This window comes from Dermochelys coriacea, chromosome 5 (genome assembly GCF_009764565.3).
Source record: "Dermochelys coriacea isolate rDerCor1 chromosome 5, rDerCor1.pri.v4, whole genome shotgun sequence".
Classification (NCBI taxonomy): Eukaryota; Metazoa; Chordata; order Testudines; family Dermochelyidae; genus Dermochelys; species Dermochelys coriacea.
This window is the reverse complement of record NC_050072.1, coordinates 91,729,821-91,796,697: the sequence shown is the minus strand read 5'-3', so window position 1 is coordinate 91,796,697 and position 66,877 is coordinate 91,729,821. Positions and strand designations below refer to the sequence as shown.

Here is a 66,877-nt window from a genome sequence, read left to right as displayed (position 1 = left end):
ATATGTTACTGAATGTTACTTTTTCAAGGGGACAAGATGCAATTGTCCAATTTCCCTTCTTAGTCCTCCGCCTGCCTTAAAGGGCACCCCGTCACCTAGAAAGATGAGACATGATTTCCACTAAAGCCAGAAAACAGGCTGTATGGCCCAGATCCTCAAGGGTATTTAGGCTCCTAAATTAGATTGAAATCAATGGAAGGTAGGTGCTTATCTACCTTTGAGGATCTGGGCCTGCATGTGGGGAAGAGTTAGTTTTCCTATTTCCAGAGGTTGTTTCCACTTCCCTCAGAATCCCTGTTAGCTCCATTTTCAAACTTTAGATTCCATTTCAGTGCATTGTACTTCCACGAAGGCTGGCTGGCCGGCCCAGAGCTATTCTCATCTCATTTTAAACTACTGCATTCTGAATAAGCTTAAGTATTTGACAGGTTCCCCCATAAATGGTTTTAAACCATTCCCAATAATCACCAAATGGTTACTACTCCACAGGATATGGAAATGAAGCTTTTCAAAGGAGCCGCCAGGCAGAGGAGATCCATTTCCTGCAGCAGCCTTGTCATATCTTGTGGGGGGAATGCTACTTCGCTCAAATTCAAATTTGCTCACTAATTCAGGGAGGACTTTCAGACTGACATGGAACACCTACGATGAGGCCAGGTCCTCCTTGAAAGAGGAGACAATTGCCAAAGCGTCTTGGTATGCTGGGTTGGTTCCTTCTCCAATTTCCTCATCATTCTGCTGAGATATAGTATCCTAGATTCATAAGGGACCTCGAGAGGTCATATAGTCCAGTCCCCGGCCCTCATGGCAGGACTAAGTATTAACTAGACCATCCCTGACAGGTGTATGTCTAACCTGCTCTTAAAAATCTCCAATGATGGAGATTCCACAATTTCCCTCGGCAATTTAGTCCGGTGCTTAACTGCCCTGAAGGTTAGGAAGTTTTTTCCTAATCTCCAACCTAAACTGCCCTTGTTGCGATTGAAGCCCATTGCTTCTTGTCCTAATCCTCAGAGTTAAGGAGAATACTTTTTCTCCCTCCCCTGTAACTACCTTTTATGTATTTGAAAATTGTTATGTCCGCCCCCCCCCCCCCCCCGCAGTCTCTCTTCTATAGACTAAACAAACCCAATTGTTTCAATCTTCCCTCTTGGGCATATTTTCTAGACCTTTGATCATTTTTTGCTCTTCTCTGAACTTTCTCCAACTTGTCCACATCTTTCCTGAAATACTCAGGAAAAGTACTCCAGTTGAGGCCTAGTCAGTGCGGAGTAGAGTGGAAGAATTATTTTCTGTCTTGCTTACAACATCCCAGATTTGCTTTTTTTGCAACAGTGTTACATCGTTGATTCATATTTAGTTTGTGATCCACTATGATCCCTCAGGTCTTTTTCTGCAGTACTCCTTCGTAGACAGTCATTTCCCATTTTGTATGTATGCAACTGATTGTTCCTTTTGAAGTGGAGTACTTTGCATTTGTCCTTATTGAATTTCATTCTATTTACTTCAGACCATTTCTCCTGTTTGTCCAGATGATTTTTAATTTCTTATCCTCCAAAGAACTTGTAACCCCTTCCAGCTTGGTATTGTCTGCAAACTTTACAAGTGTACTCTAATGCCATTATCTAAATAATTGATGAAGATATTGAATAGAACTGATCCCTGCGGGACCCCACTTGATATGCCCTTCCAGCTTACTGCGAACCACGATAACTACTCTCTGGGAACAGTTTTCCAACCAGTTAGGTACCCACTTTATAGTAGCTCCATCTAGGTTGTGCTTCTATAGTTTTATGAGACGGTCATGCAAGGCAATATCAAAAGCCTTACTAAAGTAAAGATATGCCACATCTGTCGCTTGCCCCACATCCACAAGGCTTGTTACCCTGTCAAATACAGTTATTAGGTTGGTTTGATATGATTTGTTCTTGAAAAATCCATGCTGCCTGTTACTTATCACCTTATATCTTCTAGGTGTTTGTAAATTGATTGCTTAATTATTTGCTCCATTATCTTTCCAGGTACCAAAGTTAAGCTGACTGGTCTATAATTCTCTGGGTTGTCCGTATTTCCCTTTATATGGGCACTATATTGCCCTTTTCCAGTCCTCTGGACTCTCTCCTGTCTTCCATGACTTTTCAAAGATAATTAATGGCTCAGATATCTCCTCAGTCAGTTCCTTGAGTATTTTAGGATGTATTTCCTCAGGTGACTTGAAGTCATCTAACTTGTCTAATAGCAGAGGGGTAGCCATGTTAGTCTGTATCCACAAAAACTAGGAGTCTGGTGGCATATTAAAGACTAACAGATTTATTTGGGAATAAGCTTTTGAAAGCTAATGCCCAAATAAATCTGTTAGTCTTTAAGGTGCCACCAGAGTCTTGTTGCAACTTGTCTAAGTAATTTTTAACTTGTTCTTTCCCTATTTTAGCCTCTGATCGTACGTCATTTTCACTGGCATGCACTACGTTAGATGTTCAGTCACCACCAACCTTCTTTGTGAAAACCTGAAACGAAGTCATATAGCACTTATGCCATTTCCACATTTTCCTCATTGAGTAACAGACCTACCCTGTCCTGGGTCTTCCTCTTGCTTCTAATGTATTTGTAGAATGTTTTTGTTTTTTTTTTTGGTACCGTTTGCATCTCTAGTAGCTTAATCTCATTTTGCGGCTTGGCCTTTCTAATTTTGTCCCTACATTCGTGTGTTTGTTTATATTCATCCTTTATTTGACCTAGTTTCCACTTTTTGTAGGACTCGTTTAAAGTAGAACCCTTTCCTAAGAAAAGGTGAGGTGCCCCCTCAGTTAATCCCTAGCCTCTAAAGGAATAGAGAATTGCAGTATCTCCTGAGGTGGTAAGATGCCCTCCTTGGAACCTTTACATAAGCCCCCAGAGCATTTAAAGCCACTGAAAAAAGTTCCTCTTCTTCCCGGCCATTTAAAGTGGCATTTGTCATATCAATCCTCTCCATGAGGAGAGTCTCAAATCAGGCCTATTCTACACTACAGCATTGCTCCCGCTGATGTAAGTCACCCACTATACCGACCTAACAACTCCAACTGTGTGAGAGGCATAGTGCTTAGGTCTATGTAATTAGGGTGCAGTGTCTGTGTAGATATTCCATTACGTACATCACCTACTGGCTGTCAACTAAAGCTGAAGAAGAAAAGGTATTCGAGGATTCTAGCCAAATAGATCTGAAATGAAGTTTCATATCTGTGCTGCACCCTGTTTCTGACCCTGAGTCACTTGTCTAGTTTTCCACCTCACTGTGCATCAGATATAAACGTCTTGTACTTACCGTCAAGGCTTTGTGTCTCTGAACTGTCTCCTTTCACATTTCCCCTTGCCCCCTCATTCTGCCAATGCTAGCTTCGTTCTGCCAGCGCCACCTTATCTCTCGCGTTTCTCCATGTCTCTTTTTAAATCCTGTGCCCTACCCCTGGAATTCACTTCCCAAACCTAATTGGTCAGATTTCTTCATACTTCATTCACATTCCTCTTAAAAATTCACTTCTTCTGTCCCATCTCTGAAGTGTGATGTCGGGAGAGTGAAGACTAAAATATATTTTACTGCATTCAAGATGTCTATTTATTCATTGCTGTGGGAGCAGCTTCAGCTGTTTTTCAGTCCAGGTGACCTGCTGTATATTGACCTTTGTCGCTTCTAACATATAAGTGTGGTGATGAAGTTGTCGAATGTAATGTAAACTACATTAATCACAGAGGTGGCCGTTGCCTATCATTACATGTGTGTGTTGGAGCGGGTGGTCCTGTTGATAGATCTTTTGTACTCTGGAAATTGTTTTCTGTGTGGCCCCAAAAGTGTTCTCTCTGATCTAGTGGTAAGGGGGCAAAGTTCAATTCCCTGGTCTCCCTTGGTTTTCTGTATGACCTTGGGCAAGACACTTCTCTCTCTGTGCCTAAGTTCTGACAACTGGGCATAATAGTTCTTCCCTACTTCTTAAGGGTGTTGAGGTTGAATACACTAAAGATTGCGAGGTGATGGGGGGGTGAGGCATGCATACAAGTGCCTTTATGTAGATAATGATAAGTTGTTGGAGTTTCTAATTGGAAGGTAATATTTTTACCTTTTCAGTAAATTTTCACTTTATTTTTATTTCTCAGGTGGATCAAAGTCAGAAGGTCTATGTGGATCCCCTTCTTCACCCAGTGCTGTTAAACATGCTGGTAGAGTAAATCAGGTAAACACTACATAATTCTCAACCTTTTTCTTTCTGAGGCCCCTGACAACATGCTATAAAAACTCCACGGCGCAGTTTGGGTGGGAGGGAGTCAGGGCTCTGGGTTGGGGTTGGGGGGGCTTCTGGCATAGGTGTAGTTCGACTTCTATTTTGGGTGGGCAGGGGCCAGTGGGGCTTGGGCCAGCTCTGTATGGCGGGGTCCAGGGAGAGAGTGCTGCCTCCATCCCCTGATGGACCTCAGCAGGCCACCCAGCCTATCTGGGTTGTGGAGGGTGGGAGGGGGCACAACCAAAAATTATAACTCAGGGAGCGGGGTGGTGAGGTCTCAACTCAAAAAGTTTGAAAACAGCTCAGGGTGCAGGGAGGGGCAGGTAGGAGCTATGTTCAGGCAGGGTGTTTAGCTAAGGGCTGCACACTGGAAGGGGGTAGCTCAGGGTGCAGGGAAGGGGTAGCTAGGGACTATGTGTGGGCAGGGAGGGTACCTCAGGGTGCAGGAAGGGGGTAGCTGACATTACAGGGAGGGCTTCCCTAGCCATGGAGCCAGATCTCCCTGCCCAGGCGGTTCTTACCAGCTGCGTGACCAAAGAGACTGGGAGCTGAGGAGCAGCTTCAACCCCTTGCACCAGCAGGAGATGAGGGAACGCAGCTGCCTGCTAAATGATGTCAGCTAGACCAGCAGATGTCCTGCACTTCCTGGCTCTGGCTTCCTGCCTTCGACCTGGCCTGGGGGCAGGGAGAGGAAGGCGGGGGCGCGGGTGTGCGGGTGGAGCTGTCCTGGGACAGTTCTGCTTTTGCACTGTAGTTTTGCAGGGTAGAGTAGCACCCTCTGTGCCCCCCAACTCTGCCCATGGGCTCAGAGTTTCTGCCCTTTGGGGGGGTGCCGAGAATTGGGGCTTCAACCCCACGGCTCCCAGCTTCAGCCCCGTGGGAGATGCTGGAGATCGGGTTCTGGATTTTAGCCACAGGGCCCCGCGGCCGCCCTGAAAAGGTTTGTGGATCCCCAGGGGGCCACGGACTCCCTGTTTAGAACCACTGTTCTGAATCATGTTCTTCTTAAGTATACTTAAAGCCATTTACAGTAGTAAACTCCAGTTTGGCTCAAGTTTTCAACTACAATACACATTTTTATAGGTACAGCACTGTTTATCTGTAATCCAATCAACTGTTCCTTGCCTAATAGTTGAATTTTATGGGTTCGCTTATCTCTATATGGCTCTCTTTTAGGGAATAGTTTTACATGAGGAAAAGAAGAAACAAAAAGGAAAAGTGTTCTTGAGTCCCCAAACAGGTTTGTACATTAGATTCCACTGAACAGCAACCTGGATATTAACAGCTTCTGATTAATAACAGCATTTTTCTGGGACACAATCCTGTCCCATTGACTTTTTAATGTTAGTGGGATTTGGATATTGGCAGTGGCATGGCACTTATCAACCCACTCCCCACTTTTTTTTTTTTTTTTTTTTTTTAAAGAAGAAAGATGCAAGCTGCAGGCAGGTTTTCAGGGTTGCAGCCATAGAAGGAGGCACTGGGACATGCTGAGCACACCCATCACAGGCAGGTTTGCAAGACTTCAGCCACACGGGGAAAAAGTGGGAAGACAACTTCTCTGGCTGCAAGCCTGCCTGCACATGGGGACTGCACAGGAGGTAAGGGGCTGCGAGCTGAGGGGGAGCAGGGCAGTAGCTGGAGGGCGGCTAGATGCCAGAGCTGCATGGTAGCTCTCCCTGTGCTCTTCAGGTTGCAGCCTATGTGGTGCAGTCAGGGAAGGAAGCAGTGAGACGTGCTGAGTCCTGATCCCCGGAGAGCACAGCGAGAAGTACAGGGCAGCCCCACAGGCTCCATCTCCATGCTGCTGCCCTACTTGCAGGCAGGTTGTAGGGCTGCAGTCAGGGAATGTACTTCCCAGCACTTGCTTTCTTAGCTGCAGCCTTGCAAAGCCACCTTCCACTTACTGGCAACTGCTGGATAATGACAACATTTTGCTGTTGACCAAGGGGGCGCTAATAAATGCAATCTACTGTAACTTGAATTACTTAATTGAAATTACAGTACCTAAAAGCATATTTTGGGAATTGAGCCTCTCCCCCAATCCTCACTGATGGGAGCTCTGCTTTCTGTGTTGATACTGAAGGCAGTTCAGGCTTGTTGCTAGCACCCGTTGGGCTAAGCCCAGCCTCTTTGTTCATCAGAGTTTTTTTCCTCTGGCAGCAGAACCGGGAGGCAGTTCAGCGCTCCCCTAGTTTGGTTAGTTTTATTTTTTTATTTACCATCAGTCGGGTGTGGTGTTTGTGTTTCGGATCAATTTCTGAGGGGCCAAAGCATTAAAGGTTCTTTGTACAAACCAACTACCAATCAGAGTAGGAGAATGCAGTCAGATCATGACAAAGGATAGTTAAGCTCAAGAGAGAGCTTTAAAAACAATGCGAACCACTGCCTGGCTGAAAAGTAAAAAGTTTCCCTAGTAAGGGAGCTATATTTGCACCAGATCCCCACTCCGTGAATTCTGTGTTAGAAGCAGAATAGGACTGTTCTCCCTTACACACATCTATTTCACTTGCTTTAAAAAAAAAATTAATCAGCTATTACAGCCAAGTTTTTAAAAATGAGTAGTGATTTTTAGACATTTTAGTTGAATCTAATCTGGCTCAGACCAAGTTAAGAACGTAAAAACAGCCATCCTGGGTCAGACTAAAGGTCCATCTAGCCCAGTATCCTGTCTTCTAACAGAGACCAATTGCCAGGTGCCCAGAGGGAATGAACAGAACAGGTAATCATCAAGTGATCTATCCCGTCACTCATTGCCAGCTTCTGGCAAACAGAGGCTAGGGATACCATCCTGGCTAATAGCCATTAATGGACCTATCCTCCATGAATTTATCTAGTTCTTTTTTGAACTCTGTTATATAGTCTTGGCTTTCACAACATCCTCTGGAAAAGAGTTCCACAGGTTCCAGAAGTTTGTCCAGTTTCTGTTCTTTCCCCTTAGGGTGGAACATGCAATGTGGAGCACACTTAAAAACAAGCCGAGCTTCCAAAATCTTGTGTTCAGATCATTACTTTTCTATTTGGTTACAACTTCAATAATGTGACACTTTCTTTTTTGGTTTCTGTTTAGGCAGCCTTGCCAATAAATACATGGCTCAGGGAAGAGCTTCACAGAAGAGGACCCACCAACAATTATGAGGGGACTGAAGAACTCTGAAATTGCAATACAGGCCGTCCATTCACTTCAAAAATTAGGTTCATTTTGGCTAAAGCTTCTGGGCTCACAAGGCAGCAGCACAAAACAATCTTCAATTTGAGTTTAAAGAAAACATGGTATTTTATTTTAATTAGATTGCTAAAAGTCCAAGACAATGGATTTTAATGCAGTGCTCCTACTCTGGACTCCTGCTCTTAATAGATTATTTGAACATTTTAATAGAAAGCCATGATGTTTGTATTTGTTTACTAGGTAAAACGTGTAGATAAGAGCAGGTGCTCATTTTCAAGATTTTAACATTCAACATGACCCTTTCAAAGTGCACCAAAATTGCGTGCAAGCCAAATATTATGTTTTATTTTTCTTCAAAAATTTCCTTTTTGAAGGAGGAAATGCTATTTATTAATGTTGATTGTTTACTGAATCCTTGTGTAAAGTGTTTAAAATGTTTGTGGACTACTACTGATGTATTTGCAAACATTTTATCTGCGGAGAATTGAAAACAAATATTAGTAAACTCTTCTGTGAAACTGCTGTGGACACACTGCCACTGAGTTGTTTTTTTTTCCCTTTGTGATTTCATGAGTTAATATGCTGCTGTGCTTGTGTACAGAAAGACTGAGAAGCAGGTTAGTCCTGTTTGATGCTGCTAAGAATCTTTCCCAGAGCCTATAAAATGCAACAGATACAATTGCTAAAAGGCAGAAAAAAGTGATAATCAGCAATTTTCTCTTTTCCTAAAAAGTGAAGAAGATCCAATTGCCAATCAAGGATTTAATTAGTGTTGTCATCTTAAGATTTACTTGAAGTCCTTTTGGAGCTGGTACTATACATTCATACCCCATTCTCAGGGGGCAGGAATCAATACATGGTAAAAATGAAACAATTGTTATTTATGACTTTGAAATAAAAAAAGTTAAAACTTGAAATTTCTACCTTTCTCCTTATCTTGTACTTACAATTCCAAGTATTCTTGTTACAAGTGCAAAATTCAATAGGAACATAGGATAATGTCATTTTACTCTAACTATTTATTTAAAGGTGTTATGTTTTAAGACTAATAGTTTCTTTCACCAAATGTCTACATCGTTATTAAAGACCTAGGCTGGGATTTTCAAAGGGGCAAGGGAGTTAGGTCCCCAACTCTCCTTGAGTGTGTGTGTGTGTGTGTGTGTGTGTGTGTCCGTCCTAAAATTCATCACTTCATAAATCTGTTCACTTACACATTGAGAAAAATTTTAGCCAAAGACTAACAGAAAATGACCACATTCAGGTGATGGAATGTTTGTCAAGTTCACTTCAACTTCATAGCTAGTGGTACTTTATCATAAAATTAAAATTCAGTCTTTCCTTTGTGGGGTACTGTTTATTTGCCTGGCAGCATAATATAAAAGTTGCTGTGTTCTGTGTATACAATGGCTCAATTAACCCTGTATTTAAAGTTTTCTTCTTTGTGGATGGGGGTGAAAGATAAAAGCTTCTATGGAGCTAAGTGCCCATAGAGAGATCCCACAGCCCTTCCATAGAAGATATTCATAAAAATCATTTTTGCTCCCTGCCCCATAACCTCCCTCCTGCCCCCTTCACCTTGGTACCTTTTGCCATGAAGTATCCAGGTATGAAATCTTCCTTGCTAAACCCAACTTCAGCTGAAGGCTAGTCCTGTGGATGCCCTCATCTCTCATTCTGAAGAGAGGGTTATTCACCTTATGCAATAACTGAGGTTCTTCGAGATGGTTGTCCCTGTGTGTGCGCCACTTCAGGTGTCCATGCACCCTGCACTTGACATCGGAGATTTGTAGTAGCAGTGCCTAGTTGGGTCATGCATGTACCATTGCCTTCTCGTGCCACCCCAGGCGGTTACATAGTGCTGCATGACCAACCATCCCTCAGATCCTTTTCTACTGCAGAGAATCTAGCGTGAAACTCCGAAATAGAGGGGAGGAGGGAGGGTAGTGGAGTACTTATAGAGACAATCATCTTGAGTAACCTCTGATACTGCACAAGATGAGTAACCCTCTCTTCTTTTTTTTTAAAGACTGTCTCTGTGGGTGTTACACTTTAGGTGCTTTGTGAATGTGTGGGCTGATGCCCAGGTTGAGATATCAATAATGGGGATGTTGTTGAGAAAAGCTATCAATGCTGAAAGTGCTCTGGTAAAGTGTGCTGGTCGTGTTGGGGCTTGTAATTGATGCTTTTGATAACAAAAGTGGATGTGCATCCTGATATCCACTTGAATAGTCTGTGTTTTGAGATGGTTTGCCCTTTTGATCATTCTGTTATAGAGACAAATAATCTCAGTGATTTTTCTAAACATTTTTGTTCTTTCAATGTAGAAAGCTAATGCTCTTTGAACGTCCAGTGCTTGGAGTGATGCCTCTTTTGTCTGCATGAGGTTTTGGAAAAAATCCAGGTAAGTAAATGGGTTGGTTCAAATGAACGGGGGAGGCAACCTTCAGTAGGAATTTGGGACGTGGTCTTAAGGTAACTTTTTCTTTAAAGAAAGTTGTGTATGGAGGGGTTAAGGGATGTGCCATTAGGGCACCTAGTTCTCCCACGTGTCTGGTGGACGTAATGGCGATGAGGAAAGCCACATTCATAGATAGGTGGAGTAATGAACAGGTGGCCAGTGGCTCAAATGGGTTTTCCATAAGTCCGTGTAAGACCAGGTTGAGGTCCCACGTAGGAGATGGGTTCCTTATTTAGGATAAGTGTTCTCAATGCCCTTGAGGAAACATTTTAGTAGTTAGGTGGGTGAATATGGTGACTCCATCCACCTTATTATAGAAAGCTGTGATATAGCTGCCAAGTATACTTTGATGGAGCTTGTGGAGAAGCCCCAGTTTGTTCTAATATGTAATCCAGTACCCTTGGTAAAGGAGAGAATGTTGATGTGATATTTGTCCTGGCACCGTATGTTAAACCATTTCCACTTATGAATATATGTCTATTTTGTATTTCAGGGGTTCTCAAACTCGGGGTCAGGAGCCCTCAGGGGGTCGCGAGGCTATTACGTTGGGGGTTGTGAGCTGTCAGCCTCCACCCCAAACCCTGCTTTGCCTCCAACATATATAATGGTGTTAAATACATTAAAAAGTGTTTTTTAATTGATAAAGGGGGGGGTCACACTCAGAGGCTTGCTATGTGAAAGGGGTCACCAGTACAAAAGTTTGAGAACCCCTGTTGTATTTGGTCTACTATTGTTCAGTAATATGTCTTTTACTTCCTCTGAACAGGTCATTTCATTTCCTCTCAGCCCTGGAGTAGCCAGGCCTTGAGGTGAAGTATTGAGGTTGGGATGGTGGATGTGTCCTGCATCTTGGGAGAGGAGATGAGATATGAGAGGAAGATTTCAAGGTGGGCACACTGCCATCTTTTACAGGTATGGGAACCATATTTGTCTGGACCATCTAGGTGCTATTAGGATGACTCTGGATTTGTCCTCCTTGATCTTGTTTAGGACCCAGGTTAGGAATGGGGTCGGAGGAAATGCATACATTAACAGTGCATCCCATTTGACGAGGAGAGCATTGCCTAGGGAACGGGGTCCCAGTCCAGCTCTGGAGCAATATTGTGGGAACTTGGTGCTCTGTGCTGTTGCAAAGAGGTCTATGGTAGGGAATCCCCATAGTTTGAATATCGTAGGTAGATCTCCAGGGTCCATTTCCCACTCACGATTCTGTGAAAACTCTGTTTAGTGCATCTGCTTTTGTGTTTTGACATCCCAGCAGGTGGAATACTGATATGTCAATGTTGTACCAATTCTAGAGCAGTATTGCCTCTGGTGCATTGGGAGTGTGATTGTGCTCTTCCCCCCAACCCTTTGACGTTTATGTAAAACATGCACACTACATTGTCCGTGAGGATCCTGATGGCTTTTTTTTTTTATTTGTGGTAGAAAGTGCTCCTATGTGTTGTGGACTGCCCTTAGTTCCAGCAAGTTTATGTGCATGTTGGACTCCAGTGGGGACCATCGACCTTGGACTGTGTTGAGTAAATGCGCTTCCTAGCCTATTAGGGAGGCATCCCTCGTGGAATTGTAACTGTTGGAGTCATTTGTAGAAATGGGATTCTTGTACAGACGTTCTTCAATTGTGTCCACCATTTTAGGGAGTCGTTTGCCATTGTGAGATGTCTGCTTAGGGTGTGCCTGTGTGGTATGTGCACTGTTCGAAGCCAAGCCTGGAGGCATCTCGTATAACTTGGTGTGTTTGACGACAAACATCATTACTGACATATGTCCCAAAAGTTGTAGGCATGTTCTGGCAGATGTTTGTGGACTGTCTGTCACTGTTGATATTAAGTTGACGAGTGTGATGAAGTGTTGATAAGGTAGGGTTGTGTAGCTGTTGAACAGTCGAGACGTTCCAATGAAATCCGGTTTCTGGACAGGTATCAGTGTTGACTTTATGTTTATTTGTAATCATAAAAAAGGGTTATCATACTCTGTGTGGCATTTATAGCTTTGTGTTGTGTTGGGGCCTTTATGAGGCAGTTGTCCAGATATGGAAATATCATGACTCCATGTCTGCAGAGGTGTGCTGCAACCACTGCTAAAACTTTGGAGAGAAGCCTTCTGGGGCCAGCAAGCTGAAGGGTAGTACTTTGTATTGGAAGTGTTTTTCCTAGGGTGAACCTTAGGAATCTTCTGTGTGATGGTAACACAGAAATATGTGTCCTGTAGGTTGAGGGCCGAGAGCCAGTCCCCCTTTTCTAATGCTAGGATTATAGTTGTTAGTGTCACCATTTTGAAATGTTGGGTTTTACAAATTTGTTGAGTTTTCTTAGGTCCAGGATGGGCCTCCACTGTTCGAAAATAGTGTGAGTAAAACCCTTTGCCTCTGTGCTGTGTTGGTACTGGTGCCACTGCACCGAGGTATATAATATGGTTTACTTCCTGTTGCAGCAGGTATTCATGAGAGGGGTCCCTGAAGAGGGATGGGGAGTTGGGATGGAGATAAAAAGGGTGAAATAACAAGTTTGGATAATTTCCAGAACTCATTTGTCTGCAGTGATGGTGCGCCAGACTCTGTAAAACAGTGACAAGCGATATCCAAATGGTCGGGAGATAGTTTCAGTGTTAGAATGAGTGATTGTCTCGTGCCCTCGAGCATACCTTCAAGAGTGCTGTCTCAAGGTGGATTGTTGAGACGTCGAAGGTTGATTCTGGTTTTGTCGACGTCTGGTCTGCTTTGCTTGTGGCGTTGGTCAAACTGTCTGTGTGGTTGTGTGTATGGTGGCAATGGGAATCTCTGTGTATAATACCTGTCCTGTTTCTTTTTATTTGCAGGTGTGTAGATGCCCGGGGATTTTAATGTTGCCCTAGAGTCCTTCAGAATATGAAGGGACTCATCAGTTTTGACTGCAAATAGTTTTGGGCCTTTGAAGGGTAGGTCCTCGACCATTGACTGCATCTCTCTTGGGAACCCCAAGAAATGAAGCCTTGATGCATGGTGCATGACCACTGATGTTGCAATGGAGCATGCTGCTGTTTCCGCAGAGTCAAGTGAGATCTGCAATGCTGTCCTGGCAGTGAGATGGCCTTCAGCGATGTTGGCTTTAATTTGTTCTTTTTTAATTTGTTGTGTCTTCTGGTAAGCTGCCAGTAAATTCTGACATTCTCGAAAATATTGTATGTTTATATTTTGACAGTAGGGCTCCATAATTAGCTATTCAAAACTGCAGTGTTGCAGATGAATACACCTTGTGACCAAAGAGGTCTAACCTCTTCCATTCTCTGTCATACGGAGTTATTCTAGTATGGTGTTGCTCTCCCCTCTCATTTATAGCTTCCACCACTAGTGAGTTTGATGTGGTGTGTGTTAACAAGAACTCCACTCCCTTAGATGGCATATAGTATTTCTTATCCGATCTTTTGCATGATGGGGGTGATGTTGCTTGTGTCTGCCAGATGGTTTTGGCAGACTCCATAATAGCATCGTTAATTAGCAACACTATCTTCTTCGAAGTAGAGGTCTGAAGAATATCCAGTAGTTTATGCTGCGATTGAAGTTCTTCTTCTAGGGATATGGTTAGGGACTGCCACCCTTTTGAAGAGTTCCTGGAAAGATTGGTCCCAAAACCGATCCCTGAGGAACTCCACTGATAACCTCCCTCCTGCCTGACAGTTCGCCTTTCAGTAGGACCCGTTGCAGTCTTCCCTTTAACCAACTCCTTATCCACCTTTTGATGTTCATATTGATCCCCATCTTGTGGTGTTGTGCCCTGTATACTGCCTACAGATCCCAGTAGGGCCAATTTAGAGGGAAGGACATGGGAGGTGGCACCCTGGGTGCCCATACCAGCTATGTGCATCTGAAGATGAGTGGTATCCTGTTTGGTGGGATGGACCTGGTCTGTGTGAGGAGTGATTAGGTGCACATATCTCCCCTTCATCCTCATTATCATCATCGCTGGAGATGGGAAGCCGATCTAGGTAGAGTGGTCAGCCAGCTCAGTACCGATTGAATTGGAATGCTATCGGTACTGAGGAGACCAGTAGATCTATATGCCTTAAGAATTGGTGTGGTATCATGAATGCCATTACCAATGTCTGCATTGCTGCCAGTACGGGAGTGTGAGTAGTAGCTGCAACTGTCGAGGATCTTGTGTTGTGCTGTGTAGGTACCCCAGGTGGTTCCATTGCGCCGCTCAGTGCTGAGTGTCGTCTTGGCTCTCTGGGTACTGAGGCGGAGGGTTTTACTTTGCGGTGTGAGCCTCCATCAGAACTTTCTCGCTTATGGTCTTTCGCTCTCTGGGAACTTGTGGTACCGGAAGGTCCCGGTGCTGTCGGTACCGACGTAGTCTTGGCTGTTGGGGAATGCTTTTTCTTAGCCGATTCCCACTGGTGACATCTGAGCCTGCTTTTTTTAACCTTCTTGGACAAAGGCTCTTTTGTAGGGGCTGTTGAGGCAGGACCTCTGTCAGAGGCTGCCACTGGCTGGGCAGGGTCCGAGGCAAGTTGCAGAGATTTCTCCATCATAAGGATTTTACATTGAAGATCTCTTGTTCTGGCCTTTAGATTACCGCAATGTGGACACTTTTGAGGGATATGCATCTCACCCACATTGCAGACGCACCGTGCATGTCTGTTAGAAATAGGGATTGACAGCCTGCAAGTCAGGGAGCATTTAAATCCCAGCAACCTGGGCATGCCAGACAGGTTCTGTCCCTAATTGAAAAGGGAAGCAGTAACATTATAGGTTTCAGAGTAGCAGCCGTGTTAGTCTGTATTCGCAAAAAGAAAAGGAGTACTTGTGGCACCTTAGAGACTAACAAATTTATTAGAGCATAAGCTTTCGTGAGCTACAGCTCACTTCATGTGAGCTGTAGCTCACGAAAGCTTATGCTCTAATAAATTTGTTAGTCTCTAAGGTGCCACAAGTACTCCTTTTCTTTTTTAGTAACATTATAGAAGCCTAAACTTATTTTCCTAATAAGGGAGATAAAGAAAGTCACTCTTACTCTTTATGCTTTTTTTATTATTATTTCTATCTCATTGGACTATTAACACAGCTTTATAGTTATCTAAAAGTAGGTAAGAGGTGCTGCTAATTGCTCTGACTGAATCCAAAGGCAGTAGAGAAGGAATTGAGGTACAGCTGGTCACGCAGCACTATGTAACTGCCTAAGGCAGCACGAGACGGCGACCGCGCATGTGCGACCCCCACTAGGCACTGCTACTAGAAATCTCCAGTTACAAGCAGAGCGCATGGACACCTGAAGTGGAGCACCCACAGGGACACCCCTCAAAGGAGAAGCCAACCTTCCCCCTTCTGCCTCAGCCTGTGTGGTTGTTGGGTTTTTTTTCTTGTTCTTTTGGAGAGCTAGTTGGAGAGGGAGAGTGTTTCTGTAGACAGCTATGAATGCAGGACTCCTCCCGTAGCCTGAAAACCAAAATCCCAAACCTGAAGCTCATGTCACAGCTACTATGCCAATAGGAAGGACTGTATTGAAACTAGTTAATAAGTACACTTATTTGATTGGCTATAGTGAAGCTGTGTGACTGATGTATTGTAGCTTCATCTGTGTTAAGAGTTCAAACAAAAGACTGTCTATGTCTTTGAGTTTTACTTAAAAGTCCCACTACTGAAAGTAGAAGAAATGTGAATGATCACCTCCACAGTCTTTGATAGTGTTACAGAAAAATCCCTTTTGTTCCATCCCAGTGTGATATGGAAGGAGCAGTGAGTTAGCTGACTATGTTAATTTGTGTTAAAGATAGCTTGCTGCACCTGCCTTGGTACACCATAGCTTCTCATGCTCTCTTTAATGTCTCTGTTCCCCATTGTCCTACACTCCAGTTTAATATATTGTTGAGAAATGGAGGAGCAAAGACAGTGTGTATGTATAATGTATATGTATGTATATTACATGTGGGGGCACTGCTGACATGTATTTTTTCCTCTTTGTTTCTGTTCCTATGGTAGTCTTTCCCTAGCATTTGTAGGATGGACTGTGTGTATGGCTTTGAAGGTATCTGTCCTTCACCATGTGCAGGCTACTGGTTCTCATGCCCTCTCCCCTTGGTTTTGTTCCTACTTTATTTATCTGAGACATTACAGAGGGATTGTCGAGGATCATCCGGCCCTCTGACTACTACCCCATGCTACTTATCCATGTGGACACTAATGATACTGTGGGGTATGACCCTCAGCAGATGAGAAGAGACTACAGGGCTCTGGGAGTAAGGGTGAAGGAGATGGGAGCGCAGATGGTGTTCTCTTCGATCATTCTGGTCAAGGGTAGAGGCACAAACAGAGACAGGTGTATCCTGGAGGTGAATGCCTGGCTGCGAAGATGGTGTTGCCAGGAGGGCTTCAGCTTCCTTGACCAGGGGATACTGTTCCAGAGATGGAGTCCACCTATCAAAGAAGGGGACGAGCATATGTCAAGGCTGAATCCCCACTCTGGAACTTAGAGTGCAGAAGGTGGGGGCCTGCAAGAATTTTAAAAATTAATATTTGCCACTCCAGGCTTCTATTACACTCCCAAGGTTACAGCTTTTCTCTGACCTTGGCTTGGTAAACGCTGCCACCACCCAAATGCAAAAAAAAAAAAAAAAACTTGGGCCCCAGGAAAGAGTACTTGGGAATTCCTGTCGGGTACCCTCAAGCCCTTTCACCCCCCTCCGGGGAAGAGCTAAGAAAGAAAACAAAGGAAATTAGCTGTTGACACCAGCTAATTAAACAACATATGCACAAACCTCTTAGGCCACGAAAAATCCAGTTCTGTTCTTAAAAAAGGTAAATTTTATTAAAAACAAAAAGCAAGAAAATACATCTGGAACTTAGGCTTTTGGTAGATTTTAAAGGAGCAATTCCAAAAATTAAGCACCCAAAAGAGCTTTCTTGGGGTTTCAGCCTTAAGGTTACAAGCAAACAAAAGCATCTGGGTTAGCGCAGAGGAGATCCACAAGCTGAAATAAACCTGATCGCATCTATCTAAACTTTCCCTGTCCCAGTGATTCCTTCTAGGTATGGAAGATAATTTTTCTTACCTGGTTCAAACCTTACACAGCATTCCTGCTTATAGCATTGCTGCTCTGTGTCCCTGCAGCCCAGAGAGAACAACAGGCAAGAAAGGGAAGGTTTTTGCCAATTTTTAAAAGTTTTAGCCCTCCCATTGGCTCTTTTGGTCAGGTGTCCATTTTTTTTTCTTTTAAACCTATCCAGGGAGGCTTTTTAACCCTTTACAGATAAAGCAAGCAGAGAACAGCTATCAAGAGGGATTTTTACAGCTAACTGGCTGGCTGAGTGTCCATAAAAGGGAGCTACCCCCACTTGATTTATCACACCATATTTGGATACAGACTGGCTAACCTAGAGAGAAGAGCTTTAAATTAGGTTTGAAGGGGACAGGTGAGCAAAGCCCACAGGTAAGTCAAAACCATGGAGACCTGGGAAAAGGATCAGAATTTGGGGGGAGCGTGGGGTGTTATAGCAGGGATAAAGGAGAGAAGACAGGACCGGGGTGGGGGGGGAAGGAATCTAATCAGTATCTTAGACGTCTGTATGCTAGTGCAAGAAGTATGGAGAATAAGCAGGAAGAACTTCAAATGCTAGTAAATAGGATGAAATTAAATAAGGACAAATGCCAAGTATGCCACCTAGGAAAGACCAGTCAGTTGCACACATACAAAATGGGAAATGACTGCCTAGGAAGGAATACTGTGGAACGGCATCTGGGGGTCATAGTGGACCACAAGCTAAATATGAGTCAACAGTGTAACACTGTTGCATAAAAAGTGAACATCATTCTGGGATATACTTTCAGGAGTTTTGTAAACAAGACACGAGAAGTAATTCTTCCACTCTACTCTGCGCTGATTAGGCCACAACTGGAGTATTGTGTCCAGTTCTGGACACCGCATTTCAGGAAAGATGTGGACAAATTGGAGAGAGTCCAGAGAACAGCAACACAAATGATTAAAGGTCTAGAAAACATGACCTATGAGGGAAAATTGAAAAAACTGGGTTTGTTTAGTCTGGAGAAGAGAAGACTGAGGGGGGGACATAACCGTTTTCAAGTACATAAAAGGTTGTTACAAGGAGGAGGGAGAAAAATTGGTCGTCATAACCTTCTGAGGATAGGACAAGAAGCAATGGGCTTAAATTGCAGCAAGGAAGGTTTAGGTTGGACATCAGGAAAAATTTCCTAACTGTCAGGGTGGTTAAGAACTGGAATAAATTACCTAGGGAGGTTGTGGAGATTTTTAAGAGCAGGTTAGACAAACACCTGTCAGGAATGGCCTAGATGATGATTATTCCTGCCATGAGTGTAGGGGACTGGACTAGATGACCTCTCAAGGTCCCTTGCAGTCCTATGATTCTGGGATAAAGGTTAATGGGAAGAGAAGCAACACCAGCCATAATCTCTATTGCTGCAGTGTGGGAGTGTGAATATTTGGAGCAAAGATTTAACAACTTAAAGATGGAGACCTGTTTTAGTTGCTTCATACTTCAGCAAGATCCTCCTTAGCTGTGTCATCTTTCTTCTTAATATTACCTATTGCTAGCTAATGCATGCCCAAGCAACACCAACTGTCTAGATTTATTTGTATTTACTCTGATGCAGAGGCATTTGTCCTAATGTTTTTAAAGTTTAACTTCTCTGAAGTGATGGTTTCACAATTAAACTTCAAAAACAAATGTAAATGCTTGATGAATTAATGTAATTCTTGTGAATAAAAATTTTTACACAGATGGGGTGCAATATATTTTAGATTGCAGGGCATAAATTAATATTAATCTTCTTTACTTATTTTTCTCAATAAAATAGTCACCTGTAATGAAAGACCTCTAGGACAAGTGTTGCCTCTCTTGTAAGAATAAAATAGTCAACTTTTTTTCTGGTGTTTATGTGCTAGGTTAGGTGCTGGAGATGTTGACAGTGTATTATATTGAAAACTTAATTATTTTTTTTAAAGGAAAGGCCTTCCTTTTGCCTTCCTCATATCCAGTCCTGATATGCTGAGAGAACATGTCAAATATTCAGCAAAGACATGGGGGTGGTGCAGTGAAAGATGATCAGAGAGACATGAAACATCCCAAGGCAATATAAGAAGGCAAAGCTGTTTTCTCTATAGCTAAAGAAAACAATATCAGGTGAGTTTAAACAACTGCCATCTTGATTTATACTTAGGAATATTTAGCCTCAGAGCCATATTTTCCAATAGTAATGGCCTTCCAAGGGAAGCAGTGGGGGCAAAAGATCTATCTGGTTTTAAGATTCTACTTGATAATCATAGAATCATAGAATATCAGGGTTGGAAGGGACCCCAGAAGGTCATCTAGTCCAACCCCCTGCTCAAAGCAGGACCAAGTCCCAGTTAAATCATCCTAGCCAGGGCTTTGTCAAGCCTGACCTTGAAAACCTCTAAGGAAGGAGATTCTACCACCTCCCTAGGTAACGCATTCCAGTGTTTCACCACCCTCTTAGTGAAAAAGTTTTTCCTAATATCCAATCTAAACCTCCCCCATTGCAACTTGAGACCATTACTCCTCGTTCTGTCATCTGCTACCATTGAGAACAGTCTAGAGCCATCCTCTTTGAAACCCCCTTTCAGGTAGTTGAAAGCAGCTATCAAATCCCCCCTCATTCTTCTCTTCTGCAGACTAAACAATCCCAGCTCCCTCAGCCTCTCCTCGTAAGTCATGTGCTCTAGACCCCTAATCATTTTTGTTGCCCTTCGCTGTACTCTTTCCAATTTATCCACATCCTTCTTGTAGTGTGGGGCCCAAAACTGGACACAGTACTCCAGATGAGGCCTCACCAGTGTCGAATAGAGGGGAACGATCACGTCCCTCGATCTGCTCGCTATGCCCCTACTTATACATCCCAAAATGCCATTGGCCTTCTTGGCAACAAGGGCACACTGCTGACTCATATCCAGCTTCTCGTCCACTGTCACCCCTAGGTCCTTTCCACAGAACTGCTGCCGAGCCATTCGGTCCCTAGTCTGTAGCGGTGCATTGGATTCTTCCATCCTAAGTGCAGGACCCTGCACTTATCCTTATTGAACCTCATTAGATTTCTTTTGGCCCAATCCTCCAATTTGTCTAGGTCCTTCTGTATCCTATCCCTCCCCTCCAGCGTATCTACCACTCCTCCCAGTTTAGTATCATCCGCAAATTTGCTGAGAGTGCAATCCACACCATCCTCCAGATCATTTATGAAGATATTGAACAAAACGGGCCCCAGGACTGACCCCTGGGGCACTCCACTTGACACCGGCTGCCAACTAGACATGGAGCCATTGATCACTACCCGTTGAGCCCGACAATCTAGCCAGCTTTCTACCCACCTTATAGTGCATTCATCCAGCCCATACTTCCTTAACTTGCTGACAAGAATGCTGTGGGAGACCGTGTCAAAAGCTTTGCTAAAGTCAAGAAACAATACATCCACTGCTTTCCCTTCATCCACAGAACCAGTAATCTCATCATAAAAGGCGATTAGATTAGTCAGGCATGACCTTCCCTTGGTGAATCCATGCTGACTGTTCCTGATCACTTTCCTCTCCTCTAAGTGCTTCAGGATTGATTCTTTGAGGACCTGCTCCATGATTTTTCCAGGGACTGAGGTGAGCCTGACCGGCCTGTAGTTCCCAGGATCCTCCTTCTTCCCTTTTTTAAAGATGGGCACTACATTAGCCTTTTTCCAGTCATCCGGGACTTCCCCCGTTCGCCACGAGTTTTCAAAGATAATGGCCAAGGGCTCTGCAATCACAGCCGCCAATTCCCTCAGCACTCTCGGATGCAATTCGTCCGGCCCCATGGACTTGTGCACGTCCAGCTTTTCTAAATAGTCCCTAACCACCTCTATCTCTACAGAGGGCTGGCCATCTCTTCCCCATTTTGTGATGCCCAGCACAGCAGTCTGGGAGCTGACCTTGTTAGTGAAAACAGAGGCAAAAAAAGCATTGAGTACATTAGCTTTTTCCACATCCTCTGTCACTAGCTTGCCTCCCTCATTCAGTAAGGGGCCCACACTTTCCTTGGCTTTCTTCTTGTTGCCAACATACCTGAAGAAACCCTTCTTGTTACTCTTGACATCTCTTGCTAGCTGCAGCTCCAGGTGCGATTTGGCCCTCCTGATATCTTTCCTACATGCCCGAGCAATATTTTATACTCTTCCCTGGTCATATGTCCAACCTTCCACTTCTTGTAAGCTTCTTTTTATGTTTAAGATCCGCTAGGATTTCACCATTAAGCCAAGCTGGTCGCCTGCCATATTTACTATTCTTTCGACTCATCGGGATGGTTTGTCCCTGTAACCTCAACAGGGATTCCTTGAAATACAGCCAGCTCTCCTGGACTCCCTTCCCTTTCATGTTAGTCCCCCAGGGGATCCTGGCCATCTGTTCCCTGAGGGAGTCAAAGTCTGCTTTCCTGAAGTCCAGGGTCCGTATCCTGCTGCTTACCTTTCTTCCCTGCGTCAGGATCCTGAACTCAACCAACTCATGGTCACTGCCTCCCAGATTCCCATCCACTTTTGCTTCCCCCACTAATTCTACCCGGTTTGTGAGCAGCAGGTCAAGAAAAGCGCTCCCCCTAGTTGGCTCCCCTAGCACTTGCACCAGGAATTGTCCCCTACGCTTTCCAAAAACTTCCTGGATTGTCTATGACCGCTGTATTGCTCTCCCAGCAGATATCAGGAAAATTAAAGTCACCCATGAGAATCAGGGCATGCGATCTAGTAGCTTCCGTGAGTTGCCGGAAGAAAGCCTCATCCACCTCATCCCCCTGGTCCGGTGGTCTATAGCAGACTCCCACCATGACATCACTCTTGTTGCACACACTTCTAAACTTAATCCAGAGACACTCAGGTTTTTCCACAGTTTCGTACCGGAGCTCTGAGCAGTCATACTGCTCCCTTACATACAGTGCTACTCCCCCACCTTTTCTGCCCTGCCTGTCCTTCCTGAACAGTTTATAACCATCCATGACTGTACTCCAGTCATGTGAGTTATCCCACCAAGTCTCTGTTATTCCAATCACGTCATAATTCCTTGACATCACCAGGACCTCCAGTTCTCCCTGCTTGTTTCCAAGGCTTTGTGCATTTGTATATAAGCACTTGAGATAACCTGTTGATCGCCCCTCATTCCCAGTATGAGGCAGGAGCCCTCCCCTCACAGACATTCCTGCCTGTGCTTCCTCCCGGTATCCCGCTTTCCCACTTACCTCAGGGCTTTGATCTCCTTCCCCCGGTGAACCTAGTTTAAAGCCCTCCTCACTAGGTTAGCCAGCCTGCTGGCAAAGATGTTCTTCCCTCTCTTCGTAAGATGGAGCCCGTCTCTGCCCAGCACTCCTCCTTCATGGAACACCATCCCATGGTCAAAGAATCCAAAGCCTTCTCTCCGACACCACCTGCGTAGCCATTCGTTGACCTCCACGATTCGACGGTCCCTACCCAGGCCTTTTCCTTCCACGGGGAGGATGGACGAGAACACCACTTGCGCCTCCAACTCCTTTATCCTTCTTCCCAGAGCCACGTAGTCCGCAGTGATCCGCTCAAGGTCATTCTTGGCAGTATCATTGGTGCCCACGTGGAGAAGCAGGAAGGGGTAGCGATCCGAGGGCTTGATGAGTCTCGGCAGTCTCTCCGTCACATCACGAATCTTAGCCCCTGGCAAGCAGCAGACTTCTCGGTTTTCCCGGTCAGGGCGGCAGATAGATGACTCAGTCCCCCGGAGGAGAGAGTCCCCGACCACCACCACCCGCCTTCTCCTCTTGGGAGTGGTGGTCGTGGAACCCCCAACCTCAGGACATCGCATCTCATGCCTCCCAACCAGCGGAGTCTCCTTCTGCTTTCTCCCCCCAGACATATCATCTGGTCCACTCTCCGCATTGGTACCTGTGGAGAGAACATGAAAGCGGTTAGTTACCTGTGTCTGTGTTACTGGAACCCGGACATTCCGCTTACCTCTTCTGGAGGTCACATGTTGCCAAGCTTCTTCACTGGCCTCTTGGCTCCTCTGTGCAACCTGCTCTATATCTTTAGAGCTTTGTGCCCCTAGAAGGCTATCCTGAGTTTGGTCCAGAAAATCCTCAGTCTCTCGTATACAACGCAGGGTCGTTACCTGTTGCTCCAGACCTTCAATCTTTTCTTCCAATATGGAGACCAGCTTGCACTTTGTACAGACAAAGTCGCTTCTGTCCTGTGGAAGAAAGACAAACATGGCACATCCAGTGCAGGTCACAACAGCTGAACCCCCCCCTTCCATATCACCTACCTACTATGAGCTTCCTCAGAGACGTTGGCAAGATGTAAGCCTCACTGGGCTCACTCCAGGCGAACTCCCAGGCAAACTCCTGCTGTGAGCTGCTCTGCTGTCCCCGCTGCTCCGCTGCCGCTCAGCTGGTTCGCGAGGCTCTGGCTATTTTTAAACAGCCAGGCTTCCCTGACGCAAACACACAGACACCCTAATGCCCGCCCCCTGCAGGCTAGCAGCCAATCAGACACTCACTCAGGCTCTCTCCCTGCCCTCCCAGCAAACACACGCTCGGATACTTCCTCAGCAAGCAAACACACACACTCGGTGTTTATGGAGGAGATGGTATGATGGGTTAATGGGATTTTGGTAAGTAATTGATCTTTAAATATTCAGGATAAATAGGACTAATCCCCTGAGATGGGATATTAGATGGATGGAATCTGAGTTACCCAGGAAAGAATTTTCTGTAGTATCTGGCTGGTGAATCTTGCCCATATTTGGGGTCGGGAAGGAATTTTCCTCCAGGGCAGATTGGAGAGGCCCTGAAGGTTTTTCGCCTTCCTCTGTAGCATGGGGCATGGTTGACTTGAGGGAGGCTTCTCTGCTCCTTGAAGTCTTTGAACCATGATTTAAGGACTTCAATAGCTCAGACATGGGTGAGGTTTTATATAGGAGTGGGTGGGTGAGATTCTGTGGCCTGCGCTGTGCAGGAGGTCGGACTAGATGATCAGAATGGTCCCTTCTGACCTTAGTATCTATGAATCTGTGAAACTGCCTATACACGTTTGTGTGCGTAGACCATAATTGTGTGTACAAATTGGCTAACAGAGCAAGCACATAGCCTCTCTTCAGTGTCAGCAACACATTATGAATATTACAATTTAAAAGTGCAGTATGCTCTTCGAAATATGTTCAATTGGATGTCTCCATATAGAAAATCAAGGGTGTTACTAATGGAACAAAAAGAAAAGGAGTACTTGTGGCACCTTAGAGACTAACAAATTTATTAGAGCATAAGCTTTCGTGAGCTACAGCTCACTTCATCGGATGCATTACATTCATCGGAATGCATCCGATGAAGTGAGCTGTAGCTCACGAAAGCTTATGCTCTAATAAATTTGTTAGTCTCTAAGGTGCCACAAGTACTCCTTTTCTTTTTGCGAATACAGACTAACACGGCTGCTACTCTGAAACTAATGGAACAGGCATCACATAGATAAGCAAATCGATGGACAAACTCCCATTGACTTCCATGAAAGTTGGCTCACGCCCTCAGTCTTAAAGCAGAGTTTTTATAGATCATTTCAGGGACTTGTAATTCTAATGCTATTTACAAAAAAATAATCTGCTAAAATCCAACTGGAGAAGTGGATAATCACTGAAGGTATCCTCCACTATAATTTACATACAAGTTTCCTTATGAACCACCACCAAAAAAAAAAAATAGAAAATTGAAGCATATAAACAAACACTAAACCAAATATTTTGAAACCTTCCAATCATAAATTTACTAACTAAACCCTAAATATTAGAAAGTCTTGGAATGCACAGGCAATACTTCCAGCCAAACCCCACCTGTGGTATTTAATGGTCAGTTACATTACCCCAAATAATTGTAGCCATCTAAATAGCCATTTTAACGTGAACTCTAAAGCCCAATTTTAAATAAAATTAGACACTCGCACAAGCAAAGAGAGCCTCAAAAATTTCAGCCTCCGGTAATTATTCAGAAAAGCATTAGCATGTGAAAATAGAACCTTGTAACAAAGGATTTTGAAACCTGCATTATAATGGGTGTTATATGAAATGCCTGTTAAAATTGATGCTTGGAGAGAGATGCTAATTTTCCCTGTTACTTTCTTTGAATTTTTAGTTTGCCTTTAAACTTGACATCACTTTTCTCAGTTGCTTTCTAGATAACACATGCTGACTGCTGTGGGTAGATAGCGTACATACCCCAGTGTAAAGGTGATATAACCTCAAAATGTAAGGCTGTATGTTTTGAGGGAGAAAATGTAATATCTGTTTAATGTTTTGCATGGCAATATTTTCTTTTTACTGTGGTTTCTCCCCCAGGAAAATTTAGCTTTACTGACTGTGCTATCTAGTAGAGATTTGGTTATATAATAATCCCAGTTTTGTAAAAGTGAAGCTCCTTTCAGAAAAAAGAGCTACTAGCATGTGATTCCTCAGTAAAATAACTACTCTGGAGAACAAAAATGCCACCAGCTGTGAAGTGCCCTTAGGTTCAAATCAGTTCTTCTGCAGATTCATTCAAACACAGCCTTAGGAGCACAATACTGAATTTTAAAGTTTTGGGACAAGATTCTAAAAGGAGGAGGAGATCCACGCAGTAATTGAGTTGTGCATACAAGTAAGGTAATTGTACATGCAAAAAGGCAGGTGCCCAATTCTCTTCTTTCTAATGTATTCAACACAGCACACCTTATTATTTATCTCTTACCATGTGCTGCCATTAGTGTGACTCGGATCCTTGGGTCACACACTTGCAGCCAAATTAATAATTTGGAGTTTAGTTCTTTGACCCACCTTTAGATAGCTAACAGTGTTAGGAAATTCACCAGTCACTTAAATATGTATAATAGCATTTATGTATTGGTCTACATTCTCCAAAGTATCTGACAAGCAAACTATTCTTCACAGCACAATGCTATGAAACAATTATCCCCCTAGCGAGGCTGAGTCTAAAACTCATTTTATCAAGTGCTCATTTTACCTCAGCCTGTGCTCTAACAATTAGACATGCTGCCTTTATATGTATTGAAAGGAGAATGTGGAATAGGTTATTTTTTAAAAAGTCATCCTAAATTTGTTGCAATTGATGTGTATGTTTTTGTCTGTATTACTCTGAATTTTTCTGTGCCTTCCTCTGTGAGAAAGCTAATTTAGAACCTAACCCTGCATTTTCTGGGCACACAAATCCCTTTGGAGTTTATGGGGACTTTGATTTTTACATTTCTTGCTCATTCTATTCACCTGAACTGGCTATCCTGTCTGATATATTAGGATGGAATAGTTTATCACTTTGTTTTTTTATTGACTGAATATCCTGATTGCAGTTGATTTGGGTATTTTTATTTAATGTCATCTTCTCTGTAGTTGAGTTAAATTGTTGCCTGTATCTTAAGTATCTTGATTACATCAGTGGGAGCTTGACTGAGCCCCTATGGAAGGCTTGCAGGATCAGCACAAAAAAAAAATCCTGACATATCACATACCGGAGTTGTGAAGTGAACATCAATTCTAAAGTACCTGTGGCTTTAGTAGCTCTGACATGAGCCTCAGGTTTGAGACTATGGTTCCCAGGCTACGGGAGGAGGCCTGCATTCATAGCTGCCTAGAGAAACATCCAACAATAACCCAGGCTAGAGTGGAAGGAGGAAAGATGGCTTCAGAATGAAAGGTGAGGGCATCCACAGAACCTTGCTCAATGTGACTTCACCTGAAGACTTTATCCTTGCATGTTTCAGGGCAGGCGGGAGCCTATAGGATAGGGAGCAAATAATGATTTGTACGAATATCTTCTATGGAAGGGCTGTGGGGTCTCTCTATGGCCACTTAGCTCTATAAAAGCATTTATCACAATCAAAGAAGAAAACTTTAAATACAGCGTTGATTGAGCCATTGTATACACAGAACACAGCAACTTTTATATTTTGCTGCTAGGCAAACACTACAACAAAAACTAAGTAGCCCACAAAGGAAAGATTGAATTTTAGTTTTATGATAAAGTACCAGCACCTGAATATGGTCATTTTCTGTTAATCTTTGGCTAAAATGTCTCAGTGTGTAAGTAAACAGAATTATAAAGTGATGAGTTTTAGGAGATGTATACACACACAGAAAGTTAGGGACCTAGCTCCCTTGGCCCCTTTGAAAATCCTGGCCTACATCTTTATTAAAGATGTAGACATTTGGTGAAAGGAGTTTAGTCTTAAAACATAACCCCTTTAAATAAGTTAGGATAATATAATTTTACATTTGTATCAAGAATATGTGGAATTGTAAGTACAAGATAAGGAGAAATGTAGAAATTTCAAGTTTTAACTTTTTATTTCAAAGTCATAAATAACAGTGGTTTCATTTTTACCATGTGTTGATTCCTGTCCCCTGACAATGGGGTATGAATGTATAGTACCAGCTCCAAAAGGACTTCAAGTAAATCTTAAGATGACAACACTAATTAAATCATTGACTGGCAGTTGGATCCTCTTCACTTTTTAGGAAAACAGAAAAGCATTTAACCCCCATCCCCAATTGCTGATTATCACTTTTTTTCCTGCCTTTTAGCAGTTTATAAGCCAGGGAAAAGATTCTTAGCAGCATCAGACAGGACTAACCTGCTTCCTGTACACGAGGACAGCAGCATATTAACTCATGAAATCACAAAGGGAAAAACAACTCAGTGGCAGTGTCCCCACAACAGTTTCCCAATGTTTTTCAATTCTCCGCAGATAAAATGTTTGCAAATACATCAGTAGTAGTCCACAAACACTTTACACAAGGTTTCAGTAAACAATCAACATTAATAAATAGCATTTCCTCCTTTCAAAAAAGGAAATTTTTGAAGAAAAATAAAACATTTGGCTTGCACGCAATTTTGGTGCACTTTGAAAGCATCAGGTTGAATGTTAAAATCTTGAAATGAGCACCTGCTCTTATCTACACATTTTACCTAGTAAACAAATACAAACATCATGGCTTTCTATTAAAATATTCAAATCTATTAAGAACAGGAGTCCATAATAGGAGCACTGCATTAAAATCCATTGCCTCTGATTTAACAATCTAATTTAAAATAAAATACCGTGTTTTCTTTAAACTCAAATTGAAGATTGTTTTGTGCTGCTGTCTTGTAAGCCCAGAAGTTTTAGCCAAAATGAACCTAATTTTTGAAGTGAATGGACGGCCTGTATTGCAATTTCAGAGTTCTTCAGTCCCCTCATGATTCTTGGTAGGTCCTCTTCTGTGAGGCTTTTCCCTGAGCCATGTATTTATTGGCAAGGCTGCCTAAACAGAAACCAAAAAAGAAAGAGTCACATTATTGAGGTTGTAACAAAATAGAAAAACAATGATCTGAACACAAAAACAAGCCACGCTTCCAAAATCTTAAGCATGCTCCACATTGCATGTTCCATAGGGGGAAAAGAACAAACTGGACATACTTGGTCTGAGCCAGATTAGATTCAACCATGGTAAACTAAAGATTGACACTTCAACCTCTGACTTTCAGAGGGTCAGGGAACACCTATTCCTCTGCTGAAAGAGCTTTGAGTCTCCATCCGACAAAAATCAGACTGCTATAAGGTGTCAAGCTTTGGGCATGCAAAAAAACATGGTTAATCACTAGTCATTTCTTAAAACTTGGCCATAATACCAGATTAAAATTGATTTTTTGAAACAGGTGTGTAAGGGGGTTACCGTCCTATTCTGCTTTTAACACTGAATGCAGAGTCAGGATCTGGTGCAACTATAGCTCTTTACTAAGGGATCTTTTTACTTAGGTAGTGGTTTTCATTGTTTTTAACTATCCTTTGTCATGATCTGATAGTTGGTTTGTACAAAGAACCTACTTTAATACCCTGGCCCCAAAGAAATTAATTGATCCTGTGGATTTCTAGAGGGTGATTTAGGGTTCTTTGAAGGAGGTCTCACATATGGTCCTTGACAGGAACACTCCAAGATGCATAAAAAGACTCAAGTAGGCAGAAACAGGAGCACAGAAGGAAAAGAATTGATACAAACAAAAATAGTGTACTCTTCTGTCACCTCTCACCTCCCCCATAAAAAACACATCCCAATAACTATTGATGGTAAATAAAGAAATAAAAGTAACAAAAGTGGGGCAGAACTGAACTGCCAGAGGAAAAAAAAAACTTCTGGTAGACAAGAGGCTGGTCTTAGCCCACAGGGTGCTAGCAACAAGTTTAAACTGCCTTCAATATCAACACAGAAAGCAGAGCTCCCGTCAGTGAGGATTGGGGGAGATGCTCAATTCCCAAAAATAAGCTTTTAGGTACTGTAATTTCAATTAAATTCAAATTCAGTAGATTTCGCTTATTAGCAACCCCTTGGTCAACAGCAAAATGTTGCTATTATCCAGCAGTTGCCAATAAGTGGAAGGTAGCTTTGCAAGGCTGCAGCTAAGGAAGGAAGTGCTGGAAAGTACATTCCCTGCCTGCAGGCTGGACAAGGGGGCTGCGCTGTTCTCTCCAGAGATCAGGACTCAGCATATCCCACTGCTCCCTTCCCTTGCTGCACCCCCTAGTAGGCTGCAGTCTTGAGAGGCTACCATGCAGCTCTGGCATCTAGCTGCCCTCCAGCTACTGCCCTGCTCCCATTCAGCTCACAGCCTCTTACCTCCTGTGCAGTCCCTGTGTAACAGGCAAGTTTGCAGGCTTGCAAACCTGCCTGTGATGGGTGCGCTCAGCATGTCCCAGTGCCTCCTTTTCTGGCGGCAACTGTGAAAAAACGTTCTTGATAAGCAGCATGCTGCTGCAAATATCCGAATCCCACTAACATTAAAAAGTCAATGGGACAGGATTGATCCCCAGCAAAATGTTGCTGTTCAGTGGAATCTAATGTACAAACCTGTTTGGGGACTCAGGAACACTTTTCCTTTTTTGTTTCTTCTTCTCCTCATGTAAAAGTATTCCCTAAAAGAGAGACGTATAGATAGGGTGACCGGATAGCAACTGTGGAAAAAATGGGACGGGGTGGAGGGGTAATAGGCGCCTATATAAGAAAAAGTCCCGAAAAACAGGATTGTCCCTACAAAAATGGGACATCTGGTCATCCTACTTAGAGATAAGCGAACATATAAAATTCAACGATTACGCAGGGAACAGTTCATTGGATTACAGATAAACAGCGTTGTACTACAAAAGTGTTCCGTAGTTGAAAACTGGAGCTTACTACTGTAAATGGTTTTAAGTATACTAAAGAAGAATGTGATTCAGAAAATTATTTGGTGTTTACCTGATTTACTCTACCAGCATGTTTAACAGCACTGGGTGAAGAAGGGGATCCACATAGACCTTCTGACTTTGATCCACCTGAGAAATAAAAATAAAGTGAAAATTTACTGAAAAGGTAAAAATATTACCTTCCAATTAGAAACTCCAACAACTTATCATTATCTACATAAAGGCACTTGTATGCATGCCTCACCCCCCCATCACCTCGCAATCTTTAGTGTATTCAACCTCAACACCCTTAAGAAGTAGGGAAGAACTATTATGCCCAGTTGTCAGAACTTAGGCACAGAGAGAGAAGTGTCTTGCCCAAGGTCATACAGAAAACCAAGGGAGACCAGGGAATTGAACTTTGCCCCCTTACCACTAGATCAGAGAGAACACTTTTGGGGCCACACAGAAAACAATTTCCAGAGTACAAAAGATCTATCAACAGGACCACCCGCTCCAACACACACATGTAATGATAGGCAACGGCCACCTCTGTGATTAATGTAGTTTACATTACATTCGACAACTTCATCACCACACTTATATGTTAGAAGCGACAAAGGTCAATATACAGCAGGTCACCTGGACTGAAAAACAGCTGAAGCTGCTCCCACAGCAATGAATAAATAGACATCTTGAATGCAGTAAAATATATTTTAGTCTTCACTCTCCCGACATCACACTTCAGAGATGGGACAGAAGAAGTGAATTTTTAAGAGGAATGTGAATGAAGTATGAGGAAATCTGACCAATTAGGTTTGGGAAGTGAATTCCAGGGGTAGGGCACAGGATTTAAAAAGAGACATGGAGAAACGCGAGAGATAAGGTGGCGCTGGCAGAACGAAGCTAGCATTGGCAGAATGAGGGGGCAAGGGGAAATGTGAAAGGAGACAGTTCAGAGACACAAAGCCTTGACGGTAAGTACAAGACGTTTATATCTGATGCACAGTGAGGTGGAAAACTAGACAAGTGACTCAGGGTCAGAAACAGGGTGCAGCACAGATATGAAACTTCATTTCAGATCTATTTGGCTAGAATCCTCGAATACCTTTTCTTCTTCAGCTTTAGTTGACAGCCAGTAGGTGATGTACGTAATGGAATATCTACACAGACACTGCACCACCCTAATTACATAGACCTAAGCACTATGCCTCTCACACAGTTGGAGTTGTTAGGTCGGTATAGTGGGTGACTTACATCAGCGGGAGCAATGCTGTAGTGTAGAATAGGCCTGATTTGAGACTCTCCTCATGGAGAGGATTGATATGACAAATGCCACTTTAAATGGCCGGGAAGAAGAGGAACTTTTTTCAGTGGCTTTAAATGCTCTGGGGGCTTATGTAAAGGTTCCAAGGAGGGCATCTTACCACCTCAGGAGATACTGCAATTCTCTATTCCTTTAGAGGCTAGGGATTAACTGAGGGGGCACCTCACCTTTTCTTAGGAAAGGGTTCTACTTTAAACGAGTCCTACAAAAAGTGGAAACTAGGTCAAATAAAGGATGAATATAAACAAACACACGAATGTAGGGACAAAATTAGAAAGGCCAAGCCGCAAAATGAGATTAAGCTACTAGAGATGCAAACGGTACCAAAAAAAAAACAAAAACATTCTACAAATACATTAGAAGCAAGAGGAAGACCCAGGACAGGGTAGGTCTGTTACTCAATGAGGAAAATGTGGAAATGGCATAAGTGCTATATGACTTCGTTTCAGGTTTTCACAAAGAAGGTTGGTGGTGACTGAACATCTAACGTAGTGCATGCCAGTGAAAATGACGTATGATCAGAGGCTAAAATAGGGAAAGAACAAGTTAAAAATTACTTAGACAAGTTGCAACAAAGACTCTGGTGGCACCTTAAAGACTAACAGATTTATTTGGGCATTAGCTTTCAAAAGCTTATTCCCAAATAAATCTGTTAGTCTTTAATATGCCACCAGACTCCTAGTTTTTGTGGATACAGACTAACATGGCTACCCCTCTGCTATTAGACAAGTTAGATGACTTCAAGTCACCTGAGGAAATACATCCTAAAATACTCAAGGAACTGACTGAGGAGATATCTGAGCCATTAATTATCTTTGAAAAGTCATGGAAGACAGGAGAGAGTCCAGAGGACTGGAAAAGGGCAATATAGTGCCCATATAAAGGGAAATACGGACAACCCAGAGAATTATAGACCAGTCAGCTTAACTTTGGTACCTGGAAAGATAATGGAGCAAATAATTAAGCAATCAATTTACAAACACCTAGAAGATAATAAGGTGATAAGTAACAGGCAGCATGGATTTTTCAAGAACAAATCATATCAAACCAACCTAATAACTGTATTTGACAGGGTAACAAGCCTTGTGGATGTGGGGCAAGCGACAGATGTGGCATATCTTTACTTTAGTAAGGCTTTTGATATTGCCTTGCATGACCGTCTCATAAAACTATAGAAGCACAACCTAGATGGAGCTACTATAAAGTGGGTACCTAACTGGTTGGAAAACTGTTCCCAGAGAGTAGTTATCGTGGTTCGCAGTAAGCTGGAAGGGCATATCAAGTGGGGTCCCGCAGGGATCAGTTCTATTCAATATCTTCATCAATTATTTAGATAATGGCATTAGAGTACACTTGTAAAGTTTGCAGACAATATCAAGCTGGAAGGGGTTACAAGTTCTTTGGAGGATAAGATTAAAATTAAAAATCATCTGGACAAACAGGAGAAATGGTCTGAAGTAAATAGAATGAAATTCAATAAGGACAAATGCAAAGTACTCCACTTCAAAAGGAACAATCAGTTGCATACATACAAAATGGGAAATGACTGTCTACGAAGGAGTACTGCAGAAAAAGACCTGAGGGATCATAGTGGATCACAAACTAAATATGAATCAACGATGTAACACTGTTGCAAAAAAAGCAAATCTGGGATGTTGTAAGCAAGACAGAAAATAATTCTTCCACTCTACTCCGCACTGACTAGGCCTCAACTGGAGTACTTTTCCTGAGTATTTCAGGAAAGATGTGGACAAGTTGGAGAAAGTTCAGAGAAGAGCAACAAAAATGATCAAAGGTCTAGAAAATATGCCCAAGAGGGAAGATTGAAACAATTGGGTTTGTTTAGTCTATAGAAGAGAAGACTGCGGGGGGGGGGGGGGGGGGGGGGGGCGGACATAACAATTTTCAAATACATAAAAGGTAGTTACAGGGAGGAGGGAGAAAAAGTATTCTCCTTAACCTCTGAGGATAGGACAAGAAGCAATGGGCTTCAATCGCAACAAGGGCAGTTTAGGTTGGAGATTAGGAAAAAACTTCCTAACCTTCAGGGCAGTTAAGCACCGGACTAAATTGCCGAGGGAAATTGTGGAATCTCCATCATTGGAGATTTTTAAGAGCAGGTTAGACATACACCTGTCAGGGATGGTCTAGTTAATACTTAGTCCTGCCATGAGGGCCGGGGACTGGACTATATGACCTCTCGAGGTCCCTTATGAATCTAGGATACTATATCTCAGCAGAATGATGAGGAAATTGGAGAAGGAACCAACCCAGCATACCAAGACGCTTTGGCAATTGTCTCCTCTTTCAAGGAGGACCTGGCCTCATCGTAGGTGTTCCATGTCAGTCTGAAAGTCCTCCCTGAATTAGTGAGCAAATTTGAATTTGAGCGAAGTAGCATTCCCCCCACAAGATAATGACAAAGGCTGCTGCAGGAAATGGATCTCCTCTGCCTGGCGGCTCCTTTGAAAAGCTTCATTTCCATATCCTGTGGAGTAGTAACCATTTGGTGATTATTGGGAATGGTTTAAAACCATTTATGGGGGAACCTGTCAAATACTTAAGCTTATTCAGAATGCAGTAGTTTAAAATGAGATGAGAATAGCTCTGGGGCCGGCCAGCCAGCCTTCGTGGAAGTACAATGCACTGAAATGGAATCTAAAGTTTGAAAATGGAGCTAACAGGGATTCTGAGGGAAGTGGAAACAACCTCTGGAAATAGGAAAACTAACTCTTCCCCACATGCAGGCCCAGATCCTCAAAGGTAGATAAGCACCTACCTTCCATTGATTTCAATCTAATTTAGGAGCCTAAATACCCTTGAGGATCTGGGCCATACAGCCTGTTTTCTGGCTTTAGTGGAAATCATGTCTCATCTTTCTAGGTGACGGGGTGCCCTTTAAGGCAGGCGGAGGACTAAGAAGGGAAATTGGACAATTGCATCTTGTCCCCTTGAAAAGTAACATTCAGTAACATATGCATGCTCAATATAATTGAAGAGACATTAATCCAGACCCATTTAGTCCATCTTGTTAAATACTCCAAAATGATAGGGTCTGCTTAAGATGTCTTAGAATGTATCTGGGTTTCATACCTGCAGCTCCTTTATACTGTGGGCACTCTTTTTTAATGTGGCCTTCTCTCCCACAGTTAAAACAACGTTTTTCTCTTAAGTCCCTGTCCTCCTGCCGCTTCCACTTCTCTGCTGACTGCTTGGAAACCTTCTCTCTTCCTGTGTCCAGTGTTGCTCTCCCTAGTTTGTTTGTCTGAGGTGTACATAACATCGTTCCTTCCTTCACAGAGGTATCTTTTTCCTCTTTGCTTCTTTTCTCGTTGTTCTCTATGTACCTTTGATTTTTAATATCTTCATGATCATGTCGTCGTCTCAACCTGCAGAAGCAAAACAGTGACATAAAAGCAAATAGGCTCTGTCGGATGGAGAAAAGAAACTTTGTGTTAAATAGTCTATTCTTTAAGAGGATTTATGTGACATTCAACAAAAAAGAATAAACGTATCTCTCTTTTTCCTAGAAGTCTACGTGGTGGGAGAACCAACATAAAATATTAAGTAAATTCAGTAATATTAATTTATGTAGTTAAGGGAAACTTTCTGCTGAACTCTAGTGGAAAATATGAAGTAAAGCACCACCATACAATCAACTATGGCTAAAAAGCAAGACTTCTTTACAACCAAAGTGTCTAACTCTAGGAGTAATTTTCATGGGATTTCTCATCTAGCTGTACAAACTTCTTCCCAGTTACAAAACCCCAAATAGAAAGTACTCAGTCCACAATTAAATTGGTTTAAGCTTTTTCAAATCTGGACTGACAGCACTATTATACAAATAAGAAATGCTACCTTTTAAACATGGAGGTTTCATAATGCATACTGTATATACACAGAGACACATCTAAGGGAAAAAATTTATGACGTAAAGCTCAAAAACCCTCTCCACCATACAATCAACCATGGCTGCTGCAGTCCATCCACTTAAGAGAAAGGCTCTAAGCAAAATGCTAAAAAGAAATGTAATATAATTAAAACTGGAACCAATGGTGGTAGTTTCAAAAATGCTTGTGTTTCAGAGTCACTTAGAGGCTTTTGAAAATATACCCGATATTCTTTATTTGGGACTTCCGCTATGCTACATTTGCTTAGGCCAGAGTGCATGGGTTCTTAACCTAGATGTCTAAGCACTATCCATTTCACAATTCACTAATCAAATATAAAAACGACATCATCATACAGAAAAGGATACTTCAGACAATTTCTGCTTGCATTCCTGATTTGCTAGCTGCCAAGAAAGTGTTTTGTTGCTGCTTTTTTAAAGCTTGTTGAAGGTCTTCAGGCCAACTGGTTCTCCCAAAAATAGGTTTGTTTCATGTCAGCAGCATGGCTAGGAATACGATTGAGTCACATTCTCCCTTCAAGGAAAGCGCTCTTAAGGAGGCAATCCCTTACTGCAAACGCCCATGTTCTTGGAGTCAGTTGGTGAAGAACATTATCTGATCAACACTGGACTCTTTTCTCCTCAGACATTTAAGCGGTTCTGCTTAAATTTGCTAACTAGAAGGATGAACTCTGATTTCTGTTACTTTTACATTTCTATCAGTAATCCAAGCCCCTTAAACACTGGGCCCTCCACTTTGTCCATTTTCAGTATCTCTTGAATCCAACATTTCAGAAATTTATACAAACCCCTTGTACTACCAAAACCACAGAACCCTTAAAAATATACGTACTTTCTCCTCATGGGACAGTCTTTCATGAAGTGTCCAATTTTACCACAAATTCTGCAGCATCTGTCATTTGGGGCCAGTTCTCCTTCTGTCAGGACTTCTGGGTCAAAGAAGTATTCCTAAAAGGAAAGAATGTAGTGTTGTGCACCTATTTCTCCCCCCCCCAAGATTTGGAAACCTAAGCCAGCTATGACTAGTGCTAGGGTAGACATAGCCTTTTTGTTGGTCCAGGGAGTGAAAAAAAACACTGACAAAGCTACCGCTGCTCATTCGGGGTGGATTTATTTTGCTGGCAGAAGAGCTGTCTCCTGCCGGCAAAGAGCAGCTACACGGGAGAACTTTCAGTGGCACAGTTGTAGCGGTACTAGTGTAAGCATAGCCTAAGCGTGAGGCCATATTAATACAAGCAGCTCCCCAAAAGAGAGAAGGTCGGTGTGCTTTGTATCACTCCATTGTGGTGCCTACTGTAGAATCAGAAAGGCCATTAACTGACCACAGCTCTACAAAGAAGTTTAGCCTTCTTGACCTCCTTCGTGGCTATGAACATTATAGTCTGAATGAGAACAAAGTTACAGCCATGTTCCACTCTCTGTAATGGGACTGCAATTCAGAGCTGTATAACCTGGTGACAGGTGAGAGCTTGTCCTAACTCATTCTCTGACACACTGCTGCTTTGCTCTAGGACAGCCTGTTTAACACAACGCATTTTAGACTAAGCTGTGTGGGGTAAACGACGATTTACTCTAGGCTTGTACAATGGAGCCCCAACCTGGTTAATGTTAACAGGCGTTGCCACAATACAAGTGTTAAAAAAACCAAAACAACCTATCAACAACTTATAGCAAAAGCCAGAAGAACCACCACTATGGAAGTTACCACTGAAATTTGAAAGGAAACTCTTCGTTTCCCACGCATAAATTACCAATAAGTTCTTAACAGAGTGCAATTGTTTTCATCTGAGTCATGTGTGAAGCTTCACAGTAGATAAGGGACTTAGATACCAATGTAGAGGGTGAGTGAGTGTGTATTGCTATATTCTACAGACAGACACTTACCATTTTTGAGGGATATTCTTTAGGAAATCCTTTTATTGGGGTACCAAATACCCTTCTGCCATTGATAAAAGCCTTCATTATAAAATTTGTCACTAGGAAATAAAAGAAAAAAAAAAATCAATTGTCTAAATAAAACAAGACCCTCAGCAGATTTGTGGAATGCTTGTGGACCGGGTAACTTACTTTTTCTTGATAAACCAGCTCCAAGATTGTGGTTCAAATCAAAGGGATCTGTGTGAAGAAATTTGTAAGTATTACTAAAGTCCATATGAAAGCGAACTATGAACCAAACTGATTAATATGAACACAAAAAATCTAATGTTGCTATTACTGATGCAGAATCAATACACTGAAATTGATTTCTCCATATCCTGAAAGAGGATATATTCAGAAGACAAAAAGAAAAGGAGTACTTGTGGCACCTTAAAGACTAACAAATTTATTAGAGCATAAGCTTTCGTGAGCTACAGCTCACTTCATCGGATGCATTCCGATGAAGTGAGCTGTAGCTCACGAAAGCTTATGCTCTAATAAATTTGTTAGTCTTTAAGGTGCCACAAGTACTCCTTTTCTTTTTGCGAATACAGACTAACACGGCTGCTACTCTGAAACCTGTGATTCAGAAGACAGAATCTCAGCCGTCCAGCTATGAACCAAATTGACCGAAATGTTGAAAAAGAGCAATTTTTGAAGGTGAAAGGAAATCCCCTGCCCCCAACCTTTCTATCAAAGTTAGATGAGCTAGAAAAATAATGTCTGCATTGAAAAGATTTCCCACACATGGACCCTGATGCAACACAGCACTTAAATATTTGGTGAACTTAAACTACATTTTATCTCTGAGGGATTATTCGTATGCATAAAAGCTAAGCATGCATTTTTTATGTACTTTGCTGGATTAGGGTTTCGGTCTTCTAACAAAAAGGAACTGATTTAAAACATAATGCATTGCATCATTTCAACATTCTGCATAATGCTATACGAAAGCTAACTGAAGAAATGTTTAAGCCAGTCCAACTGATTTTAAACTAGACAGTTAATCTTTTCCAAAGAAGGGATATGATAAGAACTAAGTGGAATTGGAGTAGAAGCAAGCTAAAAATCATTTTCAGCTCGTATGTAAAACATACTAGCAAATGTCATTGTTAGTAACTAACTTTTACATTCATCTCTGAGTCTGAAGAATCTCCAAATCTGAAGAATCAGGGAAAAGATTACACAGTGAGACAGACAGACTATGGACTGAATTCCAGTTTTCTTAACCATTCTGATAGTCAGCCCTCAAACAAAAATGATCCTTTCTACACAATGATCTGCAACAAAATAAAATGTAAAATTCGCTTTTCAACTTTATTTCAGTTGAAAAATAAGGGCAAAATTCCAACCCTACTGAAGTCAATGGGGGGTTTTGTCCCTAACTTCTGCGGGCCAGGATTTCACTCAATGTATTTAACCAGAGGAAATCCTAATCCAGCAGGATGAAAGTGGAAAAACAACATGCGAGAAGAGCAGATTTATTCAAATGGGTTTTAAAGCAATTCCATACATCAATGAGCTCTGTATCAAATTCCTACAATACCTTCAATAACAATATATTTGGAAGTCCACTGCTTCTTGAAAGTTGTAAGCAGATTTTTTCTTCTGATGCAGATAACATGTTCTTTGAAATCAAATTCTTCTGTGTAGAAGCGGAGAAGTCCCAGCCATAGCTCCCCAACAGATTCAGTGTTTGAACCAGAGTCTGGCCAACAGGCTGGCTGGAAGTTAGAGAGAAATATTTCTTCTTCTGAGGTTCAGCGATTCAGACAGATTAAGCAAATGCACATTCATCATTTCAGAGTGTTAAATTACATATAATTGTGGTTATACACAAGTGTGGTTTAGAGTTGCTCTAAATCACTTTCCATCCTTTTACAGTTTGAAGGTTAATACTCAAATTTTGCTGTTTAAATGGTCGGTGGGTATTTTTAGTGTGAAGAGTAGCAATGTGTGGTTTTGGTTTGTTTTTTTTTTTTTTTTTAAAACAACTTGCTGTTTATTTTTGATTACATGCAAATTGATATGCGTATTGTTAGTTTACGTTTAGGCTGGGTGCCCCTTCAACACAAAGTTATTCCATTGAAGGGTTATGTCACCTATCATCAAGTGGGGAAGAAAGCAGCAGTATGGCACATCGGTGGTTATTCTTTAACAAACCTGATAGGATTGCTGTTGAATGCAAAGCATTCACAGGTGCACTGGTCTCTTGTACTGTAGACAACCAACTATGTTATGGTAGCTTGACAGCACAAAATTGAGATTTTCACACATTTCCATTATATGTCAAATAATTCTAAGTGAATGGCTTTATCCCCTATACCGCCTTGGAAATCTCAGCTTTCAGTGTTTTAATAAAATGAGAGATTTATATTTTGGAAGGTCGATTGTATTTTATTAGGCTAAGCCAATAAATATGAATATGTACAGTTCTATACAAAAAAGTTTCCTGGCATGCCCTTTTACAAAGAAGGTACTCTGCTTTCAAGTCTCATGCTTGGCTCTCTGTCTTGAGTAACGTTACTCTTTTCTCCTCAGAACAAAATATCATGTCTAAGGCATGTGCCGTTATAACAGTATCTGGCTCCATTTAACGGCTGAAAAATATTTAGCAGATTCTTTTAAGAACATTTTCAGCATAGTGCTAAACATGTTTAGATTACTAAAGCAAGGTGCTGAAGTATCGCTTCACAATTCCAATTGTAAAGGCTGACACAGCTAGGTCCTATAATAGCTGACATTTTCAGCCCGTATGTAAAACACATTAGCAAAAGTCATTGTTAGTAACTACCTTTTACATTCATCTCCTGAATTTTTCAAATACATGCCTTACCAGAGGTTTAGTTTCACTTTACAGAGTTATTGCACAATAATGCTACATCAGAAAAGTGAATATAAGACTCACCAACTCATCTATTTTGTCAAAGAAATAAACATTCCAACCATCAACTAAAATTTCAGGCTTCTTTGGCGCCTTGTAGATCTAAGAACAGAAAGTTAACTAGTTAGAGCATGGCTGTTCAGACTTGATGATTTTGATCCCTATTTTGGTCAAGAGCGCACCAAAAAATATCTAACTGGGACCAACTGATTTCTTGACATACGGTACCTCTTGGAGAACAGGAATGACTGGTGGATTTCGCTGCTGAAGAAAATAAAGCACCATAAGAGTATATGCATAGGAGGACAGGCTACCTCTAGATGCATCTCCAATGTCACACATCTGGAAAGAGAAAAGCAAAATTATAAAACTTTTTACTGTGGCTGTTATCACTTTCAGAGTGCCTGAAGTGTTACTCACCTTTGTAAAGACTTTCATTGTGTAACACAGATATTTTACTCTGGAATCAACGGCTGCATAAGAGGACAAGAGTCTTGTGTTATGCAGGGCCTGTAAATAAATAAGGAAGTCAAGTATGGGAAACGGCGTGAGGTGGAAAAAGTGGTAGTTAGCTAACGCCTCTGATCAGGAAGGCTTTGAAAATGACCTATTTCCTTGAGAGGAGCACAGACCTACGACGAGTCACAACCACTTGCACTTGAAAAGCTTGCATATGTATGAGGGCTGTCGATTAATCGCAGTTAACTCACGCGATTAACTAAAAAAAATTAATCGCGATGAATCGCACTGTTGAACAATAGAATACCAATTGAAATGTATTAAATATTTTCAAATATATTGATTTCTAATACAAAATGTACAGTGCTCACTTTAGATCATTATTTTTGATTGAATTTGCACTGTAAATATGAGAAACAAAAGAAACAGTATTTTTCAATTCACCTCATACAAATACCATAGTACAATCTCTTTATCATGAAAAAAAAATTCAAATGTAGATGTAAATACAAATTTATATGTTTTGTACAAATACAAAACAAGGTAAAACTTTAGAGCCTACAAGTCCACTCAGTCCTACTTCTTGTGCAGTCAATCGCTAAGACAAACAAGTTTGTTTACACTTACAGGATATCCTCTGCCTGCTTCTTATTTGCAATGTCACTTGAAAGTGAGAACCAGGCATTCACATGGCACTTTTATAGCTAGTGTTGCAAGGTATTTGTGTGTCAGATATGCTAAACATTCACATGCTCCTTCATGCTTTGGCCACCATTTAAGAGAACACGTTTCTATGCTGATGACACTCATTAAAAAAATAATACAGTAATTAAATTTGTAAGTGAACTCCTTGGGGGGAGAATTGTAGGTCTCCTGTTCTGTTTTACCCACATTCTGCCATATATTTCATGTTAGAGCAGTCTTGGATGACGACCCAGGACATGTTCATTTTAAGAACACTTTCACAGCAGATTTGCCAAAACGCAAAGAAGGTACCAATGCAAGATTTCTAAAAATAGCAACAGCACTCGACCCAAGGTTTAAGAATCTGAAATGCTGTCCAAAATCTGAGTGGGACGATGCATGGAGTATGCTTTCAGAAGTCTTAAGAGAGCAACACTCAGATGCAGAAACTTCAGAACCTGAACCACCAAAAAGAAAATCAACCTTCTGCTGGTGGCATCTGACTCGGATGATGAAAATGAAGATACATCTGTCTGCTCTGCTTTGGATGGTTATCGAGCAGAACCCATCATCAGCATGGACGCATGTCCTCTGGAACGGTGGCTGAAGCACGAGCATGAATCTTTAGCGCATCTGGCATGTAAATGTCTTGACACGCCGGCTACAACCGTGCCATGCGAACATCTGTCCTCACTTTCAGGTGACATTGTAAACAAGAAGCGGGCACCATTATCTCCTGCAAATTGTAACCAAACTTGTTTGTCTGAGCAATTGGCTGAAGTAGGACTGAGTGGACTTGTAGGCTCTAAAGTTTTACATTGTTTTATTTTTGAATGCAGTTATTTTCTTGTATATAATTCTACATTTGTAAGTTCAACTTTCATGATAAAGACATTGAACTACAGTACTTGCGTTAGGTGAATTGAAAAACACTATTTCTTTTGTGTTTTACAGTGCAAATATTTGTAATCAAAAAGAAAGAAAGTGAGCAGTGTACACTTTGTATTCTGTGTTGTAACTGAAATCTATTTGAAAATGTAGAAAACATCCAAAAATATTTACATAAATGGTATTCTATTATTGTTTAACAGCACGATTAATTTTTTTAATCGCTTGACAGCCCTAATATGTATGAATATACATGTGTCTGTGTGTGTACAAATGTGTGAGCACATACACTTTCACCGATTTACAACTTAAACTGTTAAGTGCACTGAATTAAAAGGCAAACGCTGCAGCTAGTAGGAGCTTAGCAAAACCACTTACCTACCTAGTTCTGCACATTAAAACCTATTTTATTCAGAAAGGAAGCATTCATCAGGCGAGTGGGGTTACCACCTGCTCTGGTGGGAGGAGCTTATCAAGATGCTTAACTTTCATCTGCTCACAAACAATATGCAGAAGCATCCAAAAGGTAGTACCTCAGAATAGTGAAGCATCAAGCTGCTACTGTATTTCTAAGGCATGTGGCAGAGCATCAATTCTGGGGCAGTTCCTAAACCCACAAACCTTTCATCCCAGAAATGCAAGCACTACCAACTGACACATACAGACGCGTAACCTGAAGAACAGGCTTTCACCACACCTAGCATTTAAAATAATCTCCCTCTCCTGATACAGAGACTTACTGTCTCAATGAATTTGCTTTTGAAGTCAAGAGTCACTGATTAAATATGTTTTTTAAAACATTTGGCCACGCACTTGGGACATACATTCTCCATGGAAGCAAAATTTAACAAGTAACAAGGCAAGCTGGGTTTGGGACCAGTCTCAAAGTCCTGCTGACTAGCACCTGGGGCTTTTCATAATCCAGATAATCTACGGTTAAAACCCTCCAAGTTAAAAAGGCTTGTGTGGCCAGATTTGAATCTGGTAAAAGGAAGATTGTTTCCAGCTAATGTTTTCCACCTTTCACCAGCCTAATTCTCCAGAGCATAGCGTGCAATGGAAAGCGACTTATTTTGTAAGAGATGAAACAGCCCTGATACCGTGACAGTCCCCATACTTAACACATGCAGCGACGGTCTTCTCGCTGCTCAGGATGTTACTCCTTTCCCTCCAAGTTCTACAAAAGGATCAATGTACCTCAAAACACTGGTGTTCGCTATTATTAAGCTAACTAAATTTACTACTAGCATACAATTTTAGCAAAAAACAACTGCTCTGCCTCCTTTCACTTCACCCAGAAAGAGTCAAATGGAGGATTAGAACCCAAAAATCTAACTGGAATAGGCAATTTATAATCGTGATCTTACCAGTGTATTATATAAACTGATGTCTACTTCAAGACTGCTTCTCACATGGAAGAACTTGACAATTGGCACTTTAGCAGTCGTTATAGGCAAGACATTTCTTAGACCTAGGAAGGAATATTACTTTGGCTTTCACTTTAATACAATGATAACGGTATCAAATACACGGACACGGGCTTACAAAAATTGCAGCAGATTTCTTTAAAAGCCTGTGGGTAGGTATCAAAGCTATCTTTCAACTCTGCATATATGAAAAGTATAAACATTAATCTATGTGTTAATATGGATTTTAGACACTCTTCATTATTCATAGCGTTTCTGGCATTAGTTTTCATTTAACATTAGCTGAAAACTAAATTGTTGTTTAAACAGCAAAATAGCATAAATACTTATCTGGTACAGAGTGAATTAATTTTTAAAATCCTCATAAAAAGGCATTTACATGTGATTTTTACAGGAATATACTGTTACACTAAACTGTAATGTCTAGTGTGTGCCATCTTCAGCATTATTAATCTTATTATTATTATTAATGTTATTTGTGAACAAACAAAAAATGGATATGTAAATACAAACCTATAACCACTGTCTGAAGGGTCAAACTTGTAACTTAGGACTTGTTTTCACGTATGTTATTAACACAGTATCAGAGTCTAATTTAGGCCTGGTTCTATCAACCTTAGCACCCTTCAATGGGCCTCGTCATGCAATGAAGATCTACAAACGTTCACAATCCAAGTCCCCAATCCTGCTAACACTGAACTCTTTAGTGCATTAGTTATCTTAAATGATATCTGTGGACTTATACCCCTGAACCTTCTGACTCCATAAATAGTATACAAATTCATGTACACAGCACTATCCACTCTTATTCTCTAGTAAGGTACCTGAATGTTTCTTAAGTACTCTTGCTAATTCTTCAATTATTCTTATGCAATCAAGTCCCTGAAAAGGAGAGAAAAAAAAAGATTTCAGTGCACTGATAATGTTTTGTGCCCATCGCAAAATTCTAGAAAAGCTATATGTAATCATTACTATTAGACCATGTCCTAGCCAAGCCATTTCAGTTGATGTGCCATTCATTGCCCGTCATTAGGCTTAAAGCCATATCATTAAAAAGACACCTAAATTGTACACTCAGCGGCATTCATACCAGACAGTTTCAAAATGTAGAGTAATTTTCAAGTCAATACTAAAGGATACCCTAATGTTCTTAAAAGAGTTTATAAACATGCATTTAAAGCATTTGCTAATTTATATCAACCAAAAAGAAAGACTTGCTTCTTTCTCACCCCATCTTCATTTTCTACCTTACCATGCATCAACACTGTGATGCTGAACCAATGTGCCTCATTCCTTTCCCCGTCAAACAATATTAACATTTCACTGAAGAATCTACGAATAAGCTCAACGGTAAAGGAAGAAAATCTTAAACCGGATTAGCTGACACAGCAGCAAGACACTAGCCAATTTACTTTTTTTGGTAGAAGTTCTATTTACTTTTTCAGCTACTGTGCAAGTCCTTTTTGAAAAAGGATGTCACGAGACAGTGGTCACAGCAACAATAGCTCTATCTATAAAATACCAGTACAAGTTAGACAAAAGAGCTCTAAGTCTACCTCAGAAGTTTCCAGTCCATCAATTGTCATACAGATATCAAGGTCACTTTGTTTGAAGCCAAAGCCATTTTTTGATGAGCCAAACAAGTTCAACCTGGTTCCTGTAAAGGACACGATACTATAACCACATCTGATACACCATCAGTTCAGTTTTAATAGCTAGGGTCTGATTTGGCCAATGTTGAACTCCACTTTTCTGTAATAATGGACGTCACAAGGAATATTTATTAAATATAGGGCATATTTCTTGCTTGTCTATGGACGGTAACACTGTACAGTTACTGGTCTAATTCACTACCTTTTAAGAGTAAGAAATAAAAGGCATTTTTGTCAAAACAATGACTAAACCGTACCGCAAAATTTTCAGCATTAAGAATAAAAGGGTTCGCGAACAGGTGTTCTTTGTAGCCAGCGTATGCACAAAATTTCCATATTTCAATTTGATTTACAAGATGACAGTATCCCTGCAATAAGCTTTCGTGGGCTACAGCCCACTTCATCAGATGCATAGAATGGAACATATAGTAAGAAGACATATATATACACATATGTAGCCCACGAAAGCTTGTGCTCAAATAAATTTGTTAAGTCTCTAAGGTGCCACAAGTATTCCTGTACTTTTTGCGGATACAGACTAACACAGACGGCTGCTACTCCGAAACCTATCCCTGCAATGTCTCTTTTCTGGCCTTTGTTAATTTTTGAACAACTTTAGTAACCTGCAGGGGCCTACGGAGCAGGTGCAGTAGTGCTAGATGATTTTCAGGCCCCTGTAGCGGTCTGAATAGTAATGGGGATTTGGACTGGAAAAAGAGAGCCTGGAAGTAACTAACTCAGTGATTAGCATGGCCCTCCACCTCTACCCTCCTCTGCTGACAAGCCACCAGTCTTAGCTATACAATGAAAATTAAGATTAAATATAAAATTTAGGATAGATATCATAGTTAATATATTTACTGACTTTTCAGAGATTTCAAGGCCAGAAGAAAACACTGTGATAATTTAATGCGACTTCCTATATAACTATGATACTCACAGTGTTTGAGTGCTTCAGAAATAAAGAATTTAACTTCATGTCACCCCTCTGACGTAGGGAAGAATCCCCATTTTACAAATTGGAATGAAGATACAGAGATTAAGAAATTTACCCAGGATCAAATAGGAGACTGACACACCCAGGAACAAATTAAATGGCAAACTAACTAGATTAGCAGCACGAGGATTTGAGTAAATCCTCGAGGATCTGGAAAAGCGATACAAGAGCTCTCTTTGGGTTACGACAAGTCTTTACAAATGCAACAATCTTTGGCCAAAAATTCCACATCCAGCCTGCATACAAATTTGGCAAGACTATGAACTGAAGCCCAGGTGGTTACCGTATATATTTCCAGAAACAGAAACCATAGCTCCAGTCTCCTGAGCTTTGCTGATAGCCAAGAGTTATGGCTCTGCTTTAGAATACTCCCAGAGCGATATACAGGCAGTACATTTTTCTTGCTATACTGAGAATAAGGGCAGAAAAATAAAGCTATTTCTTAGATGAACTGAAAAGGAAGGGGATCCTTTTGGCCTGATCAAGATTCCAAGGCGGGGTGCCAAGGGTTTCAGAAAGTCTGTAGCGGTCTTACAAGAATGAACACAATGACTGGATCAGCGAACTTTGACTCATGAATTTGAGATGAAAATGCTAGTTATGGAAGTTTTATTATAAAATTTTGATTACTGGTTTCTTAAACGGCTATTGTTCATTCCTGATGATGTCATGACCTTTTGACTATTTCTCACCAACAGGATGTAAAAAAAATATAAATGGACATGTTTTTGGAGCTTTTTGTTTGTTTTAAGAAAGAGCACAATCTCAAGGAGGCAGGGCATAATGGAAACATCAAGCTTTAACAGTGAACTGAGATTATGGCAACAGAAAATATTCCAAATTAATCTGAAGTCCTATAGCAGAGTCTTAAACAACTGAACAGAATATTTTAAGAAGTTTAAATTAGCTAACTTTGTTCTTTATACTGGTACAATGAAATTGTTGAAAATACTAAAAAAAGTGAAACAAACAAAAAAAAAACAACAACAACTAAATACGAGTATGAAAAGAAGCTACACAATTACCTGGAAACTCCTGTCTGATGAAGCTTTCCAGATTTTGCCGTATATGTCCACGAGCCTGATCCTCTATAATATTTGGAGCAAAATCCTCTTTAAAAAAGCCAGAAACATACCAATTCAGGCAAAATATGTAAAAACATTGCCACAGTTAAAAGTGACAGGAAGGGGGGAAAAAAGGAAATTGATGTGGGAGGGGAAGAGAGGGAGGAGTGGGTAGAAGCAGAGAAATACTAAGTCAAACAAAAAAATACATCAGGAAAACAGTCGTTTTGTCTGGTCAGAAGCGAAGGGTGCCATACTGAAAGACCAAATGAATGGGAGGGAAATGGTTCAAAAAAATCTGAAATCAGCATATTGTTCTTTGTAGAAATGTGCTGCCTTTGATCTCTCAAACAGCAGTTTCTGGTAATGAGATACAAAATATCACACAAAGATCCGCACTAAAGAGGGTCGGACAACATTTCTGGAAAAAGGATGCCTCATATAGGCTCTGAAGTCAACGTGTAGGTGCCTAAATGTCAAGAATATCAAATATCCAGCAGCTTTCATTGACTCCATGTTTAGTTCAAGGAGTCATGAGATCAGCCTACACACTTTGGATTTTTACTCTTTGGAGGTACAATTTAGACTTATGAATATAAACAAGTATCAGGTGCAATTTAGCAATTAAACTACAGAATCTCACCTTTTATACTAAGTTTGCTACTTTCAAAACCCAGCTCCGCTGACGCTGTTGATCTCAGAGAATTCCCTAAAGTACTATTAAAATCTAGCTAACTAATTCATATTTTCCATAAACATATTGAAAGAGTGCAGTATTGATGACTTACTGTAACACTGGATGCAAACTTGATCTAAAATATTTGAAAACTTGGATGTCAACGCTGGCAAAGGGTCTAGCTCAATTTTTTTGAAGTCTTCTGGACAATCCCTCTTTAGGTGACCTTCTCGTTTGCACAAGCTACATACAACCATAGGAGACTGCGTGAATAGAAAGCAAGACATTTTTTAAATCTACGGCCCTTTAATGAATCAGAACGATACTTAGAAATATTTCCTCCTGGTGGTTAGATGTTAAGAGCTTACCTTGCCCTTTGTGAAAGCGGGTTTATTAAATTCATAAAAGAGCTCAGATTCCATAAATTGTCCTATTAGTATGCCCTCTTCACAAAGGCTTCCTGTCTCTATAAAATCCTCTTCATTCAAATCTACCCTTAGAGATTTATCTACATGTTTTCCCAGCTCTGTCTCTTCATATTTAACAGAGACAGACAATTCTTCCTCTTCCTCAGACAGTGCATCTTCATCCCCAGATGCAGTGTAAGTATTGTCCAGCTCATCTTCAGCAGTCACAATACCACCACATTCTATTTGGTTTAGGAGAAAACTCGGTTCTCCCTCCTCTTCTTCATCTGAGTTATTGATTTCAGATATCTGGTCTTGTAATGAAGGTGCAAGTTTGTTCAGGGAATCATCCAGTTCATCAGTCCCCTCTGTGCTCTCCTCATCCATGTCAGCTTTATCGTCAAGTATTACATTGCACTCTAAACCAAACTCATCGCTCTCTGTGACTACAGTGCTCTGAACACCTTCAGAGTCTGAAATACTGTATGTTTCAATATCATGCTCACTTGCTGGAATAGGGAGATCTCCATTTTCACTGTAGTCATCCAAGCCTTGATCAATAACTATCACATTTTTCTGCCATTTCTTATCTTGGTCATGTTCTTCCTCTTCCTCCTCCTCCTCATTTCCACTTTCTGTCTCTACACAGCTTGGTTTAAAGTTCTCATCATCACCGGAAATCATCTCTTCAATTACAAAGTCTGAATCTTCCTGAGCAATTCCCAAATGTCCTATATCATCTGCCAATTCTTCTTCAGTCATGCTTTCAGAGACAAACACCTTGGAAGGATCAACTGTACATACCTGAGGCGTGTCTATACTTCCATCAATAATATTAAGACAATCAGCTGCTACCACTTCCCCCATTTTGTCAGCTACATTTTGCATATCGATGGCATCATGCTTTATGGCATCCTTTTCAGGTTCTAATCTTTGTGATGTCTCCTCATTGACATTCAAAGGCTTTTTTGGGCTGGATTTTGTCGGTTTTTTGTGGGGCAAGGCAAAATATTTGTAAGTTGCCCTTAAGCAGTGAAGAATATATTCATATACTAGCTGACTGTTCAGAGTTCTTGCCACATTCCTCTTTACTGAGTAAGGGTCTGAAAGAAAAAAAAGCCAGTAGCTAACTGAATACAGAAATCTATAATTTCATTGATGGATATAAAGAAGCAACAAAGACAGGTTTGATTAGTCCCGTTTTGTTTTACAACATTTAGATATATTGTCAATTAATTTAATGAACTGTTTTAGGAACACATTAGCAATAAACAGAGCTCTAGACTATGTGGAGGAAACTGTATATGTATCATATGCCACTTAATACATTTTATAATATCACACAGAAACGTATGCCTGAAATTGTTTTTCTAACATATCTGACAGCGTACTTGGTAAGTCAGAGGGCTGATAAGTCTGAATTGACAGACTTCAGGTACCTTCCACAGCCATGCGCTTTTTGGGCCAGTCCTTTGATTCACGAGACACTGGTTCTTTGAGTCGGATACTGATGACCAGATCAGCCAAATTAAACTCCAAGGCATAGAAGCGAAGCAGTTCGACCCAAAGCTGCCCAACTGGTGCTGAACACTGGTGTCCTGAATCAACACTAAGGGAACCTGTTAATTAGAAAGCAAAACCCTCTTCAGTTTTAAGGTGGATGAAAAACCCTCTTTTATGGGGCAGAAAAATCAATCATTCTGCCAGTCTTAAACTTGCTTTTCACTGACACACAGTCACGTCTGCGACGAGCGTTCAGGTCTCAACAATAAAAATTAATGCTCTACTCAAACAAGGGAAACTACAACATTATGAGAGTTAAACACACATTTTACAGCTACAGAAGAGGACAATTTAAAGAGATAGTTATCTTAATTTACACTAACACCTCAAACTCTTATAAATAAAATGAAATAACGGTTGGACAGTGACATGTATGATTATGGCTAATATTAATCATGATTGTGTATTTAAATAAAAATGTTCTTTTGCTATAATTAATACATTTCAAAGTGAGCATTTCAGAGCATAAAAACCTCAGTTAGGATGAAAGATATAGCCTCATCAAATGCAAAACATTCTTCAGAAATGTATGGTCACTTAATTGTACAGGCACAAAATGTGCACTTCAAGCAAGAAGGGGAAGCGACAGACAGAGCAAATTACATAGTTTAAAATCTTTGTGGATATTTATTCTGCCAACTCTTAAAGTTGGTTGGAGAGGTTTCTTAGGGCTAACCATCAATAATTTGGCATGAAGCAAAGACATGGAAGCTGGGATTCAGTGCTAATCCATTTTGGTATTGTGACAAATTACTGACACAGTCTTTTAGAGTACATTATGCTTTTCCTTAGATTCAGGCGGTCCTAGCTTTTACGGCTATACATTATCATCTTAATACACTTTGTAAGAATTTAGTTTACGTGAATTTTATAATGGCTCTGATTTATAAAACACAGCACAAATTATTTTTAAAGATTTCATATTTTAGCTATATAAAGATTGCTTAGTATTTTACCAAATAAGATCTTTTTAGACAAGATCATGGAGTACTTTACACTTAAAAAAAATTATAAATGTTAGCCATTATTGGATTAAATTTATGTAACTTCTGTATTATAAAACACTCCCATGGGCGATTAGGACTGAATTTATACAGTTATGCTCTTTCTAAAAAGAGCAATGCTATTAGATACGAAAAATAGTAGTTTGAAATTAAGAGAGTTACTCATTTGACATAGTTAAGTTTGAAAAAGGATTTTTGAATTCTGTCAACTACAGTTGTCCCCTAGTTTAACAAATATTAACAACCCAGGACTGTGACCCTGGGACCTCTTGGTGCCAATTGGCTGAGGGCACAGGGGATCTGGTACCTGCATACTGGTTCACTGAAGCGTTCTCTAATGAAACCTGTGGCACACTGGTCATCATAATCATTGTGAGATGTGTGTACCCATAATATGTAAGGAGTTACGTATATATAGACCGTAAGCACATACTTTTCAGTGCGAGTTAAGGCAGGTCACCAGAAGGGGATCAACATACTCCTGCCAGGCAAGAGAGAAGAGATGCTTATCTCTGGCTGGCTGGTCAAGTGTATTATGTATTGTCTACTTCACAAATGGAAGCCTACCTACAATCTGAGCACAAGGCTAATCAAGAGATCGTAAAAACCGACAAGAAAGGAGCACAGAGGAAAAAACAACTAATGGAAGGAGAGGAGGGGAATCCTGTTCACAAGTTAAGACAATAGATTTTTGTACGGTAACTGTAGAGACACAAACTGCATCTTTCACCTAGGAGACAAGCTGACAGCATGCTTCTTTTATGAACAGAGGGTCACAACCAACCTTGCCGCTAAAAGCCGGGAGAAAGATTTTTTGGATGAGACAACCTTTATCAGACAGGAAAAAAGTGTTGTTAGCTAAGTTTAGGCCTTGGCTCTTTTTTGGTAAACTTATACTCGTTTCACTATAAACAAATCTAAGTGCTATGTGTTAAGCTGAGCTGTGGTCTAAGGAGTAACTGGGAAGCTGTGGTGAACTGTTCCTTTGGGAACAGTGGGCCTGGTAATTGTGTGAGTGTCCAGTGGTTTAGGGACTGGACACTGCAGGCATGCTTGGAGGACTCGGGTGCTGGACGGTGCCTATCGCTAACCTGGAAAAAGAGAAAGTGGGGCCTGTGGAGGTCTGGAGGGGAAGTTTGTGTTGCCAGTAGCTGATGGAGTCAGAGAGTGATCGACAGTGGGCATAGAAAAGGCTTCCGCATAGCGAGGTGCCTTACAACCCTGGGTATCCCTGGCAAGCACCACAAATACCTTAAGACTTAGAACTACTTCCTGGTCTCCTACTACTTGTCACATTTGTCTTTAGATGTCGCATATGCAACCGAAAACCAGTCACTGAATTAGAGAGACAAGGTGGGTGAGGTAATACATTTTTATCACCACCCACTTTGTCTCTCTAATATCCTGGGACTGACACGGCCACAACACTGCACACAGCCACTGAATTATGCAGGTTAGCTTCACAATACATAAACAATTTTACTTCACTTAAAACAAAGATCGGTGGTCATTGCTGAGAGTAGCAGTAGGTGATTTCTAGATTACTACTGAAGTAACTGAAATGGTTCAGACCTTGCCCCTTTTAGGAGAAGCTTCTTTTGGAGAATCAACGTCATCAACAGCAGGATTATACTCCCAGACCACGATATCATTCTCAACATCTATAAGGTTGAAGTTTACTAATTTGTTTAATGAGAATCCTCCAATCTGGAGAGAGCAGAGGGAAAGAGGAAAAAAACACCAGACACCTTTTTTATCTGAAGGATTTCAAACCAACCTCTTCCATACTATTAATCATCCAGAAAAAAAGTCAGTATTTTAAAGACGTACAAAAATCATCATATACTATACCCATAATAAAGACAGGCTTACTGAATTCTCATTCGATAGGGTTCTTCCCCCCCAGGGAATCGGTTTTCTGATTAAATGTCACCAATTCGCACTACAACTCCATTAGTCGATTTTCAAAATAAGAAATTACACGCAGTATCCCCCTAGTTATGATTTATATTGGTATCTTTACTTGGTTAGAGGTTCCGTCACGTGGCTTTAAATAAAATTTTATACATACATCCATTTGACTCTTTAACCAAGATCAAGAGCTGTACGTAAATAGCAAGTCTGTAAACAATTCTGAAATATGCTAATGATAAAATAGATCAGTGTTTGAAGAAGTCTGTTATAGGCCTAGGATAAACTTTAAGTGCCTAAGTCCCACTCAAAAGTTACTGAGTTGTTTTTGAAAAAAGTTACACATAGGATACCACCTTAATTAATCCCCCTTGTGCACAGGCATTATGATGCAGTCTTTAACTACATAATTGCATATTATTTTTTCCATAGGACCCCCGCCTCATCAGTGCGCAGTATGGACCCGCATTATGGGTGAATCAGGACTGTGCAGCCAAGGAGATGGGGCCACACACCGAACAATGAGAAAACAAAAGAGCGAATAACTGCTCATTAAGTGAGCACTGTCCATTCCGTGCACTGAATGAGGCTAGTATCCTGTGGAAAATAATATGTGATCACGTAATTAAAGACTGCATCATAATGCTTGCGCACAAGGGGGAGGAATTAAAATTGCTCAACCAACCTTAATTGTGGCATGTTCTTGTCACATATATTATGCACACAAAAACTATATTGATATTTTGCTGTTGGTGACTAAGTGTCTTACTCTCCTGCACAAGGGATAGGCAAGACACAAGCAAGTAATAATTTACAATTATTACAGAAAATATCAACCTCAGATTGATAAGACTTAAGTAGCACATACCCACAATCCCAAATAAACAGGCAGAAATGGCTCTTTCCTCTGTTGTAGAAAGAAAATGACCATTAAAGCAAACACGTAAGATGGCAAACCTCCTTCTTCAGGACGATCAGCACAACACAGCTATAAAAAAAAATTTAAACACATTAATATTTTTCCACAACAAGCTTTTTATTACAAATAGTCTTTTTGGTATCTATCATCATTCTCCTATTTGCAAAACCGTCAATTTAAATACTGGAAGAGAGAGCGAAGATTTACATAACTCATTTGTCCCCATGTTGTGGGATGTGTTTGGTTCCAAAGGACTTCATGTAGTCATTAAAATCACAGCTGGTGTTCTAGCATAAGAATACTGAAATCACTTTTCTTGTATGCATTCTGGTAATCTTCCAGCCATACAAGCTACTGGTTGTATGCAACAGTTGGGATTTGCAGTGGGGGAGAAGGGAAATTGAGTCAATGAGATCTCAGCATAATTCCCTTCAGCTCCTTTAATGAACTGCTCATTTTCAGTTTAAAGAGTTATGGTATAATAAATTCAGAATCGAGACTCTTATCTTTGTACTGTAATCTTCTCAAGCTATTTCAGAAATCAAGACTTAAGGTGGCATATATGGTATGCATACCCAGAGTACTGCCTAACATTCAAACTTCACCATTTTAAAAGCGACTTGCTACATGAAATAAACACACCCTACCTTCCGTCAAACACATATCATACTTGCATCAAATACTCAAAGATTTCACTCATTTTGTCCACATGAACTCTTCCTAATTTGTTTCCATTAACTTCAAATGTGAAAATTACCTCATATGACAAATTTTAAGAATTCTTCACAAATAATCTTCCCCTTCTATGCACTTGAGGCACTTTTGCAACTGGTATTCAGGTGCAGAGAAGCTGGGATTTCATAAGCAATTTTTTAAAGACTAACAGACAAAGATATGCATATCAACATCTTTAAAATTTATAAAAGTGTTGCTATTAATGTGATTAGACTCTCAGCAATCACGTAACAAAAGAGCTTGTTAAGCAACATTATGGTTGATTTTTTTTTGGTACAAAGTCAAGAAATCCCAGCTAGAGTTTCACATCAACCTCTATGATCATATACAAAATGCTGCCTATGTAAAGAGATCTTTAACTAGAAAGGCAAGGTGGCACAGTTGTGGTTGCTGTATACACTATAATTTAGTGCAACTCGTATCTACTCATATGCAAATCAATTAGATAATCTCAGTCAGTGCACGCACATAATTGGCAAAGAAAATAATATACTGCACATAACAAACATTGTATTCCTCAGAGGAGGAAAGCCTGTGGGTCACGTTTAAAGTTCAAAAGACATTTTTGAATTATAAGAACCTAATAAAGCAACTGAAAGTTTTTTAAAAGCATGAAATACTGTTATATTTAGACCATTGAAGGAACTGAATAGATTCTTCTTTTAAAGTTAGAAAAAAAAAAAAAAAAAGTCACTCAATCTAAACCAGCGATTTTCAGCTTTCCATACGGCAAGCCCCTTTTCCATAGCAGGGCACACCATCTATCCAACCCCTAGTGGAGCAATATGAAGGACAGGGCAATTGCAATCTGTTTGTGACTGCCCGCATCCCCCAAGGTAGAGAACCCCTGCTCTAGATCATGCAAAATTTCAGACCAAAGAGTAACTTTTTCCCAAGGAGAGACTTAGAGCAATCGCATGCCTAAACTACAACTGGAAATTTACTAGCATGACATTAGACTAAAAGATAAACACCATGAAAACCAGGATGTATCTTGGTTAAACTTTTGTACACTGCCTACCTTCTTTTATCCAGGTGCCTGTTCTGAGAAACTCATCACACAAGAGTTGGACAAAAAGAATGGTTTGACACGTATACATCCAGTTGTGGTTTTGTTTTGTTTTTAAATAAAAAGACTCACCTTCGCCCAGTACCTGAAGGCAATCACTAGAGGTACAAGAGTTGGTTCTAGTTTTCCAAGAGTAGCCAAATGGTTTGTCGTCAGACAAGCATTTTCATTCCCTGCGCTTACTTTACAAACAAGGCCACTACAATGATAAAGAAACAACCTGAAAATCCTGCAAGTGTTTTAAGGAAAGCCGTATGTCAGATAAAAACTTACAACCTATCACAAAATTGGGGCTATGATGAGAGATTTAACAGCCTCAGAGACTTAACATTTACAATTAAAGGAAGCAAACAAAACCAGTTTGACCTGTGTATTTAGTTTTACCATTTAAACATTTAAAGCTTTTACAAGAGCAAAAGCATTTTAAAATTCACAGCAATTCATCACTCACTTTCTGGAGATTTTTTTTTAAGCAACTAAATCATTTAATCAGTGAACTAAAACATCACACATTGTCATTTACTTCCGTGAATCAAAATAATTTCATTGTACCAAACCCCGTTACTAAAAAGTTCACAAACTATTTCCAAAGTGCAGGAAAAAAATCACTAACGAAAGACCAACTAGCTGCAAACAACTGGGGATAGATTCTACATCAGTAGCTAGTTACACAATATTTCATGAATCTTAAGTGGTATGTGGTAAGTGGGCAAAATAAAATGCCTCTCTCCTTTCCTCATAGCACTAAAGCTATTTAAGCTCCCCTTACATTGTTTTTTAGGTTTCTTTCATTTGATATTAAATCTGCATCATCTAGAAGGGAAGAAAGGAAATTTTCTACTTTAGCAATCATCCCCAGTGCAGAGGGGTGCACAGTGAAAAAATAAAAGGTTTATTTATTTATTTATTTACTTATTTATTTGTTTTTTTAAAGAGGGACTGGGGAAGAGGGGGTTGAGGAAGAAATAACCCTTACCCTCTTATTCTAGGCTAGGAATGACTTGCCCATAAGTGTTTGTGTCAAGATCCATGGAACTGTAATAATTTAGTGCAGAAATGTTATTTTTTTCAAATGTGGGTATGTGTAATTTACATTGCTATATGCTATTAGAACACACAAATTGACAATGAGACCTTTGCTTTTCTCTGCACACCACCACTGGTACTCTAGCATGGAAATCTGCATCAACATCAATAAAAGATTCTGGGGGGGGAAAAAAAAAAAGAAAAAGCCACATTAAGCACATTGTTAATAATATTCTTCGTGTTTAAGGAGAAACTCATGTAGTGCAAGGAGTAGAAATAGATTCTGGGTCTATCAGTCTGGCTCATGAAAGGCTCACCTCCAATTAGAAATCTGACTAACTCAAGCACAAAAATAGAAAGGTAAGTCTGGTGGGTCATACTATCAGACATTGTGTTAATTTAGATTTTGAAAATATGAAAGGAAAAATGCAGTCCAACTACATAAACTTGCAATGTTTCTAAACAAGATCACATTATTGTTGGTAGAGGAGGCAGCGACTTAGCAGTTGTGTTAAAGAAAATGCTACAAGGGAGAGAGCGGAAAGAAGGGTAAAACCTCTCTCACACACACACACACGGTAAACTAGAAAAGGAGCCACCCTCCCTCTCTTTTTCCTTTGCGTATGTTCTATTTAGATTGGAAAGACCCCGTTTTCAGCTGGGTTCAACCCAGTCTTCACTGATGTGCATAAATTAGGACCGAGTGGAGGTTTTTTTAGTACCTCAACATGCAGGTGATGAGTTTGCATATACACATTCTATCTTGTGTACGAAACATCAGCACACCAAAAATGTATGTGCAGATGTGTGCACAAAGTTGTATATACATGAAAGGAGGCTAGGATCTGAAAATAGGGCCTTAAGTACTTTGGGACAAAGACTAGTCAGTCTTATTTCAAGTAAGAAGCACTATGCACACTTATGCCGCTAGGTAAATCATCCTCACAAGCTAGCCTGTGGAAAGAGGGGCATCCCCATTCCTGATGTGAATGAGAACACACAGTTAGAATTTCTACCACTAAAGGACATACTGTAGCTAGTATTTCAATGAAATACTAAAGCAGCTAAATTCTTTAGACCTTATACAAGTGATGCATTTAGTATCTACCATTATCGATTAAGGGCAAGTCATTTGTTGGAACACACATGACAAGCCTACACTAAACAGCTTGTCTGACGGCATTAGTTCTGTAGTGTTGTTGTAGCCGTGTCAGTCCCAGGATATTAGAGAGATATATAATGAGGTAATATCTTTTATTGGACCATCTTCTGTTGATGAGAGACTCTAAGGTATGTAAAGGAGCACACCTTACTCTAGGGAGATTTGCATTACATTATGGGCTAGCAGAGGAATATTACGATCAACCTTTATTTCTGTGATCCCATCAGCAGCACTCACAGAAAGAGCTAGGGGATCATTACAGAATGTTACACCTTAGAGTGTTGTGGTACACACAATTTTAGCAAAAAGAAAAGGAGTACTTGTGGCACCTTAGAGACTAACAAATTTATTTGAGCATAAGCTTTCGTGAGCTACAGCTCACTTCATCGGATGCATGTGGTGGAAAATACAGAGGGAGATTGATATACACACACAGAGAACATGAAACAATGGGTTTTATCATACACACTGTAAGGAGAGCGATCACTTAAGATGAGCCATCACCAGCAGCGGGGGGGGGGGGGGGTGCGGAGGGAGGAAAACCTTTCATGGTGACAAGCAAGGTAGGCTGTTTCCAGCAGTTAACAAGAACATCTGAGGAACAGTGGGGGGCAGGGGGGAGAAATAACATGGGGAAATAGCTTTACTTTGTGTAATGACTCATCCATTCCCAGTCTCTATTCAAGCCTAAGTTAATTGTATCCAGTTTGCAAATTAATTCCAATTCGGCAGTCTCTCGTTGGAGTCTGTTTTTGAAGCTTTTTTGTTGAAGGATAGCCACCCTCAGGTCTGTAATCGAGTGACCAGAGAGATTGAATTGGTTCTCCAATTGGTTTTTGAATGTTATAATTCTTGACGTCTGATTTGTGTCCATTCATTCTTTTACGTAGAGACTGTCCAGTTTGACCAATGTACATGGCAGAGGGGCATTGCTGGCACATGATGGCATATATCACATTGGTAGATGCGCAGGTGAACGAGCCTCTGATAGCGTGGCTGATGTGATTAGGCCCTATGATGGTGTCCCCTGAATAGATATGTGGACAGAGTTGGCAACGGGCTTTGTTGCAAGGATGGGTTCCTGGGTTAGTGGTTCTGTTGTGTGGTGTGTGGTTGCTGGTGAGTATTTGCTTCAGATTGGGGGGCTGTCTGTAAGCAAGGACTGGCCTGTCTCCCAAGATCTGTGAGAGTGATGGGTCGTCCTTCAGGATAGGCTACCACCATATAATTCTATCCAAGGCACCACTACTGCAAAGACTTAGGCACCTGCTTAACTTCATGCACTGTGTAGTCTCATTTACTTCACATGCTTAACTCTCAGCAAGATCATTGACCAAGTAAATATAGCAACATAAAAACTCCAACTCTTTTCCCTAGCTGTGAAGAGATTTTGGAATTCAATGTACAAAATGCTCCCTCCTCCAATTATGTGAGCTTAATACCTTTACTCTTGTACCTGTCAATTTACCAGTGTAGAAGAAGAATGAAACTACATATGGAGACAGACTTGCATTATTCTGTAAAAATCAAGCAAGCATTTGATTTGATGCATCTATTTAAAAAAGGTTTTGCATTCAGCGAAGGAGTATTGTGAGAACGGCAAGGGGTGATTCTGAAATGAAACTGAAAGCAGTGAACATTTCTTACCACTATTCTTCAGACTTTCTTGTACAAGTAAGAGAACATCTGGTTGAGCCATCTGTGAAATGGAGTCAAATAATAGAAGATTATTATTTAAGCTACTGAAACATTTGAAAAATGGGGTTTTTTTTAATGATGGATTTTTAATACTTTCATATTGAAAAGACAGAGAAGGATCACTGTGACACCCAAGGCAAGTCACAACCTCTAAAGCCCAGTTTCCCCATCTGTAAAATGGACATAAATATCCTGCTCTGCCTCACAGGGTTGCTGGGAGGTGAGGTTTAACTCACTTGTGTTTGTGAAGTGCTTTGAATTCAGTGGATTGAAGATGCTATTAGCACAGAGTAATACCACTACTAATACTACTTTAGCAAGAGATTAAGATGATTTTAATCAAGCTGCAGTTAACAATAGCTCCCCTTGGATCGACACATTTTGGTAAATAAAAATCCCATTACCCCTTGGCACCTTTGTTATTACTTGCTTAAATCTCACTATAAAAGGCAATTAAGCCAGTTTTACAACACTAATAATAACCTGCTTACTTACATTGGCTGGAAACTGGACATCAATGTTTACGTCAGATGTTTTGAAACCAAATCTGCTACAGGAGGAGCCGTACAGCCTTAGCGAGCAATCTGCAAAGAAAGGAATTTTTTGTATATACTCAACATCTTAATCCAAATCCTGAGCTGGAGTGCAGCCACTTTGCAATGCCTTGCCAGCAGATTCTAGTCCTAGAACTGGTGTAGACAGCCATCAGAGGATCACCCCAATTCTGAAGAACCTTTCAGTAGCACAACAGTTCCTACGCTTTATCCCTGCTGCTGGCGAAAGGGACTAAGGCCACACCCAATAGGGCATGGCTTGGGCCTCCTCTAAACCCTGCTGATTCCCAGCCACTGGGTCAGTGGCAGTTGATGTAATTTCAGGCCAAAATATTGGCACTACGTCACCAAGCAGAACATACTGACAAAAATCAAATTATATAATTGGTAGAACTGTCAAAATCAGAGATTAGGATTACCCTTGCGGAGAAAGATGCTTTTTCTTTTTAGTATATTTGACCATCAAACCAAATGGCAAAGATATACCTGGCAATTTTGGGTGCAATAAATCTTCCATCGCTGTTTTAATTTTGAGTCTTTGTTCCAAATCCTCATTATTTAAGCCAAACTCTTGCACTACGTTTTCAATGGCAACACCAATAGCTTGTATCTGGGAAGGTGTTGGTGGAGGCAGGGTAGTCAGCAGTTGTTCTTCTTGCTTTTCCTTCAAGGACAACCATATTTTAACACATTTAAATGACTCTCTTCAGTTGCTTTAATGAGGAAGGGGTAGGTACACACAACCTACCGCCATAAACATACATTACAGAGCTAGTAAGCAGTTTCAAACAGTTGATGTGTTAGGACACAATTAAGGTCTAGAGAAAGAGGCTATACAACGATTCTATCTAGATAAAGAGTTAGAGACTTCACGAGGCTTCAGTAACTTACAAAAATCCATACACCTAAATAAAAGGCATAGGAAAACATCCCTTTCTCCTTATAAGGAGTGGCATGGGATAATGAAGTTGAAGACAAAAGGGAAACCCTGTACATGCCTTTCAATTCCTTTTGTCTTCTGGGGCAAAGGTGGGGAAGGAGGGCAGGCGCAGCAGACGTTTTTTTCAGTAATAATAAAATGTCGAAGTGCAGTTATGCTGGCAATGGTTTTAAATATATGTAAATATAAAGCTGTTATTTTAATTTTTGATGTATATTCTCTCATACTGGCATATTCAACAACCTTTTCATTTTATCTGGACTATTTTCAAAATGGCAATTAAAAATTTTAAATTCATTCTTACCAACTCATTCTAAATCAAGTATATTATAGCTGTCAGAGCACCACTAAATGACATATTAAGAAGAGAGCAGATACAGTTAATGATACTATTACACAACTCATGAACAACAAATAAAGTTAAGTTGTTACAGCTTTTTATTACCAAAAAAAAAAAAAAAAAAAAAACCACACACACTTTAAAAAACTTATGACCTGCACAGTAATACATTAAATGAAAGCTCCGTTTAATGATGGTTATTAGGAGATATCAGTAATATCCTAGAGGAAGTCCTGAGTTCACTCTGTGCTGGAAAAAAGTCTCAAACTACGTATTTGGTGCTTTTACCAATGTCTCTGGACATTGGTAGACATTATATAGAGAAGCACTCTATATAACACTAGCAGAATATTAAGCATGGTAAGAACAAGGCAAGACTTCAGGGCTAATATAATCGCATCATCATTAGCAGGATAACAATACTTAAACAAATATAAAGCATGGATTTCTGAAAGTGTCATTAACTCACCTTTATGTTTTTCTTGTGCTTCTTCTCTTTAATGTGCTTATGAGCAAATGTCACTGACTCAATCAAAGCATCACATAATTTGCAGGTATACTTGGCTGTGGGGTAGTTTCGAGGACGCTAAAATTGAGATAGTTTATTGACTAAGATACAGAAAGATGTTAACTTCATTTCATACATCTGCCATGGTCAGTTAAATTGTCCGAGGAAGTCCAAAAATACACCCTCCGACTTTCCTGGCAACCTGAGGGTTGCCACTATTATAATTGCTGGTAACCGGACCCTCGAGGCCCCGCACCTGCTCTGCCTCTTTCCCAGGGCCCACCCCCTTCTCTGCCTCTTCTCCCCAAGGCCCTTTCAGCATCTTGCAGGATCATCTCAAAGAGCCTGCCTGCCTGCAGGTAGGAGGTGGCCCCACCTGAGCAGAGGCTAGCGTGACCTGGCGCCTTCCCCATGCCCCGAGGTAACCAAACTTTAGGTCTGGGTGCCATTTAGGGTTGCCAGGTCCCCTTTTTGACCAGACTTCCTGTTCGAAAACCGGGCACCCAGCAACCCTATATGGCACCCCGACACAGACGCCAAAAACCGACTGTCCGAGTAAAACCCCAACGAGTGGTAACCCTACCTCACCCCAATCTTAGGGCCAAGCAATTTGAGTATTACATAGAGGGATACTTGGAAATTCGAATACTGAACATAGTCAAAAGCAAAGGTACACTAGTCTTCTTTTTAGTCATTTCCACCCACTAAACAGCCATTTTGTTAAAATTTTATGGATTGGATCACTAACAACAGACCCTTTAGCTTCATAAAGTGGAATTCTTCAGTAAGAGTGCAAGCCTTTGATCTTTAATTCATAAATTAAAACCTGTCTGTGATAAAATATCCAAATACTGTATATACAAAGAGAGTGTCGTCACCTTCTTTAGTCTGTAAATGCAGTCTCTCTTTAATCGCTCTTCAGCCTGCTGCAACCCTAGTAGTTCCTTCACTGACAGCATCGACTCATCTATACCGGGCTTTCCACATCGTCATCTTGATCATACTCCTCTTTTCCTGTCCTTCTTGATCTCCTTGGTTTCCTATGTTTCTTCATTTCTTAAAGAGTTATCAGAACAAATATACTGTAACATCATTTCAGAGCATACAACAGAATGGAAAGTGAACCCAATGCATTAAATAAGGCAGACAAGATTCTCTACTTGTCACACCGTTTCCTTTTCTGTCATATGCCAGCCATCTTTTCCGACAGTTGCAATACCTCCCACTCCCCGGTGGCGCATATTCATACTGTCTCCGAAGGTATGTTTGTTTTGACTCTTACCAACTATTGGAGAATGACCTCTGAAGTATCAACAAACAGGTTGACCCACAAAAAGTCAGTAACGCTATTTAGAAATTCTTGTTTGATCAACACTGGTTAACGCTAATGGCAACAGGTTCTACGGTCAGTTTAAGACTCACATTTTCTAAGAGATTAAGATGAGATGACATACTATCCCTACAGAATTACTGACACTGGATGACTCCCCACTTCTGAACCTGAATACTTTAATCTAGGAATTTTGAAACTTCAGTATTCCGGACTCCCTAGGAACACGACATGAAGGTTAGCACCCCCTAAACCTAAATTATACCCAGGCAGTAAACAGTGCATGTGTCAGATCAGGCAGCTACAGGAGTATAGCTGACATGGAGATTTTATTTAAACATGTATATAAGACAGTGCAGATTTCCCCCCCCCCAAAACTCCCGTTCCTTACTCCCACATAAAGCATAGCCCTCATGTCAAGATACTATGGTAACACTATTTGTTTTATACCCAGAAATGAAAGCCTCTTGCTCTTGGGTGTCACCCACTGTTCAACTGTACCAGTATGTTGGCTAGAGACAAGTAAAATAGCAAATTAAAAACAGACAGTGAACCTTTTTAGCTACTCAGAAGAGGGAAGCAAAGCCCTTTTCACCTCACTAAAGTAACCCACTTGTGTAAAAATGGATATACTTCTCTTAATACAACTAAGTCTTGCAAAATAGACAGTATGATACATTTGTTGTGTTTACAGCTAAGCTTGTGGCAGAAGTCTGCGTGTAAATATACTGCCTATGCTTTGTGAGCAGCTTTATCAGCATTTTTGCAAGAGTAGTTACTGGTCCAAAGTGTACAAACAAACAAAACAAGCGATCTTTGGCTCCAGCAGGAATGAGTAAATACAGGCCAGAGTTTCAAATGAGAGCCAGGATTACAGCTCACCTCTAGTTTAGATACCTAAATAAAGTTGCCGGAACAATGGGCTCTTCCAAGTGCTTTTGAAAAAAATCTTTCTCACTCCGAAATCCTTCCACCGGGATCAGGTTTTTCCTGTACCGATTTTTAGAAGCCAACTCCAACAAGCAGAACGTGAATTTATACTCAGATATTTAGGAAGGTTGCCCTTGAACCCATCTCTTTCAAGAGGCACTGTCAACTATCATATTGCACTTTAAAAAAAAAATTAAAAAAAAACGTTGCTTTAACTTTCAGAGTAGCAGCCGTGTTAGTCTGTATCTGCAAAAAGAACAGAAGTACTTGTGGCACCTTAAAGACTAACGAATTTAGTTGAGCAGAAGCTTTCGTGGGCTACCGTAGCTCACTTCATCGGATGCATAGAATGGAACATATAGTAAGAAGATGATTATTTTATTTTATTTTATTTTTTATACACACACACACACACACACACACACACACACACACACACAGAACATGAAAAGGTGGAAGTAGCCATGCCAACTGTAGGAGGCTAATTAATTAAGATGCGCCATTATCAGCAGAGAGAAAAAAAACTTTTGTAGTGATAATCATCATGGCCCATTTAGGACAGTTGACAAGAAGTGTGAGGATATTTAACATGGGGAAATAGATTCAATTGTGTAATGACCCAGCCACTCCCAATTTTTATTCAAACCCAAGTTAATGGAATCTAGTTTGTATTAATTCAAGCTCAGCAGTTTCTCATTGGAGTCTGTTTGAAGCTTTTCTGTTGCAAAATTGACACCTTTAAGTCTGTTACTTAGTGACGAGAGAGGCTGAAGGTTCTCCTACCGGTTTTTGAACGTTATGATTCCTGATGTCAGATGTGTGTCCATTTATTCTTTTGCGTGGAGGACTGTCCGGTTGGTCAGCGTACATGGCAGAGGGGCATTGCTGGCACATGATGGCATATATCACTTGGTAGATGTGCAGGTGAACGAGCCCTGATAGCGTGGCTAATGTGATTAGGTCCTATGATGGCGGGGTCACTAGAATAAATATGGTGAACAGAGTTGGCATCGGGCTTTGTTGCAAGGATAGTTCCTGGGTTAGTGTTTCATGTTCTGTATGTGTGTATGTATATAGACAACACACACAAACACACACACACACACACACACACACACACACACACCACACACACACACACACACACACACACACACCCTCTCTTATATGTTCCATTCTATGCATCTGCTGAAGTGGGCTGTAGCCACGAAAGCTTATGCTCTAACTAAATTTGTTAGTCTCTAAGGTGCCACAAGTATTCTTGTTCTTTTTAATGTTGCTGTAAGGAACCCCTAAATACTAGTGGTGAAAAAACTGGGATTTTGTTTCGTTTATTTGGGCATTGATAGCACTTTGTCTAGTTAGCTTGCCATTTGTGCAGGCCCCCCAGCAAGAGGAAAAATTAAAATAAACCCAAACAATTGATTGTGAAAACACAAAAATTGACAGGGAGATTCAGCATATATAGTGTCTCAAACTACTTTTAATTGAAACTATGCAAACGAGATTTCAAGGTGATGAAAGAATTGCCATGTCAGTTCTGTCTAGCCATTGTCTGATGCTTTTACTCTTAAAATGAAAAAAATGCTGGTCTTTTGTCCTCAGCAATTCTCTCTCTCCCCAGTAACTTCATTCTTCCTTCAGTCTGTTGCAATAGCTGGGAAAGACAAGTCTCTGGTATTTATCATCTCTCAACTTTAAAAAAAAAAAAAAGAAAAAAAAGAGATTCCTCCTTCACCAAATAACTCCAGTATCTTCATAGGCTGTTCATAGCTTTCCTCTAACGCAGTATAAAAACACTCATTTCACTCCTGCTCATAGAATGGTTGACAACTTAGCCCAATGGCTAAGGATATGTCTCCGCAGCATTTGGATAGAGCAGAAGCAAACCGTCCAGCCCACTTGACATCTTGGGCTAGCGGGACTCATATTAGTGTTCTAAAAACACCTGTGTAGACAGCACTTTGAAGTTGTGGCTCAGGCTGGAGCTTGGGCTCTGAAACCACCGCTCCTTAGGCTTCAGAGCTGTGAATTCAACAGCAGCTTAGTGGCAAACTTCTCTTCCCTTCAAGAAAACAAGACAGCAGCTCTCTAGCTTCACGCAATCCACTCACTGATAAAATATCTATTCATTCAAATCAAGGGAGTTTTCAAGCTCTGGCTGTCAGGGTTCTGACAGGCAGCCGTGAAACTGATCACAAGCCTGTTAGCTTTCAGAGTAGCAGCCGTGTTAGTCTGTATTCGCAAAAAGAAAAGGAGTACTTGTGGCAACTTAGAGACTAACAAATTATTAGAGCATAAGTTCGGGAGCTACAGCTCACTTCATCGGATGCATTTACTGCAAAGCTACAAGGAACAGAGCCCTCTACCTGCACGCTCCGGAAGATAATACTGCCATCTGCTTACATCATGGACTAAAAAAAAAAAATTTAAAAACTTAAAATCTGCAAAAAGTGATAGGAGAGGGGCCAGAAAACTTTTACACACGCTGAAGAGATGTGAATCACAGTTTGAAAATAACACAATAGTTCCAGGTACTCTAAGAATTCAGCAATGCGAGATTTGTTTAGAAACCTCTCAATAGCCAATGAAGAAGTCAAAACTTGGGGAAAAAAAAAAAAATCTAACCACCCACATGCCAATAGCAAGTAGGAAATCTTCCTAAGCAGGTGGTCTAAACCACCAGTTTCTGCTCAACTTTCAAAACAATAAATTTAAGTTTCTAATCCTTTTGGGAGCCACCTTTACCACCATGCATGTAGCTTTTAATGGCTTCCTGGGCAGCAGCCATAACTGACAAGACTATGTAATTTCACTCAGCTGCCATTCAGAGAAA

The 66,877-nt window shown here is 40.9% G+C and overlaps 1 protein-coding gene and 1 long non-coding RNA gene across 2 annotated transcripts; one reads left to right on the top strand and one right to left on the bottom strand.

The window, feature by feature from the left end:
* Positions 1 to 18,120: 18,120 nt before the first annotated feature.
* LOC122460399 lies at positions 18,121 to 28,907 on the top strand. Its single transcript, XR_006281679.1, has 2 exons — positions 18,121 to 19,019; positions 26,301 to 28,907. It is a non-coding gene; the product is annotated as an uncharacterized LOC122460399 (long non-coding RNA).
* Positions 27,190 to 62,850, bottom strand: TUT7 (terminal uridylyl transferase 7). Its single transcript, XM_038402311.2, is given in 29 exon segments — positions 27,190 to 28,165; positions 29,747 to 29,777; positions 29,779 to 29,811; positions 30,134 to 30,210; positions 34,481 to 34,776; positions 36,130 to 36,245; positions 37,182 to 37,273; positions 37,365 to 37,412; positions 38,761 to 38,938; positions 40,123 to 40,200; positions 40,327 to 40,440; positions 40,519 to 40,608; positions 43,497 to 43,600; positions 44,381 to 44,438; positions 45,113 to 45,213; positions 47,231 to 47,317; positions 48,058 to 48,208; positions 48,314 to 49,455; positions 49,792 to 49,959; positions 52,479 to 52,626; positions 53,699 to 53,818; positions 55,626 to 55,752; positions 56,688 to 56,757; positions 59,389 to 59,440; positions 59,935 to 60,023; positions 60,480 to 60,657; positions 61,743 to 61,859; positions 62,660 to 62,754; positions 62,757 to 62,850. Coding segments are annotated over 29 exon segments (4,107 nt in total). The 5' UTR covers positions 62,836 to 62,850; the 3' UTR covers positions 27,190 to 28,097.
* Between the last annotated feature and the right edge of the window lie 4,027 nt (positions 62,851 to 66,877).